This window comes from Miniopterus schreibersii (assembly GCF_964146895.1).
Source record: "Miniopterus schreibersii genome assembly, chromosome: 5".
NCBI classification, from domain to species: domain Eukaryota; kingdom Metazoa; phylum Chordata; class Mammalia; order Chiroptera; family Miniopteridae; genus Miniopterus; species Miniopterus schreibersii.
In genome coordinates this window covers 61,067,946-61,140,034 of record NC_138106.1, presented here as the reverse complement: position 1 = coordinate 61,140,034, position 72,089 = coordinate 61,067,946, and positions in this window count along the sequence as shown.

Below are 72,089 nucleotides of genomic sequence, written 5' to 3'. Positions count from 1 at the left end.
GCCACATTGCAAAAAAGCATACTTAGCGTGGTAAGGAGAATTATTGTAGAAATCTTAAGTAATCTACCACAGAATTGATTAAAAATGTGTCTGAAGATTTTAAAAATAATACACAAGCATAACACACACACATGCCAAGTGATCTTCCAAATTTATGGAGCCAACTATTCTTTCAAATCACCTTTTTTTTTTTTACTTTATGATTTAAGAGAAAGCACAGACTAATGTTATCCAGATGTTTTGAGTTTATCTTTAACCTATGATGTACATACTTAGTGACATAAGATGGATACACATAAGTTGAATCACCAATCATTTTCAAATATTAAATTTCAAGAATCAAACATTTTGACTAAATATATAAAAGGACACATCTTTGGATTTATGCATGGTCTTCTCTGACACTAAAGGGTTTTTACTTTTTACAAATCTATGTCTAATGCAGTTCAATAAATTAGTTCTCTTACCACCAACACAACCTTGCCCCCAGAATTCCCTGCCCTCACTCCTGAAAGTAAATCACTGAAGAGTGCTTTGTTCATAAAATATGCTTATAATTACTTGTGGAATGAAGTCTTGACTACTGTGCTAACCTACTTTACACTTCAGAGAAACTTACAGATTTACTCACCCAACTATTAATGAGTGAAGCCTTCAATCAAGACCAATCAGTGATTTTTAGTAAATTTACAACACAGACTTCTTCATAAAAGTACAGAAATTAGAAACTCTAAAATAACTCAGAAAGCATCCTGTCAAGGTATACAGTATAGTATTTTTACTAATTTTTTTGTTTCTAATGGCCTCTTAAGATTCTCAAGTTAAAATACATTTCCTTAAAGGAGCATGTTTACACAGACGAACACTTGAAATAGGTAATCCAAAAACATTTTACCATGAGAGCTTTTTCTTTATTTCTCTCTCTATTATTGTAGTAATTTCAATTTGAATGTTGCTTTTTAGTTTCACCATCTGGCACCTCTTTTTTCCTAAATCCAAGAATAATCATCTGTTTTAAAATGTGGTCTACTAAAATAAAAAGAATCCAAATTCTGTATTCATTTCCTGAATAGTGCTTCTCGACAGAGGAAATACAGAAATTGGATTTCACCTGGTCCCAAAACACTGGAGGAAGATTGAATTTGAAAATCCTAATTTTGATTAATGACCTTAAAAGAAGACACAAATAAAGTCAAGTAGGCCTTGACGCCTCCACCCACGCATAATGACACCAGTGCAGCGGTAATATTATCTATCAAATATTAGCATGTTCCTCATAATTTGAGTACAAAATTTCTCTCCTATTTTGCTACATTGTGATGTTTTCCTTTGTTATTATCTTAGATAAAATAAATATTTTTCAGGATATACAGGCTGAAAAAATAAGAATAATATAAAAATAAGAGGTTTTCGTTATTAAAAATTTTTTAATATAAAATCATAATGTTTAGTAAGTTTACAAATCAGACTTATAAAAAAATTTTATAGGGCTTTTCCACAACTAAAAACAATGACTTGGAAAAATTAAGTTTGAGATTTTATATCCTTAATAAAATATGCAGCCTGAGAAGATGGATTTATTTATTTTACTTTATTTTATTATTTTTTTAAATATATATTTATTGATTTCAGAGAGAGGAAGGGAGAGGGAGAGACAGAGATAGAAACATCAATGATGAGAGAGTCATTGATCGGCTGCAGCCCTCAACCCGGGCATGTGCCCTGACCAGGAATCGAACCCTGATCACCTGGATCCTAGGTCGATGCTCAACCGTTGAGCCACGCCAGGCTGGGCCTGAGAAGATGGATTTAAATCCAAAAGCTTTACTAAAATTTTAGGGTCAATGCATAAGAATAAGAAAATTAGTTATAGAACCATCATACATTCTAACTGGAAGAGTTCAATTTAGTCTGTGGAATTCTCCTGCTTTCTCTTTTTATCAGGACTCCAACTCTGCTTCCTTTTAGAAAAGGTACCTAGGCAGGTTTCCACATTTTATATTCTGCAGGTAAAGTTGTACCACCTCTGGACAGCCCTGCTACATAGTTCAAGAAGGATATTGAGCCAGCAGTTGCCTTAGAGAATGAGAACATTTTTAGAATTCATTGTGGTAAATTTTCTGATGAGAGAAGAAGGGAGGTCATATGACAGGAAGTATGAAGGCCATAAACTAAGACTCTGTCATTTCATGGCCTAAAATAAATTGCTGAAAAGGCCCATGGTGTTTTCTAATACAAAGTGGGAGGAAAAAGTAGTTCAAAAGAGGTAGAAGTTGAGTTGACAGTGTTACTTGAAATAGTACGTGCTATCTGTCAATGTCTCATTATATAGAAAATAGTCTCCCACATTTTGCACATAGTTTGATTTTAAGCCACTGGAACATCTATTTTTAAATTCAATTTGAATATTTTTTCCCTTAGACCCCTGTGAGGAGTAACCTATACACTGCCACTAATGTTTGTATTGGATCTGTACTATCTGGCAAGATAACCAAGACCCATATGTTCTATAATTTATAAAAAGCTCTGGCCAACACAAGGGTGACTAGAAAGGTCTAGATTGTCCATCAGTTTCTGTATCTCTCTTCAACAATGAGAAGCCCTTTTTTCCCTTATAGTATTATAAACATGACAAAATAATCAGTTCCCTATAATTAGACCTATTATAGCATTATTTGTATGCAATTGACCAAGCAGTGGTTAAGTCACTATGCACACAGAAACTGCGTGCTATTTCTGAGATCTTTTCCTTATAATAACCGAATGCCTACTACTCTTTACCTTTGATTTCTGAGTTTGAATGTGGCATGCCTAGGTGTAGGTTTTTATTTCTTCTTTTTTCCAATTTCTTCTTCTTGTTGTTCTCTAAGCTCCTTGGATCTGTGGTCTGGTATCATTAGCCCCATATCAAAAATAAGGTAACCCAAACTTACAATAATTAATTCTCTTGACTAAGATATCCCAGGTAGTATCTGATGGAGCTATTAATAAACCTGGGAATGTCTAACACCAAAGCTGCTGTACCATGTCTTTCCATCCACCCTCAGTTTCTCTTCCACTATTCTATCACATTATCTTTTGGTTTCTTTCTTAAAGTAGCCCATGACTCAAGCTTTGGAGTCAGAAAATCTTAATATACAGCTATATGTAGCTTTAGAACTCATTAAAGTTGCTTAAGCCCCAATTTATTATATATAAAATGAGGAAAATAATCATCATGGAGAGGCATTATAAAGATGAAATGGAGACATATAGAGATATAGATAGAAATATACCCATTAAATGGATTCATAGATATGTAACTATATCTATATCCATATGTGTGTATACTATATGTTAGCCAGTATGTGTGAAACACTGTCTATTTACCTCTAATCCATATTCTTTCAAACCAGACCACAAACTTCTATCTTTCATGCTCTCCTTCAATGCAAAGTGGTTCTGCCATTACTTACTGTAAGTTCATGTCTTACTGAATTACATGGCTTGAGGTGAAAAAAGTACCTTCCAGAATGAGTGCTGAGCAGAAGATCATTCTGTATTTAACAAAAATATGGTTATTAACTGTCCCTAAAAATCAAAACAGTAACTCACTGCCCAACCCACAGCCACAGAAAATCATATTATTAATAATAATAATAATACTGTGTTTAAATAACTGCTGCCATTTATAAAGCATGTACTATTGACTCACAGAATGTTCCATACTGAACAAATATTTTATTGCTTAATGTATCCAGGCTGCATAATAACTGATGGGGATTTGGCTATATAATCACTTCATTCCCACTTATGCTTTAGTTGTAACAGAAAATTAAAGAGAAAGGATAGGAAATAATAAACATTTTAACCCTCGTAAAAGAATCTTGGAGTTATAAAGGTGCTTGTGCTTCTACCCTTTGGTGACCCTTCTCCAAAGTGCCCTCCTTTTAAAAAAATGCCAGACCCCAGCAACATTAGAGTAAGCACAATGTGGATTCTGGCTCCGAAAACTATACTCTGACCACCAACCACAGATGAGCTGTTCACAACTGGCCTTCACGTACAATCCTGCAATTCCTGCAATTAGTACTGGCTTTATTTGTTTTTCTTTTTGGCTCACTGATATTTCAAAATGGGACTTAAGTTTTATTTTCTTTACCACTTGACCACCAGGTCTTTGATGACACTTCACACATCTGTAGTGACAAACTTGATTATGTGTCATCGTGACACGTCTCATGCCTTTGGACACTGTTTCAAAAATTGTTAGAGCTTGTATTTAATACATTTACCAAATCATAGCCTTTCTTTCCACAAAACTGTGTGATTGTTGGACTTATCATTTCTAATATTCTTTGTTAATTCAAACTGAACTTTCTTGTTCTTACTTGATTAGAAAATAATGATAATAATAACCTATAAAGACTTAAAGAGGAAGATTATTAAAGTCAATTTTTGAAGGAAGAGATAGCCCCTGGTTTAAAGAGAAACACATTTGCTGAAAGGGTAAGACATTAGCCAGCTAGTTTTTTTCTAACTAGTTCAAATTTGCTCACCAGATTAGACAGAGCCACTGATGGGGAAGAAGGGAAAGTGAGGAGAAAGTTACAGAGCGTGGCATGCTGCCAAGGGGAGATAAAAATGAGGAACTTAAAATGTTGTACTTTTGGGCACAGGGATTAGCAGCGTCAAAATAAAGGGAAGCACTAATACAACATCCACAAGAACAATTCCAAATATTTCAAAATTTTGCCTAAGGCTAACCCTGAAAGACCAAAACATATCTCAGAAAGGTTGACAACAGTGTAGTAATAATTATACCTTATTTTCCCTAATAGAAGCAAGGAAATTAAGTAGATCTTCATTTTGAGGGGTATTTTCTTCCTCTAGTTTTTGCTAGTGTATCAAATAAAGACTATTTTTTTCCCCAACTTGTTTCTAAATATGTTTCTACTTCCTGTTTAGGAGTCCTATAGATTTTAAGCTTTCATTCATAGTTGTGATGCCAGCACAACTCAAATGAGAGGCAGATGAGCTATTTTGCTTTTGTTTCTAGTACCTTTAGAGAACTAGAAAAAAACGGGAATAACAAACAAACAAAAATACTTTTAACCCACACCTTAAAAGTAAAGAGGTTGAAATAATTAAGTTCTACTTTCGACAATATTATAGATTTGTGGTTGTACAGATTTTCGTTTTCAAATCCAAATACCGGGAGAGTGCAGAAGAAAGGTATGTTTCAAGATCAGAGGATAGTTAGGGAAACCTTTGGCTCCTCTGTGTTTGAACTAACCTCAAATTAAAAGTAAGACCATTCTATCACATTAGTTTAAATCTTTGCTCAATTTTATATTGCTAAAAGTTTAGAATAGACAACTTGTTCTCAAAATAAATCAGTGATGAAGAACACAGAAAAACAATACACCTACAGATTCCCTACTGATTTGAAAACAAACTCCAAATTATAAAACTTGTTTTGAGCTGTGTTAGAAATCATAATCACTCTCACGCTTGGTAATATGAGGCAATTTTAATTACTTAAACCAAAAGCATTGCTGGAAATGATCTGACCTATAAATTTAAGAATATGTTAATCTATTAAAAATTATTTGTTGAGTGACTACAATGTGCCTGGCACTTTTTAAAGTCCTCAGGATGCAGCAGTGAGCAAGAAAGTCTACATGTAAGGAATTTTCCAGTGGAGCTAGGCGTGTGAGTATAGGAGTGCGAGAACATGGACTGTAAATAAATAGACTGTCAAATAGGAAAAATACCAAATAGTGAAAAGTTCTGAGGAGGGACTGATTGGATCACTGGTTAAGACTGGATGGACAGGGAAACTACTTGATATTTAAACTGAGATCTAAGAGACAAAAGGAGTAAATAAAGCTAAGATTAATAGGAACAGTGAATGGTACATGGGGTTCTGGGTGGAAATACGGAAGTAATATCCAGTGTAGCTTTATTGTAGTGGATGAGAAAAAGAGATCTCTGAGAAAGGTCACTGGTCAGCCAGCGGGTAAATCATATCGGGACTTTGTAGCCAAGATAAAGAATTTGAACTCAGTCTAATTGTGATAGGAAATCATACAGGGTTTTATGTAAGGGCAAACATGACCTAATTTATAATTTTAAAACATCCCGTTGGCTTCTGTAAGAATTGTTAGCAAAAACACAATAAAAATTTTAAGATATGGAAAAATACATGGTTGCTTCTTCAAGGTGGTCATTCTCTTTTGGTCATTCTCAAATATTTGAGTGCTAACTTGGGACAAACACTGTACTACTTGCTGGAGATTCAATGTGAATCAACTCAAACATGGATCCTTACTCTCATGGAGCTTACTGGCTGAGAAGAGACATAGACAATAATGAATCACACTAAAGTTATATAATGGCCATCTGCAAAAGTGCTCTGAAGAAAGAAAACAAGGTTATATATGATTATGTAACGAAGGATCCAAATCCGACTGAGTAGTCACTGAAAGCTTCACATGGGCTGTGATCGAAATAATGAGTAGGAGTAAACCGATGACATTTACCTTAGGGCAATGGAGGTTTTTTAAACAGGCTTTAAATGGAGGGATGACATGATTTAATGTGAGTTTTAAAGTGATCATTCACTCTGGCTACAGTTGAAAATAGATTTGAGGTAGTACAGAATTAATGCAGAGGGATGTTTGAGGATGTCCACTTAAGAGATAATGGTAGCAAAGAACAGAGTGAAGGTAACAATGAAGAGAAAAACAGATTGCAAGGATATTTAAATAACAAAGACAATTGGTCTTGGTGATGGATTAGATAGGAAGAGAGATACTGAAGGGAATGGCCTGAGCAAGTAGATAAATGATAACACCATTTACTGTGAGATGGACTAGTGAAAAAGACCAGGTTTGAAGAGAAACACCATGAATCTGGTCATGTACATGATGAATTTGTGATATCTTCAAAATTTCCAAGTGACATGTCAGCTTAGTTGTTGGGTATATTGATATACCATGAAATAAGTCTGGGCATCATCTTGGTAACCAGACTGTGAATGAGTTGAAATTTCCTGGCAAAGACTATAAGAAAAAAGTCTATTTCTGAGCCTTAAGAAACTCCAGATTTGATGACTCATTAAAAAAGAAACTGCTTGAAAAGGAAATCTGAGAGACATGGCCAAAGAGGTAACAGTTGAAGAGTGTCAAGTAATGTCAAGTGACTATCAAGAATTGGGAAGTGTCTGGAAGTTTTCACTATGTGCAAGCTAATAAGCTAGTCTGGTACTATTTTGTGAATGCTGGAAGAAGACATGAGACTCCTGGGTTATAGACAAAAGACTTTATTATTCACAGTAAAAATAGTAATCATAGGGCAACATAATGCTCTTGCTGTTCCATGTTCTCTAAGTCCCCCGGAGTGCCATGAAGCGTCCAAGGTAGATGCCCGCACATGCAATGGGTTGCATTACAGGAGAGGAATACTTAACTTGAAAGATTAATGACTTTTATAGTAAGATGAAATCAAGTATGCTTTTTATATAAAGAAAATGTGATTCCTCAGGATTATTTGCTGGAAACACAACCTTGAGAAACAGTCCAAGTAAAGAATAGTCAGGAACTTGCAATCTTGGCAGAGTCAGAAAGAACATACAGGAATGCTCAGGGCCTTTTGTAGATTGCATCTTCTAATAATGATCCCAAAATGACAAACAAATTGAGGACCAAAAACTTGCAAATGGACTTAACAAAATGGAGATATTGTTAACCTAATTAAGGGCTATTTCATCAGTACAGTGTAATGTGAAAACATAGTAGGGTGTATGTGGGGTTTAGAAATGAAGATCACAAACAAAAATAGCTGTTTTTTAAAAAAGACATTCAACTATAAGAGTATAAAAAAAGGAATAGTAACTTGAGGTTGTGCATTAAAATGACGGAAGATTTTTTGTTGTGGGTCTGGTCTTGAGTATGTTTAAATGCTGATGGAAATTATCCAATAATATGTTCTGCAAACATCAACATATAAATTACTGTTAAGTTTTATTAATCCTGTTTAGGACATTGTTATGTATTAAATTGTGTCCTTCCCACAACTAATATATTGAAGTCCTAACCCTCAGTATTTCTGAATGTGACCTTATTTGAAAATAAAGTCTTTATAGGTGATAAAGATTAGGTCACTGGGGTGCACCCCAATTGAATATGTCCTTATAAAAAGGGAAACTTTGGGCTCAGAGAGAAGCAGACACACATAGAGGGAAGATGATATGAAGACATAGGGAGAATGCCATCTACAAGCCAAGGAATCCCTGAGGCCACCAGAAGTAAGAAAGACATGGAGCAAATTCTCCCTTACAGCCCTCAGAAGGAATTAACTCTGCCTACATCTTGACTTCAGATTTCTAGCCTCCAGAACTGCAAGAATAAATTCTATTAAGCCACCCAGTTTGTGGTACTTTGTTACAGTAACCCTCAGAAACTAATACAGACATCATTTTTAGAAAAGCTGAATTCTGATTATAAGAAACAGAAGCAAGGATTAAAACCTTATGAATACTTTACTGCATTTCAACAGGACAATTGTCATAGATAGCATACATTGTTTTCGGGAGTGTATCACATTGAGAGCACTACTAAAATGTTCATTCTTGAAGAAATCTAAAAACAAAAATGTAAAAGAAGGGGAACAAAAGTTCTTGTGTAAGTGCTCCCTTAGCAAAATGAGAATTCAGTATAAATTAGCTTATTCAATGGGTATTAGGTTATCAAACACTTTCCATTTGTCAATACAATCTTTCAAAATAAAACGGGGAATACAATTCCTTATAAATCTACATTGAAAATAATTTGGGAAATGGGTTTCTGCAATGGTCTAAGCCAGTTTGTAGGAACAGAAAGCTTAAGCAATGACTCCTCCAGACTTTAAAAAATTACCTAACCACTATGGTTTTACAGTTCCTTGTCTGAACATAAAAAATAATATTAGATCACCTCCCATACTGATTATGGGATTTACTTCAAAAACATATGTTTTCAGTACAAGTGCCTTTTCTTGCACAAATTGAACACAACTACTGAGACTTTCTTGCTGCTGAAATAATTTCTGGTCACCTACTCATAACCTTTATTTTTACATGATTTGTATGCCTTTGACACAGATGTAAAGCTTTTTCTTAACTTATGTTTTTCTTATTCTAGTTTCCCTGAATATCCCTTTTTGAAGTTTGCCTCAGACTCCACCTGGGGCTCTCTTTAATTCTTTCATCCATTCACATGGGTCCAGCTCCAGCTAAAGGCAGCACACACCTGCACCTACAGCTGGACAAGGGCTCTCCAGCAGGCCAGCTATGGCCAATCTCCAGGATTAATATAAATCACTTACTGCAGTCTCTGGCTCCAAAACATTGTCTCTATCTTGTAATTATTGTGATTTCTTTGAGGAAGTGAAAATGTACTTCCTCTGGCTAAACAGTCTTTGGAACATTTCCACTTAGCTCTCCAAATGCCTACAGATATCACATGAGTTTCTACTTGTAGCAGAGCTGAGACATAAATTGAAGACTGACCACATCATCAGAGAAATATTTCAGCAAAGTCAAAGGTATAGAGAATGCTCATGGAAAACCCAGAAGAACACACGTCCATTTGCTCAGAGAAGGAAAATTGGTCCAAGTTGTTGAAGTCATTTCAGATTTTTTCTAATTCTTCAGAATGTATACTTCTTCAATGAAAACAAAACCAAACACAAAGAAAATTTCACAAGGAGCTATCTTATTTCCCTAGCTCTTTAAAAATACATTCCAGGGTGGGTATTGAAGGCTACACCCTCATTGTGCAGGTCAGTGCATATCAAATAAAAAAATAGTTTCATTATCTGCATAAAATCTTTATACACAAAGCAAAATAGCAGGCATACCAGCCTAGCCTTGCACACTGGCTATGTGCACAGCTAATTTCAAAACAGCCTCTGGTCATAATAGCGCTAGAAATAAGTTGTGGTGCTTTCAAGACAAATAAAACATAAAAATTCCATTTATTTATAAAAATAAAGCCTTCTTAACATTAATTTATACAAGTATGTTTTTGTACAAGTACTTGAACTTCAAAAAAACATAGCTTACATTTAAGAACTCTGCAATATCAAGGTCTTAAGTTACTAAGAGTTAGTTTTATCTTTATTATTATTATTATTATTATTTAAAAGCTATTTGGTGTATTAGCAACTAGGGATGTAATTACACACATATACACACTTCAGTATAATTTTATAGTCCATATAAAATTGTTTTAATTACATGCATTTGGGTATAAATAAAATCCTGGAAACTAATCTAAGTATTTTTCCCCATATACCAATAGCTAGACTTTGCAGGTAGAGGAAGGGGGGAGTGATATTCTACACAAAAAATAATTAAAATATTTTAGGAAAAACTTCTCTCAAATCAGCACCATACTGATTACATTCAGTGTTCTTAAATTTAATTCTCTTTATATTATATTCAGAAAATAAAGCACATGTCCATCCCATTATCAGTTATTTTCCAGTAGCTCAGCACATTCTCAAGAGAAATTCATACTATTAAAAGTATATAGGCCTAGCCTGGCCGGTGTGGCTCAGCAGTTGAACATCAACCTGGGATCCAGGCGATCGGGGTTCGATTCCCAGTCAGGGCACATGCCCAGGTTGCGGGCTCGATCCCCAGTGGGGGGCGTGCAGGAGCAGCCTATTAATGACTCTCTCATCATTGATGTTTCTATCTCTCTCCCTCACTCTCCTTTCCTCTCTCTGAAATCAATAAAGATATATATTTTTTAAAAAGTATGTAGGATATTTGTTATATTTATTAAAAGAAATGGTTACTTAACTTTTTTTAAATGCATGGATTTTATTAACTTTTTTTAAATGCATGGATTTTATTATTTAACTATGTTTATTTATATGATGAATACACTAAGTTTTATGTATATTGAAAAATATTTATAAAACAATTCTATCATAAATATACTGAAGTATGATGAGGAATATCTCAGGGATCATTTAGTATAATTGAGAATAACATATTATCTTGGTTATTACTTTTTTTTCTGGATTATGATCTGTCTTTCATTGACAACTACATTAAAAAATAAGAAATTAAAATTCAATTATATACTTTCTTAAGTTTCCCATTTGGAATCAGTGATGACAGCCCTCATGTGGCTCCATGAATCATTTCCTTTTAAATGACTCAACAATCAGGTGACAATAAAAAACTTTTAAGAGAATACAGAGGTTGTGACAGATTTAAATGTCATCTAAGTAACAGGGAATTGAAACTGGAAAAGGGAGAAAAACTGTGAGGGAAGGCACTGTAGAAGAAAAACCTGGGACCAATGCTTAACGCTCGGAAAATGTCAACTGAGTTAGGCAAATCTACATGTCACAAAAAGTGTGAAGTTTTGGATATATCAGATAAATTTCCAGGAACTGGTCTTTCATGGAAAGTCACAGTGTAATAAGTCTGTGAGGGAGGGTAAGCAAAATTGTTATTTTTCCCTTTTAAAAAAATACAGATTTATTATAGATTTTATTTTAGATTTTTACACATCAATGCTACATTGGTTTTTTAAAACAATGTCTATTAACCATACGAGAACCGAAATTATTAAGATTTTTGTGTTGTCCTTCTAACATGCCAGAATTACAGGTTCCAGCTGTTAGTTCCTTTTCACTAGAGTGATATTTGTATACGTCGCATACACTCTAGACATGCTGCTGGTGCTCAAAATACCCTAAAATCTCTCAAGCCTTTAACATAGCTTTTCAAATACTTTGAATAATGGCAAATTTCCTTTCGAAGGTATGCTTGATCTTTTAAAACAACTATATAAACATAGATTATAGTTGAAAACTGGTGTAAACAAAATAATTTCTAAATATTAATAATCCTCTTCATGTACTTATTTCTTTTGTCATCTTTGTCTTTCCCCCATTCAAATGCCTAACCAGGTGTCCCCAAACCTGGCTACGCTCAACCGCATTTGAAAAACACTCTTGTCTGCGATGCGCCTCTGCGGGCGGGGCCCACACGCTGGTAGGTGTTTCATTTTCCCGCAGCTTCCACAGATGGCTCTTTGGTGCAGACAATGTCAGGAAAAAACTGATTTTGACAATTTTATATTTATTGCCTAGAGGAAGTGATATGACAGTACAGAAATAAAAAATCATCTTGAGTCTTTAGCTTTGTGCTTTGGTAGTCTATACATTCTAAAAGGGAGTCTGAAGAGTTAAAGAGGCAGCTCTTGCCCGGCCGGGCGTGGCTCAGCTGTTGATCGTCGACCTGGGATCCAGAGAACCAGGGTTCAATTCCCAGTCAGGACACATGCCCGGGTTGCGGGCTCCATCCCCAATGACTCTCATCATTGATGTTTTTGTCTGTCTGTCTGTCTCTCTCTCCTTTCCTCTCTCTGAAATCAATAAAGATATATTTAAAAAAAAAGAAAGGAAAAAAAAAAAGAGGGAACTCCTGCCCTTGCACAGAGAAAAGATAGGAGAGATGGAGTGCCAGGAAGAGAGAGGGTTAAGACAAAAGAGAGCAAGTAGATGGGCCACAGCCAAAAAAACAATGCAAGAAGTATTGACCCTGCATGAGGGGACTGTGCAGTCACTCAGGTCAATCACCAGCGCTCGCAACAGTTTCTTGGGTCCCATCACATCCATTGGCAACTGGCCTTTTGCAGGTCCCCACACTTCTCCTGGATAAGGCCAGTCTAACCTTGAGAGGTTGGGTCTGTCCTTTCTCTTTCAAACTACACCTTGCAACTTCTACATGTAAACCACAGGGAACTGAATGTGATCATCTTTTCCTAAAGAATTACTTATGCCAAATTTTCAAAAGGAGGAGACAGGAAAAATAATTCAATTTGGGGAACATATCGTGGAGGTTTTTCTGTTTGTTTTTGTCATTAAAATGCACAGGTAATGAAATGCTTCATAATTATTTAGAGTTTATATTATAATAGATTATCTCATTTTATAGATGTCATATAGAGAGAGAAATATCAGGAATTATCCTTAATCACAAAACAAGCCCTGAACCTATTCTTTAGCCTATGAAATCGCTCCCATTTGGGAACTGAATTTTATGCCATCTGGCTCCAAGTTGAGAGCTTGCAATGTCAGGCAGAACTTGGAGGAAACAGCTGCATGCAGATCACTCCGAAATCCTCATAAAAATATACGATACTATCATTTTTTTCTTTTTAAAAATGTTTTATGGGATCCCCCATAGTATCTTTTGCTAGTCTTGCAGTAAAAATAATGTTTATGGTGATTGAATATACTTTTAGTAAATAGCTTCTGTGGCTATCAAATGACTGTTTTTCTTCTGCATTTAGTCACCTAGGAGCAAAGAAATGATGGCAAACAGACTTCACTGCCTTAAACAGTATTTGTTAAAAGAAGACTTTTGCCCTAGAGCATCTTACTCAGAAAGTAATTTCCTGGTCACTGCTTTGGAGCCACTGCCTTATTATTTCAGATTTTTGTTTTTCAGCATGAATCAGCCTTTTTTCCTGTCTTGCTTCTATCTGCACAGGCCTGAAATGACATCATAGTCCTTTAATATCCCAATGAGTGAATAATATTCCCAATTTGTTTGAGGCTAACCAGGCCCAGCTATTCCTGTGCTGGTGATGTTATATCTTATTTTGTATTCTTAAGAGAACAATGACCTTTCAGTAAACTGTGGATTCATGTGGATCTATGTGGCTGGACTTAATTATGTGGCTTTTGAAATACAACCTTTCCTTGGCAGCCTTAGAAACTTGTTACCCAGAATTAAAGTGTGATATATCTCTAAAATTAATTTGTCAAGTGAACTGACACAAACATTAAATAATCTATTTTTTCAGATTTGATATGTAAAGTTTCATGTAGTTTTCAAATAGATCTTATATGTTCTAGTAATAATATTAACCATGCCAATAATAAAAGTGCAACAAGTGTTTTGTGATTTTATACAAAGTAGTTTAAATACTTTCATTAAATGACAGTAATTAACTTTTAATAAAATATTTCCAATGAGAAACCAACCATTAGTCAAATAAAATATAAAATATAGTTTTCTGAGAACAATCCCAGTCATGTAAAGAATGATGCTAATGTGCAACAATATTTAAATGAAGAGAGAATATTACCAATAAATCTAATCTTTTCAATGCTAATATTTTGATTATTTAGGTATTATCACTATTTTTATGCACCCACTGCTCTGTAAATAAATTCTCAGGATGAGTTAAAAGCCTGCCTAAAAATAATATCATGAGAAAATTATTTTATTTTTATAGTAATATGTTTGTACCACCTGGGTCGATGAGAAACTTCATAATGATTTTATAAACTGAGTGATTCTGATCTTGGCTCTTCCTTTCTGCTACCCTGCTACAAAAATCAAGCCCTCATCTTTGACTGATATCTTCCTCACCAAATATATGGGTTCACTTTTGCTCTTTATATGTTTGCTCTGTATATGTTAGTAACAATCCTAACAACCAATTGCTTCAACTTGAGAGCATTTATTACTTTTCAGAATACAAGTAACAATATGGTGACGTGTAAGGCACAGTTAGATCAAGGGTGGTGGTGACCGTTGAAGAAGGCGAAGAGATTCCTCAGCATCTTACTCTTTTTACCATTGCTGCATCTTTGAAGTCTCAACATTTTGCCTTCAGGTTACAGCAAAGAGCTGGTTCTCTGTAATGCTGCTACTCATCCCTCTCGCCAGCTGTCTGGCTTTTGCAGAACAACCAGACTCTACTAAATAGAGTTCCCTGTCCCATATTCATTGATGTGGTACATTTGCTTCTTGAATATCTAGCAAGCAAGGAAAGGTGTTAAGATCATCTAAGCACTGCTCTTTGGAGAGCACGAAAAGCCAAGGATTAGCTGCTGCCATTTACAATATTGATTGGGTCACAGATGTACCTGGAAAGTAAAGAGTTAGAATTAACAGAGTTTAGGGGAAATAGATCCTTGTGGGGTTTTTGTGTGTGTGTTTTGTTCTTTTAATTTTCTGATAAAGATTCAAAAGAAGGTCTGAGAAACAGGTTCATTTCCCAAGTTTCAAAAGTATAATTTTAATGAAGCAAATGACAGAGTATTTGTGTCTTTGTAATTTTCTTTTTTTTTTTTTTTAAGGTTTTCCATTGATTTTTAGAGAGAGAAGAAGGGAGAGGGAGAGAGAGAAACATCAATGTGAGAGCGGAACATTGATTGGTTGCCTCCTGCACACCCCCACCGGAAACCGAACCAGCAGCCTTTCAGCACAGGGGATGCTGCCCAACCAACTGAGCCACACGGGCCAAAACCATAATTTTCTTTCTTTAAACCGTTAACACTGTAGCATTTTACAATGACAAATGCCAAGTGTGTGTTTGTATCTATAAGTGTTTAAAATAAATATGCTTAACAGATTATTATACTGATTGATATTAACACTTTTAAAACAATATTTATTAGTCAAATTACTGACAAATATTTTAACACAAAATAAAACCAAGATTTTAGGAGCCTGCTGTGTTTATAAAACAAAATCAACACTTATCTCATTTCGTTGCAAAATAATTCTTTCTGAGGGCAACACAATGCCAGTTATCAATCTGTTCCCAAGTCAATGTTTCAGTGTCCAAAGCATACAATGGGGAAGAGTGAGTATTTTCATAAGAATGTGGGGTTTTTTAAGCTGAACTTAAGAATGATGACTGTGTTATGGTTTTTTACACTTCAGTATTAAACAACATCTACTAAAAATAGAGGTGTGAGTAAGGGCTAACTGTTAAAAGAATACAGAGCTCCTGGTTGAAAGCAACATGGGGCTGATACACTGACATTTAATATCATCCACACGGATGGTGGCATGCATACTATGAAATACACTAGTGAGCTATATTTTCCACTTCTACACTAACGCCTAACTTCTTACATAATTCTATCTTCTAAGGCTATAAATATTGATGTATAATCAGTAAAGGCTTCTCACTAAAATTAATGCTCATAAAACTCAAATATTTTTCTGTAGTTTAAGAAAATGGAAGCTACCAAAACAAACTCCAATTTTGTAGTACCTCTGTATATATTAATATTCAGTGAAAGGCAATTGGCCCCCATAAGCTTGCATTTTTCTTTAATATAGTATGTTTGCCAAGATCACAGACAATGGTATCCAAATTGTATCATCAAACCGTATTGCTAGAGAGCTCACTGGCTTTGTGATATTTGAATGCTTTTCAGGTAAATACTCAATGGAGTTTAATAAAGTTCTTACAGGAAAAGGCATTACTTAATTAGGGATTAAGTAATGAATGATCTTATAGACCACTTTACTGTCTCAGAGATGTTATAAAAGTTATGTAAATTTGTAAAGCACTTTGTAATTCTTCAGTGTTACATTTTAGCCTCATAAAACTGTAAGGCAGACAAAGCAGAAGCTGTTATCCTTAATGCATAGGTGAGTAGATCGAGGCTTAAAGAGGTTTGACGATTTGTTTAAGATCTCCATGTCTTCAGTGTTGTAGTCAGAATTTGTACCCAGGTCATAATAATGTAATAGCTTAAACTTGCAAAAACAATACAAAACACAGGATAAGTCATTACTGTCCCAAGACCGAGATCTCATACATACATACACGTAGGTACAATCATACATAAACTAACCGAGATTTCCTGCCCCAAGAAAATATCTCAATATATAACTAAGATACTATCCTGAGCCAGGATTTCTACCAGGTGCTCTCAAAACTCTTATGGTCTGATAACAATTATAATATAGAGAAGGCACACAGGGAACATGAAAAGACAAAGAGAATTGTGAAAACAATTTTGGTGAGAGCTTTCATGACTTATCACCCCTCTTTCCAAACTGATATTTCTACCTTTGAAATCCCCTGGACACTTGACCACCTCACACACAGAAACTGCTATGGGCAAAGAACTGTCTGGAACAATTCGGGACAAGCTTGGTCAGCCCAAGGGAGGAAAAAAAGTGAGGGAAACAGGCTGTTCTACTTGGCAAAGCCAGAAGTGTCCAACTGCTGGTGGTCTCTCAGATGAGAGCAAAGAATGAGAAGGGTTATGAGCCCTTTGTGAGGGGGAAGGAAATTACAAAATCTGCTCTCTGCATATCCCCCAGTATCCGCTAGTGCTGACCTCAGAATCAAGGCAAAATAGTTATCATTTTATCTCGTACCTATTTAAATCATCTGCCCCTCCTTCATGCCTTTTTCTCTCAGCATTATCTCTGATTAGAATCGCCTCGTGGTCATCTTAAGGATGGAAAATACACAGCAGATTTGTCCCCCATCCTTCATCCCACGCTCATGGAAGAAACAGTGCAAGTCATTCTTCTCTCTGCATTCTTACCTAGGGTGATAAAATAGCATGAAAACTGCTGGAAATTTTTCATCATCACATATATATACATACATATTTCCCAAAAATGTATATACACTTTAAGAGCTGATAGCTCAATTTTGAAAATGCAATCTATTTTAATAAACACTGCCTCTATAATTATTCAAAGTGTGTGTATACATTTTTGGGGACAACATACCTATATGCTATCTTGAAAATAAAGGAGAAAAATTGGTAATTTTCTCCACCCCCTTTGTTTACTCCTTCCCACAGTAGAGGAATAACTTAGTGAGACAGCTACTGAGACAGGGCACCGCCTGTAAGTGGAATACATTCCTCTCCCATTCTCACCCTCTCTGCCAGGTTGAAAGCAGAACATGTTCTTTTTCTGCTCTTGCTCTCTGATTTCTCTATTCCTCCTCAGTGGGTTGTAAAGTGTCCTTAGTTCTCCAAGCAACTGGCTAGAAAAGGATCTGTTCTGTCCACTCAGTCTCTCCCTAGGCAAGTCGCAAGGCTTAATTTTTAAGGGAAACATCATAAGAAATCATATTTTGGCCTCAAATAAGGGATATGTTCTGCAATCCAATTTTCCTGTCAATAAAGGTAATATCTTGATGTAGTGATTGAGTTAGTCTCACAGTCTTTAACTTTGGTTTGGGAAGCCGTTACTTTTCAGTTGGAAGTCTCAAACAAATTGAAACCTACCTGTCAATCCTGCTGTAGGTCATGCTTTTCCTTTGAGGACCAACTTATTTCTACTTTTTAAATGAAACTGTCCGCAATTACTTTCATTTACCTTTGCCTCGCACTGCTAAATTCCAATGACCTTCATTGTCTCTACCACTTATTTAGCACTTAGCACATCCTAGCTCATTATGTGAGCTACATTTTCAAATATATCTTCTCATCCTCTAAATGAATCATAAGCCCACTTAGGGGAAGCTCTGCCTCTCGTGTTCTTTATACCGCTGGAGTCTGACATTCTATGCTCGTTTAATACTCCCTGCCATTAATGATAAAATTCTAAGGGAATTACCATGACAGACAACGGTAATAAGTGATTTGTGTACTGAATTACCCTTGATTCACTTTCTGCATATCAGCCTGAACTTCCAACCTGCTAGATAGATTAAGTAAAGCGATATGAGGAGCACTTCTTTAGGTAAGCCTCAATCGTAATAGTGGTTAGGAGTTGACTCCGTCTGAAATAGAAGAGGCAGATGTATCTTCCTAAATATCCCAGAGGACACCACTGGTGTCTTTGAAATTAATGAATTAGGATTGACTTTCATTCTGTTGTCTCTGGCAAATGCTATAAGGAATATATTTTTCTGAGTGTATGGAGATTAAAACTGAAAAAATTTCAACTAAAAAATAGCTAGATGATTCTGAAATCTCTAGGCAATATTTTTCCACATTTGGATAAAATTATAAAGGAATATCAAAATTAAATTTGGTACAAGCTACACGAAGAATATCTGAATAAACTATTTTCACTCACCAATCTTCTCAGAAAAAATGTCTTTTTAACTCAGAATGTCATTTAATTTGCCAGTCCAAATCACCAAGTCTCCTACTGATTCTTTATATAACCTTGAGCAAGTCACTCATTCCTGTTTAATAGCTGTAACATGAAAATATTAATGCTTCCTATTTGTCAAATTTCATGAAATGATATGCACCTCAAGTAACTTTCAGAAATACTTTGTGTTCTTTAAAAAAAAAAAAAAAGATGCTAAAATAACCACAAATCTTTGCTTTCACCTAAAGGATTTAGAGAATACTACCTATCAGACTAATATGTCAGCTAATTGGTCAAAGAATTTAAGGTGTTTTCGAAATTTAAAAATTTAGTAAATATAAGTTTTGTTATTATTTTAACTCCTTTCAGTGACTGTCTTTGTAAACACACCTAATGAATTTATTTGAAGCCCTTGACAGGTTACCTATGGAGGAGAGGGTTTATCCTGTCATTTGCGTAAGAATAGGATAAGAGAAAAGTGTGTTATAAAAGCATAATGGGGAGCATTTTTACATGTTGACAGAACATGCTTCTGCATCCAGAGTCTAGCTAATATTTAATATGCAAAGTTAGCAACAAACAGAAGTAAATATAGTTACCAACCACGTGCCACCCTCGGTGTATTTAACCTGTATAGTTGTCCTCCTTCTAGTGACATAAATTCTTGTGCAAACACTTAATAAATCTGTCCAAGGTTAACTCTAAAGCTCACAAGCCAGCAGAATAAACTCAAATAATCTTCCTCCTAAAATATGCCAAATTTTGATGGGATATCAGAAGAAATAAAAAACAAAAAATAAATGACTAAAATTCTAAAGCACTGCTGAAAAATGTCAGAAACTTTGCAGTAGGACACTATAACTTGAATGTTTTTGGAACATGAGCATATGGACCCATAGAAACATATTAGCAGAATGGAGAAAAGCTCTACGCTTTAAAAACCACATTAGAAAGTTGGAATAAAGTACCTAGAATCAAATCAAAGAAATTTTTTACAGAGATCTAAATAATTTTATTTCCGGATTTATGAATTGCTTATACCTGAGACTAGTATTCACGTTCCTCTGAGGTATTATCTTGTGCTCTCTTTTGCTTTTCAGTAGCTACTAAATTAGCCGCTCACCATTAATCTTCCTGGCCAGTCTTCATTCTTCTGAACACAGACAAAGGGGGTTAATTTCACTCTACTTCTCTACAACTAAAATTTATAGCTTGGGCAAGTTATTCCCTGTCCTCCCTCCTTTTTTTTCCTGTCTGTCAGGAAAAATTACCAGTTATAGTCATAATTTACTTCCATGGAGGACCTACTATGTGTCAAGCAGTCCAAGTACTTGACACATATTTGCATACTCAAATCATATATGCATGCACATCTATACATATACATACTTATGTGTGTGTGTATATTTGTGAAAATAATCACACACATATATTCAGTCATATATGCATATATATACATACATGTACACATAACCACATGCACAGATTCACACACACATATGCAAACATATACACAATTATATACAGTCCACAGTTACATACACACATGCAAGCACTTATTCATGATCACATACACAGTCACATACACAATTACACAGATACACAGTGACACAATCATACAATGGCATATTCATATATAACTACACACATACACAATCACACACAGTACACATTTGAGTTTGGATCATATTACTACCACCCTCATTTTTCAGATGAGCAAGTGAGCTACAGAGGGTTGTGCTATATTGCACAGCTTCGAAGCCATGAGGCCTGTATTTGAGACATAAGCAGTCTGACTCCAGAGTCCATGTTCTTAATCAAAATGCTGCAAGATTTTGCACCGACTTTGTACCAACTATCTTTAGTACTTAATTCTTATAACTGATTTCCCTGTCACTATTCTGTGTTTAGCCTATAAGTATTCATTACTTGCAATATCTTTTTAATCATGTTGTTATTCCCAAATTATGACCTCTTAGATGGCTGAACCCATTTTTACATAATTCCTTTTATACAACACATTTCCCTGCATTGGTAAATATTTAATACAGTGTATTTTGACAATTATTATAAATTTAGATAAGTAAATAATTGCTGAATGTTAAATATATTCAAGTTAATATTTTACTAAACTCTAAATATTAAATGATACCCTTATGTACCCGTGCTATTGTTTCTTCCATAATATTTCAGTTTTATCTTTTTTTCTTTTCTTATGAGTAGTATTTTCCCTACTTTTTAGCTTCTTCTTTTTCTATATCCTCTCCCATTTGTTTTATTCCAGCACAGTTACATACAAAACAAATAATATTGTCTCAAAAAGATCATGTCTACCCTGAGTCTTTGGATTCTATGTCTGGACTGATCAACATTATTAGTCAAAGCAGCCAAGCAGTTCCTGGATTGTGTGATCTAGATATTAGACTAAAGTTTTAATTTACTAAACTGAGTCTAATAATTTTGCTTCTTTCTTTACTTTTTGAACAACACTTGAAAATTTTTAATTGCTGCATATATTGACATAGGTTTTCATTTGAACAATAAATACCCACCCAAAAGAATAGTCCAGGACATTTTATCAACTCATTTTACAAAAAGGAGATACAAAACTTTAAAAAAGTTACAAAACTTTTTTAGAGCATTCTATCTCTCTCTAGTAACATTGTAAAAATGTCAGAAATAGATTGTGAACAAAAAAAGATCATGGCTACTAATTAATTTGCTTCTCTAAATTTCACTTATTTCTAAATTTATCAATTGTTAGAAAATCAAATGAGACATGTTTTAAAATTGGTTTTCTAGCAGTAACAATCTTAATTATATCTATTAAAAAAAACTCTCTGCTTATCCATTTGGGAAGGAAAATACGTATTTCATGAGAGCAAGAAGCTGTCAGATAACCAATTTGTAAACCTAGATAACTATGAAAAAGCACAAATTTATGCTCCGTTTAAACCGTCCCTCAAAAATTTACAATTCTGTAAAAATAGACAATAACCTCAACTAATATTATTCAGTTTACCCTCCAGCTCTCCTCCTTGTCAAACCCCATTTTACAAACCAAGAAATCAATGTATAGAGGAATGTATACCACTTGTTAATTTAAAGAAAGTCATTTATCTTAAGTTGCCATGTCATTATAGACTAAATTTCTTCTATGCTTCTTACAAAGTAAATCTTGCCTTAAAATAATTCTCAAAACTCACTGTCTCTTTTAAAAAGATTCCTCATATATTTACTACAAATATTTGTATATATACACACACACATATGCATCTAACCAGACAATCAATATTATATTCAAAATCTGTTAAGTGCATACACTCATGAAACATCAGTAATAAACTCACTACAAATTCTGATATAAATTACTAATTTATGACACTAATTGACCCACAAGAAAAGTACCTTGCTAAGGGCACACTGCAATTTTAACTGCTGCATTTATTGATATGTTTTCTTTTCAACAATAAATGCATAAAGCTCCAAGAATATAATATATTTTTTCAAAATTATTTTACAAAAAGTAAATGGAAACCAAAAATCAAAATGTTTCAGAGTAGCAATTCTCTGTAGTGCAAAATGTCAGCTATGGGTTGTTTAATGAAAATGAAGATCATGTTTAGTAAATTCTTGGGTCATGGAAAACGTTCAGGTCTCTAAGCTTGAGGGAAATTCCGATCTCTTAGTGTGCAAATGTATTCTCTGCCATCTACGTCTTCTTTAGTACTTTTTTATTTTCCCTCCACGTCACTTCACCTGACAACTGATTTGGAAATATTTTCTTGGCAAGCACCTTTAGGAAACTTCATTTCCTCTCTAGTTAAGGTCATGAACTTTAAAGTTCTTTCATAAAGGAAAAGCCGCTCTCACTGTCACATCGGTGTGAATCTGCAAAGACTGATGACAGTGAACATCAAAATGGAGGTTAATGCAGTGGCATAAGACCTAAACTTGTATTTTAATACTGTTTTTAAAAACCTAATATTGCTTGAAATGTATGCTTACCACCCAGGTGGGTTTAGCAGAAGATCAAAAGGTATACAGTAATCATTTGTTTCCAAGACTTATTTTAAATATTTAAGCATATATTTTTGTTAATAAAATTAATATTATTCTCATTGGTTAAAAAATTTGAAATTAATGAAAAGCAAAGTAGTAGAATAAAGTATCCATTTTCTCACACTAAAATGCTTGTATTATTCTTTAAGTGGGTTTTCTTCATAATATGCATGTGACACAATAGACCTAAAATAGAAACAGCAATGCCAAAGCTAGGAGATCGAGAGAGAAAAATCTATTTGACGACAGCAAGTTTCCATGTATATGTTATTGGGATACTTGGAACATGACATCAGCAAAATACTATTTTAGTCACTAACTTCACCTGACTTCTTTATTAAACTTTTGAAGGACTTTCTAAAGAAAAGAAAAAGTAGGAAATAGAGAAACTTTAGAAGTCAAGCAAAGGAAAGTTAAAGAAAATGACATTAGTGAAGCCAGGATACTCTACAAACTAAGTAATCAACCTTGTTAAAAAAACAGCATAATTCATCCTGTAGTAATTATTATGATTTAAGTTTAACAAACTCCTTGCCATTTACATCTTATACCCAGTTTTATCTTCATGCCAATAATTTCTAATATGTTCATCGCATAATGGCTGATGGTACCGTCGGAACGAAGTTGGGTCCCACTGAAATTTCCAGGCGCTAAGTATTCAGGCTGCATGAATAGATTCAAACGTAGTTCACTGTTGACTTTTCAACAGGAGTCTTCTCTTTCATATTCATTTCTAAATCCCTTCAACTATTTTTAACCCTAGAGATACTCAGTTATTGGCGGCACTCCAGCCGCATGGCCCTGCATTAAGCAGTGGGACAGGAAAGTAATTAGTGCATAAAATATATATCAAAGGTGTGGTCCATAGTGACTGGCACATAGAATGTGTTCAGTAAATACAATTCTCTTTCTTTCCTTCTTTCCTTCTTTCCTTCTTTCCTTCTTTCCTTCTTTCCTTCTTTCCTTCTTTCTTTCCTTCTTTCCTTCTTTCCTTCTTTCTTTCTTTCTTTCTTTCTTTCTTTCTTTCTTTCTTTCTTTCTTTCTTTCTTTCTTTCTTTCTTTCTTCTTTCTTTCTTTCTTTCTTTCTTTTATAAAATAGGTTTGCTTTCTGTTCACATAGTCTATTTTTCTTATCTGCTATTTTATTCTCTTTATTTAGCCCAACACCAGACACAAAGAGATTTAATATGAGTAAATGAGTCAATGAAATAAGAGGGTCATCTTGGGATTTAGCTTTAGTAAGCTTCATTTTTAAAATCTTTTTCTTGTATCTTTAAAATTATGAGAGTTTATATTTTACCACATAATAAATTGGTAGAGACTTTGAACAGAAAAGTATTTTTAATTTATTGCCACAAAATTGACCTTCTAGGAAGATGTGCAATGTTTGCACTAAGTGTTAAGATATCCCCAAAATGCCATCACACATATATGTACATATGTGCCCCTGAATTGGAGAATATGTGACAGAATTTTAAAGAAATAATTATTTAAAGGACTTACATATTGACCAATCTAAAATGACCATAGGGCCTTGAATGATAAAATAGAACCTTTATTTTATTTTTCCCCCCATTTCATTTACTTTATGTTATTTATTTTTGACTTTGTTGACTTTTATTGACTTTGTTAGGGTGACATCAGTTAAAATTATACAACTTTCAGGTGCACAATTCTACACCACTTCATAGGTATACTGTATTACGTGTTCACCACCCCAAGTCAAATTTTCTGCCATCACCATTTATACCCCCATACCCTTCTCCACCTCCCCATACCCACCCTCCCCCTGGCAATCACAACACTGTTGTCTGTGTCCATGAGTTTTTCTCTTTTTTTCTCTCTTTTTTTCTTATTATATTTTGAAGGCCAGTCTTCATTCTGACAATTATCTACATGGGAACATTGTCAGGGTGTCAGGAATTCACAGTGGGAACCTAACGTCCACTTTTATAAATTTGAAGACTTACAGCAACTTATTCCCAGGCAATCTTTGATGTCACTACATTCACCTGATAATTTCAAAACAGAGAAAACACACACCTATTAACACCATATTTCAATGAGTTTTGATTGAAAAACTATCCTTTGGGCCAGAAAGCATCAGTAAATTTTATAGAGGTAGCAAATAACTTTTGACACTAAGCCAAATCGGTGTTATCCAGAAATAGAAATAATGAATACTTTGGGAAAACCCATCTGCCATATCAGAGCGATCTTCTAAATCTTAGCACCAATCATGTCACATCCTTCTTCAAAAACTTCAGTGACTCCCTTAATCTAACAAATACAGCGCTACCTTGGTTTTCAAACGTTTCCGTTGATGAACATTTCGATTGACGAACACCATAAACCCAGAAGGAAATGCTTCGGTTTTTGAACACACCTTGGAAGTCAAACCTGCCACAAGGCTTCCTCTGAGGGCAAGACCCTGAGGCCCAGCTGTCGGCTATGGGTCCCTCGGTTTTCAAATGTTTCAGAGCTTGAACAGTCTTCCGAAACGGAGTACATTCAAAACCCGAGGGACCACTGTAAGTCCAAGCCTCTGGTTATGTTAAGATTGAGTTCAGGAGCACATGTACAAAGACCTGACTACCAAGGATTAACCAAATAGACATATTTTATTTTTCTCATATTCCATAAAGTTCAGAAGTAAGTGAAGGACAGTTGGAATGACTCCAAGATGTCAGAACAGATTATAGGTTGTTTCCATTTACTCACATAAACTTCTATCCTCACAATTCTTGTACCATGATTGCAAGATTGCTGCTGTATCTTCATCACTGCATCCACAGTCCATGCAGGATAAGAAAAGGCAAGGGAGACTTCACACTGCCCAGCATCTTTCCTGGCCCAGCCATGTTCCCAATACCCATCAAGGTCATTCTCCTCTACTTAAGCTTCCATACCTCCACAGCACATCTTCACTTTCAGCTCATGACCTTACTTCAAATTACCCTGAGAAACCTGAAGCAAGCAATAGAAAATGTCGATAAGCATCCATCACAACATCTTTCCACCTATGAGCTTCAAGACTGAATATTTCATCAAAACTTTTTCTATGAATATTATGCCCTTCTATTTCAGCCATCAAAGAATGTTGCTCCCTTCTCTTATTATTTCCAGTCATTTCTCTGCCTTGTTTTTTGTTTGTTTGTTTGTTTGTTTTTTAAATCAATTAACTTTCACAGCCTAATTCTTTGAAGGAATGACTTATGTGTCATAATTGTTTTCAATATTTCTCTTCCCATCTTCTCTTGACCTCAATTAAACCAAATTTTAATTTCCACCATTAAACTAAAACTCTCTTGCCAAGCTCACCAATGATCTTCATATCTCCAAATCCAATGGCCATTTTCAGTTCTTTTAATTTGTACTATAGCATGCATTTCAAATAGTTAATCTATCATCTTTGAAACTTCCTTCACTTGATGTCTTGCACACCCTACTCTCTTGGTTTCTCTTTCGACCTCACTGGCTGCTCCTTCTTAGTCTCCTTTGCTAATCCCCCTTCCCAACTTGAACTCTTGACATGTGAAAGCCCCAGAACTTAGCTTTGTATCTCTCTCTACTCCTCTTCGTCTACCCCCAGTCCTTTAACAACCCTTGGCAGTCTCGATGCTTTGAGACTGTCTTTATGTTGAGAGTATCCAAACAAATATCTCCACTCAAGATTTCTTCCCACCTAAATTCAAATGTCACTTTGACAACTCTATGTGAATATCAGAAGGCTTTTCAAATATTATAAGTTCCAACCCAAATTCCTAATTTCTGCACCTTAGAAAAATAAGTAACAAAAACAATATAACAAAAACCCTGTTTCTCCCTCTTTCCCTTCTGGGTTTTGTGACTAATAGTCGTAACATCCTATCATTAGGTTAGGACAAACTCTTATAGTTTTCTTCAATTCCTATGTTATTCTTACACCCCACTCGCCATCTCTCACTCAACAAATCCTCTGTCTTTAAAATATAACATACCCAGACTCTGACCACTTTTCTCTCCACCTTCCTTGCTACCACCCTGGTATGAGCCTCTAACATGTTTCACCTGGATGACTCTAATAACCTCATAACTTGCCACTTTCAATCTTGATTCCTTACAGGCTGCTATCAACACAACAGACAGAGAGAGCCTGTTAAAAGCCATGTCACTGCTTGTCATTTCCCTGCTCAAAACAGCTTCTAATCTCATACAGAATAAAATGCCTACAGGACTCCAGAGTACCTACACTCTAATTTCTCTCTGACTGTCTTTCCTACTATTCTTGATTTTCCAAAAACACACTGGGCACGTTTCTGACTCAGAATATCAGTACTTCTTGTTACTTCTGCCTAAATTATCTCTCACCAGAAATCAACAGTGTGCTTTCTCACCTCTAAATTTTTGCTCCAATAATGAGACTCTCTATGACCATCCTATTTGAAATAAAACACTTTTCTTACTTCCCCCCCTAGTATTTATATAACATATTATGTATTTTACAAATTTGTTGTTGTTGTATTGAATGTCCTCCCTTTCCTCCATTACAACTAAGCTCATCCAGATTTGAGATTTTTTTGTTGTTGTTTTCTTTCTGTTTTTTCTTTTGTTTCATTTCTATTACAGTGCCTAGAATAGTGCCTGGCTTAGAACAGTTGCTAACAAACAGTTCTTCAAATAAATAACACACATAAAAATTGTGTAATATGGCCACATCAGAAGTCTTGGAAATTAGGCACATCATTGATGTAAAAAAAAAATTGGTGTTTCATTTGTAAACAAAACAGGTTGCGATATATATTGTGTATGTAGCCAACAGAGTCTTCCACACATAATGTTCTAAGAAATGGCCCAAGCTGATTATTTTTTAGTTCCCCACTCACACAATGAAACTATTTAGATGTATCAGGCAACTGGCCCTTCTTTAAGTACAACATGTGGATTATTTTTTATGTTTTTGAATTTTTACTAATGTTCTTTTCTTTCTAGAAATTCACTCTCCATGGCTCTACCTAGAGAAATCTTTGACATTGCATGATGAAACATATTCCACTCCCCTTTCAAAAGAACTCATATTGAAACTTGAAGACCCAGTTCAAGTATCACCTTTTCTGGACAGTCTGCCCTTTCCCTCTGTGGGCTTTAATGTAACTTCCATTTACATGCTTACACTACCAATAGTGCTATATCTGTTATAGCTGACTTCTTAACTCCTAGATGGTAAGCTTCATAAATACAAGAACTTTTTTTAAATTAATTTTTAAATTTTCATTATACTAGAATCTGTTCTAAATGTACCCTCATTTTCCCCAAAGTAAGTAAATGAAAATAAATTTTGAAATAGTGAATTTACAAAAAATATGTCACTTAAAGTTATTTTATATCTAACACAGAGTTTAAATATAAACTCTTCTTTTCAGGACTATTGAAGTCTTTAAAGTCTGAAGCAACGTATTTTTTAAAAAATTTGCCTTTGCCCCATATCAAAATTTTCACTTTTCCCTTCTTAGATCCTCTCATGTTTCCTTTGCTCTTTCCCCTTGGTTTTCATTGTCAGATTTGTCTCCACTACTGCACCACTTAAATCTTAGGCTCACAGGTAACTACTTAAAAATAATATGATTCGCTAGGCTAAGCTAGATTGAGACAGTTTAGATTAAGCTAGACTAAACTAGATATAGTTTAAAACAAAACCTGAGTTAATTGAGGATGGAGCTAGTTGTTTCCAAAGTATTCAACTAGTACAGTGCCTGGTACATAGTAATATCAGGAAGTATTTGTTAAATCAGTGACTGATTGAAAGATTAAATAAAAATAATATAAAACAAGTAACAGACCCAAGTATTTAGGTATATTCAGAATATGATAACTAGCATTTCAAGTCAATAGTCCTTGAATGGTGGTTTGGACAACTGAGGAAGAATTTTAAAAAGAAATATTGAAGTCAATCTCAAAATTTATAATTTCATTTACTCCACAAGAGTAAAACATAAAATCTTGAAAGTAGGAGAAAATAGTAGGTGAATTTATGTGGTCTTGATACATTCTAGAAGAGAAGAAATAGTAAACAAAACAAATTATATTTATTAGAAGGTTGTAAGTACTACAAAGAAAAATGAAATAGGAAAGATTAGAATTATTTAATTATCCCTAGAAGAATAAAATAATGTTTACCTATGGCTCTCCTTCTATATGTTATAGTTGCTTTCTCTTTTATGCCTTTATACATCATCCAATTTTTTTATAATGTGTTATTTATACAAGAGACTGTTTCATTTCCTTTTACCATAAGGAGAAGTATAGATATAAAATAACAAAGCAAATAAACTTTTAAAATTTTGTCACAGTTTTCTACAGAATTGAGGTTACCCTAAAACAGGTTTATTTTCTGAAATGGAAGTTTAGTTTTACTGACCTGAAGAAAATTGAGGGGGGAAAAAAACAAGGCAATAAATTAACGCGGAAGAGTGGTGGAATAAGCAAATTTTCCCAAACCATCAATTTTGCCATGTTATTTTCTAACTAAAATTACTAGCTTCTGTATTTTTAGTTTCTATTCATTGCAGTAGTTCCACACTATTATAATGCTAAATAGTAGCTTTTAACTTACAAATATTTTTTCATCCTGCTATCTCTTGAGCTGAGACACAAGTACCACCTTTGAAGCCTAACATGCAGTGATTTGCTTACAAGTGTTTAACAATATTTGGTTCTATGTGTGTGTGTTTATTGGGGAGAGCCCTAATTGTACTATTTTTCAATTTCTATAGTGTAGATACTCTCATCATGGCTGAGTTCCCAAAGGTGGGAAGAGATGTGCATAGTAAGCTCTCATGAACCAATTCAAACCAGCTCCACCATAACACTGAGCCACGTCTCCCATCAATGTGCCTGATTCACATGTTTAACCTCACCTTCTACTGTTTCACACAGGAACTCTCTGCTCGAGCTAGATCAGAACATCGTTACCTGTTGACCTTGTTACTTATGTCCATGCTGTTTCCCTCACTGGGATTAACAGGCAACCACCTCTCTATTTATATACTACCCATAGTTCCATATATTACCAACAGTTTTAAGCTCTACTTAAGTTCACTTTCTGCCACATGTGTGATGTTTCCTTTGCTCCCCCATTTCTCCATGATGTTTCCTACTTCAGAACTCTTCCAGTGTAAACTTCTTGAGCACTTATGTCTTAGACACTAATATCAGAGTCCCCATGTAACCAACAAAACCACCACAGACTATGTCCTTATAAAACATATTTTTGAGACAACAGTCAAGTAATCACAGCAATTTGTTCTGAGAAATTGACAAATGTTAGGAAGAATGCTAAGAGAACACCACAGAAGGGATGACTGATTTCTTCTGGGGGCTCTTGTGTTCTGCCACTGTGCGGTATATATCTTATTTTTGAAAGTGTATGGTGTTCCTCAAGTTCAGAGTACACAGCTGTTATGTCTACACTGACTATGCCTTGTCTCAGCATTATCTCTGCCTTTAATACACTTTCATAAACAAAGCTGGGGTTTTAAAAGAATGTCTTGATCTTACTTGACCTGACAGAGCAACTGATGATACTGATAGGAGGGCAATAGGGATTGGGAGTCTAAGAGAATGTCCAGAGAAGAGAAGGAGACCAGGAAAGACTGAGGCTGACCAAAGGACCCTGGCCAGAGCACGGATTTGGACTGGCACATAGAGAAGATTGTACAGAACGGCCTTGAAGCTAACAGCCATGGAGAGGTAAGTCAGGCCTGAAGGGCACCGACACTAGCCGACTGAAGATCACATTAAGAAGGCTGTCTACCTCTCAGATAACCAGCTTTTCAAATTCAGAGACCTAAAGTGGTCACAACACCAGCATCCTTGAACACTGGATATTAACCAGCTTACATCATTCCATTAATGATAATGAATAAGAAGGATTAAGGGCAATGGTCAAGTTTTAAATAATCAATAGGCGACTTCATATTTAGAGGTGTCTTTCTTACAAAGATCTATTAATTGGCCAAGGCAGGCCTCCCAACCTCTCCAACGCACACAGTATCATTTTTAATATCTTTTATGGTTTGATTTAGAAAAATGTTAATGTAGAAGAATTTGAAGAACAATAAAACCCATTATCAATAGAAAAATCCTGATAGCATACAAAAGAGATTTTTTAAAAATCTGTGTGAAACTGTTGGGCTTCTCTTCTTCCTCCATTTTCACAGAAACTTAAGATATTAAAGTTTAGCTGATATTTAATACTCTCTATCTACCTTGGATAGATACAGGAATATTACCAACGAAATAACAATGCAAATAACTATAAGTTATTCTTAAAGACCAATTCAGCTTAGATTTAACATAATCTAAGGCAGTTGTTCTTTATGAATGCAATGCAAAATGGATTTGGGGAAACGCAAGATGCTGAGAAACATGAACAGCTTAATATAAGACATCCAGGTAATTCTGACAAACTCATCATTTGGCTTCTGACTTCTCTAAGAAAAAGCAACCACTTTGAGAATCACTTGAATACTGACAACAGTATCCAAACTAAGCCTTGGACGTGTTTGTCAATGTCATCGTTCCATGCCGGTATCAGCAATACTACTGTTCAAACTACCACAACTAAAAAAATAATTTTGCCCAGCACTAAATTAGCTTTATTTTATAATTCTCTTCCCTAAGAAAAGTTATTTCCACTACAAAAAATTTGCTTCCAACCTAGCCAGCATGGCTCAGGGGTTGAACATCAATCTAGGACCCAGGAGATCCCAGTTCGATTCCTGGTCAGGGCACATGCCCAGGTCGCGGGCTCGATCCCCAGTAGAGGGCATGTTTTTTTAAAAAATAAAGTGGTCCGGCCGGGCGTGGCTCAGCGGTTGAGCGTCGACCTAGGATCCAGGTGATCGGGGTTCCATTTCCAGTCAGGGCACATGCCCGGGTTGTGGGCTTGATCAACGACTCTCTCATCATTGATGTTTCTCTCTCTCTCTCCCTTCTCTCTCTGAAATCAATAAAGACATATTAAAAAAAAAAATTGCTTCCAGTATAAAATATATAAAACTTCAACATCTTTGAAATGAAGCAAATCCTTCTAGCTTCTTTGATTTCCTTAATCACAAAGAACTAAATTAAACATCACAACTATCATTATTTTAATACTAAATCAAACTTTTATTTATAAAACCGAATGCTGAACATGAGAAGCATTCTAAGGTGATCATAATCTTTTAACATGTTCTAAATCTTTTAGACTGCTCTGTACCCTTCCTTAGCTTTTATTTGAGCACAGAACAAATTATTAAATTTCTGATACTGGACTAACATCTTGGCAGCAACCATATTTTCTTTAATGACCTTCTTCTGCTTAATTCAGTACCTTAATATTTGGCTATCAAAACTGCATTTGATGAAATGATTTTTAAAGAAAAGTTCACAGCAATAACCAACTTCAATCTGAGAATCAATTTTCATCTATTTTTCAGTCTTCTTTCTACAGTCCTGCTGGGAGGATATTAAAAATTATTCAACCCAGTCATAAACACAGACACATCAAGGAACTTAATATTTCAATATGAGAGGAATCAATTTGTGTACAACATAGTGGTTAAAGGCTAACAGCCAAGGTACAATTATTATCACTTTTTTTGCAATAAAGAAATAAAAGTGCTAATGATTTAAGGGATTTACTCAAAGTCATTTAAGAATTTTTAAATAATGATTTTAAAGAGAATTTTTGCTAACACAGAAAATGAAAATATTTATAAATGTCGGTCATGCATATTATTATAAATAAATAATAAATGAAATTATTGTAATAACGTACTCACTTGTATGAGGACTACAAATACAATAAGGGCCTAAAATAAACAAAATAATGAGAACAAATTCATCTTCATGGAGTATTAGCCAAGTAACTGCCCAAGGCTGTAAAGCCTCGCTTGCTCCTTGCTCTCAATCATGGGCCCAAGGAACTGTAATAAAAGTCAGGCTGCCTCTGTTGACATAACTACCCTCATCTGTAAAAGGAAGAACACTGAACTAGACGACCTGTAACTTCATTCAAGCTCCAAAGTTTATAGTTCACATAGCAGTCTAACTAGCAAAAATTTATTTCTTTAGCTTTTTATCTCTCTCTTTTAACAGAAGATTGTAGTTAGTCTCAGATAAAAAGCAAATTTTAAAAAAAATGCATTACTCTGACCACATACCTTAAAAAGAGATTCACTTCTGCAGTGAAATGATTGGTCCCTAAGTGAATCTTATAACAAAAAGCAAACAAAAATGTGTACATTCTGTTAAAGTTATTGCACAGGTCAAGAATGATAGAGAATAAATGTACAATAATACTTTTAAACTCTGCATAAGTTATTATTGTTGTTTGCAAACATTTGTGGGAAACTTTTTTTCTAAGTCAACTATCAAACTCTATTTTAAAATATCACCTTATTTTTCCTTTCTCCCTGTCTTTGTCTTTCTCTCAAATACATGTGCTATTTGTTTTCTTCCATTATATCTACTTCAAAATGATTATGCGAAATATTTAAACCAAAATTATAGTCAAGGTCTGATTACAACCCCAGGGGGAAAAAACAAAAAACTCCACTTGTTAAATTTAGATATCTAGGTAAATTTCAATAAAAGATGCTTGGCTGGAGTCACATAGTTCAAATATTTATTGAGAATGTAAAATTACCATTATGTAAATATAGAGGACTGTTTCCAAACAATATATTTCATAATGATTTATTAAAACTATTTCATTGTTCTATCATTTGAACACACAAATGAATATTGTGTTTAATTTTTACTTTAAAAATAGCTTATCTATTTGTGAACTATTAAGCCAGAAATTATCACTAATGTTTCTCATATAAAAAGGCTTTCAAAACTAAATATTAGCCACGGACCTTTTATTATGTAATATTAAAATATGCAAAATAGATGACTTTGAAATACTCACCAGTCTCCATGGATTTGTAGCATGTAATGCCTGTTAGCCAACATTATAATGGTATTGGAACCAATAAGCTTGGTTAGAGAATGCAGCCTACCATTATAATTAGTGGGGGAAAATAAAACCCTCCATCTTAGAAAAATCCCTCTCCATTTAGCATTAGATTTGGTACTATGAACATTTTTACTCTGAGAAAGAGTTTAGGTTTTATGGAAAGTTAAACACTTTTGAAGGAAGGTACACTTCATTGTTATCATGAACGCCCATTTACAATAAGGCAAACACACTGGTAACCTGAAGGTCACTGTTGGCTATCACTCATTGTAAAAATTGGGAGGGGTGGGGTTAATTGAAAAAAGCATTTAAATGAAGATTACATCATTCTGAGTGCATTAAGATCAAAATATAGTATTGATTTACTTTTATAGGTAAATGATGGATATTCCATGAATTATTTATATAATCACCTTGGATTTTCATTGTTCGTATGGATTCCATACTTAGCAATTAGCATTCAAGGAAGACAAGTTTCAGCCATTTTTTCTATTCTTCACTGAATAAAACAATTTTGTGAGGCAGGGTTGTCTCTCTCCTTTGTGATCCCTCCAGGCCAATCACATGAGAGGACCGTGTTCTCCTTGGTAAAGAATGTAATAGGCAAGGACTCTGTCTGCTGTCTTGTCCAGAAAATGTGCAATGTGGTCAGATATTCCCCTGATTCATTATGGGACAGCCCACCTCCTTCATAAACTGTGCAATTACTTGGAAATCCATTTACAACAGCAACAAAAAGCTGCTATTCTATATGATAAAATGTCATGAAACTACTAAAAATCACATCTTAGATGATTACTTACTGATGGGAAAATTCCCCAAGTATAAAATACAAACTGGATGCTACTAATTTTTATACAGTATAATCATAATTATTTCTCCAAAGTGCACAGAAAAAAAAATAAAAGAAAATACATAAAGATGGTACATATGATTTTCTGTTTATAGATTACTGTAAATTTTTATTTTTTAACACTTTACTCATACTACTTTTTAAATTATTTTTAAAAACAGTAAGCATTTTTAAAGTACTATATAAAAGGAATGATCTCTGGAAGGACCAATGCAAGCAAAGGACCAAATCCTTACTCTCCTATATTCATGTAGAACTTGTACCTCAATGACCTTTTAAAGGTCAACAGAAGATCTGAACAGGCAGGGAGTAAGTATGTGTCAGGAGAAACGAGTTTAAGAACTGAGAAATCATTAGGAAATAGGCACAGAAACATAAGGCAGAGCAGGAAGGGATAGCAGAAAAGGAGATACTTCCAAAAATATTCATGATGTCCTAGATATTAAATGCATGTCACCAATTTAAGTATCAATGTAAATTTAAAAATGATGATACCAGACACAAAGTAAGTGGTTAAAATTATAATTAATCAAGATGCTATTACCTGAAACAGGAGAATGTTAAACCACTCTTTGACAAAAGCACTGTGTCTTTCATTCTTTCTTTGCTCTCAGAGCCCAGAAAAGCATTCACTTTTCTCAACTTTTCAGTTTATTTTAAAATTATGAAGTGGAATTAAAGAGCCACTTAGTTACTGATTTCCTTTAGCTTGCCTACTGCTAATAAATGTTACATGAGAGAAAAACTTTTTCTCAAATAATTCTGTCTAAAATATATTAATTATCAGAAATTTTAAGTTTTTTAAAGGTAGGATTTATTCCAAGTTTTGTGAAATGTTCTGATATACGGGTCCCCACAACAATTAGAGGTAAGATGCTTATGTGAAATGTGGAATAGCACAACTATTTGTGAAGATAGCAAAATTATAATACCCCGAGCTCCAGGCCCAGAATTTTAAAATATACTGTATATGTTTGCTTAAAATTCAACAGAAATGTGTTCTAAAATATAATAATGAATTAAAATGCATTCTAATCTCTCTTCCAAAGGGAACAGTGGTGAATTAACATTAATTAACAAAATTAATTGTCTAGATGATCACAAACTACATTATCAAAGAAATATATCCATGAAGATATGCTAAAAAATAGACATTTATTAAATTTCTAACTGTTATCAGGTCTCATAGTCAATTCAGCCAAGGTTTATTGTTAAAATATTATAAGATAAATATTTAAAGTATTTCACATTTAGAGTAGAAAGTGGAGAAGAAGGTTTCTGCTAAATTAAAATCTAAAAGAGTTTAAGATTCTTGCATAAAGTTCTATAACTGAAAAAGTAAAACTATAAATGTGTGCTTTCAAAATTCAGCATCTTTTTTCTTTTTATTGAATTTATTGGGGTGACATTGGTTAAAAAAGTATATACATATATGTTTCAGGTGCACAGGTCTATGATACATCATCTGTATATTGTACTGTGTGTTCACCACCCCAAGTCCAGTCTCCTTCCATCACCATTGACCCCCCCCATACCCTCTTTTACCTCCCCCGCCCCCTCTGGTACTTACCATGTTGTGTTTGTGTCTAAGAGTGCTTTTTTGGTTTTGTTTTTTTGTTTTATTTTGTTTTTGCTTTTATTCACCCAACCCAGCAACACCTTGCCCTCTGACAGCCGTCACTCTGTTGTTCTCTATCTATAAGACTGTTTCTGTTTTGTTTATTAGTTTATTTTGTTCATTAGATTTCACATATAAGTGAAATCATATGGTACTTGTCTTTTTCCAACTGACTTATTTCACTTAGCATTGAGCTGTTAAAGATAACTATACAAAGCTTATTCTGGAAGGTAGCAGATTCTAGTAGCTATAATCAGAGTTAAATTAAGTTTAAGCACATCCACATGACCTCCTTCCCTAGGAAGCTTTAGATAGAAGTACAAAAACTGCACAAAGAGATCCAGCTTCAGGTTTCAACCCACAATTCAGCTGGGAAGTAATAACCAAAATAATAATGGCTTAGATTTAACCAGTTTCTGATTTTAAATTCCCTCCTTGCCCAGAAATCTTTTGAGGGGAAGGCCTATGTCTATCTAAATCATCACTCCATCTACAGCACAGTGCTAAGTAAAGATTTCCTGAGTACATTCATTCATTTCAATTCAATGTACATTTACTAAATATCAACCCTAGGATGGGCAATGGTGATACGAAACTGGACAAAAGTAAAGCACAGCGTTCCTGAAGTTGTTTTGTCCCCAGGTTCCATATCTGAATAAAGGAATACTGGACTGAATAACTTCTAATGTTCTTTCTTATCTTAGAATTATATGGTTCTACTACCTTAAATATTAATTATTTTTCTTTAAGAAATAGTCAAAGCCACATTATTTACATTATTTGCAGCTTTAAACTATCCTTATTAATGGTAACAAGCAGTGGAAGTACCGGGTAGTGGTCTAAAAACATGGAAACTGAGGACAGATAGTCATGATTTTATCAGGAAAGGAAGCCACAGAGTAATTCAAAAAGTGAAAATTTAATATAATGAATAATTATAATAACTTATTGGAATAAGAACTATTGGCTATTAAATAGGAAAGGGAACTTTGACAAATATAGGAATCACAGGTATAATGAGCAGTCGCTACCTTAACACTGGAGGAAACGCCACAGAGAATGTCCTCCACATCCCAGGGCTGAGGGGCAGGCCCTGAGGGACAGTGCACAGCAGTGACCTGTTGAATGGCAGAGAATTTGCTGTGGTGCCTCGCTGGCGGAACTTGCTGGAAATCTGTGCTCTAACGTGCCTGTGAAAGCTCTTCACAGAGAAGTGAAACCACCCAAGTGGAAGCTGCTGGCTGCCGGCCCCACAGAAGCTGGGCCTGTGAAGCTGCAGAGCGCAGGACTGACTGCCCGGGCCAGGCCATGGAGCTGTCCCCTCTCCGGAGCCTGCGGCCCCAGCGCTCCACCAGCACGCAGCACAGCCCTGTCCCGCAGCATCTCCCCTTCCTCGGCTCTGGCAAAGCCCAATGCTGTGCCAGTTGGCAAAGGGTGGGCCCAGGTCCACTGTCACAGACCAGGCCAGTGGGTGAATATGGAGCTGACAGACAATAAACACGTAAGGGGCACAGTCCCCTCCTTAGATTCTCAGCTCCCACATGCTCCCTGCTACACACATTTTAACTCCCATGCAACGACAACTTTATATCAGTGCATAACAATGTAGAGTGAGTTATTCTACAAAAAAAAAAAGGAGAGTGTATTATTTACCTTAAATGGCAGTCGAAGAAGTCACTGTATCCATTATTGGCTACATGACATGCTTCACTAATTCAGGAAACAGTCCCACTGAGTATTTTGTTACCTAAGGACTAACTTGTAAATTTAACTACCAACGGCATATATATAACGTAAAGAGAGGAAGGCAAGTGATAACGAAAATAGTAGCATTCAAGGAAACACACATACATTATAGCAGTCAAGTAAAATTAAGCAAAGCTACAGTCCCCATTTGTATAACCGGCCACAGGACTTTAATGAACGTCTCTGGCATCCTTCTTCCATCACGTTTGATTAGAGCCTCTATCATCAGCCAGAATCTCAATCAGCCAGGGTTTGAGTGAGCCCAGTCTTCAGGGCCAAAGAGCCTGAGTCCTCAATCGTCCCAGCTTTACCCCTTTGGTAAGGTGTCTGACCTCTCCAAACCCGTATCTCATTCACAAAATGGCAACGAAGGAAGCCAGGACCTACCTCAAGTCTTTGAGAAGAGGGTAAATTAGTTAAGGCATGAAGAGTTCTTAGTATAAGAGACATTTTTGAAATCCTTCTTGCCCAGCCTGTGTGGCTCAGCGGTTGAACACAGGCCTAGGATCCAGGAGACTGTGGTTCAATTCCGATCATGGCACATGCTTGTTGTTGGTTTTTTTTCCCATGTCTTTCTTTATGTAATCTATATTAATTCTTCTCTTAATAAAAGTAGCAGGAGGCATATTAGAAAAGTTATATGTAAAGTAATATTTTCCCATTGATTTTCAAAAATAATTTTAAGAATAAGTTTTACAGGCGTTTGCATCATGCACCCATTTTTGAGTCCTATTTGAAAACTAGAAGATATATGCTTATCTGTGAAAGGTAGAATCTGTCCAGGATTGGGTGGAGTGAGATTTTGTTTTTTCTTTATACATTTCTGTAGTATTTGAATTTGTTTCTACAAGCATGTATGATTTTTATCTTAGTTCTGTGTCTGAAAATTCCTAGATTTATTACCTAGAGCAAATCATTTAATCTCTGCAGAGTTCCTTTCTTATCTACAAAATAAGGGAATTAGAATAGATGTGTTCTAAATTTTTTCCAACTCTAAAATATATGATTCTATTTCTACAACTTCAGAGCACTGTCCAGGTATACTTCACATAGAGGAAATTGGTGCATATACAGTATATGTAAGGCACACAGTTTTTGGACTAGAAAAATATTAGTTTAAATGACACCATTTAGTAGATATACAACTTTGAGTAAGTTGCTTAACTTTGGGGCTTCAGTTTCTTCATCTGTAAAAGAGAAAAAAAGACCTCTTGCACATTAATATGCAGTAAAAATCTAACTAATTGTAATTATGCTATTTTATTAAATAAAAGTCTGCATTGATTCTAAAATGTTATGACCCAACAAGCAAAAAATAGAAGGAAGGAAAAAGGAAAGAAGAAAAAAGAGTTTCCAGTTAAATCGTGGCACACTATCATTGTGGATGCTGTCCAATATCAGGGATGTTAAAATGTGTCTAAGGGGGGAGGCTAAGTATTTTTAAAATCAGTAAAATGAGGCATTACTGTTAATGTTATTCATTGAACATATACTGCTTTGGTTGAAAAGGCAACTCAGCAACATTTTTCATCTTTAATTCCAGCAATTAAAATATTAATTCAATATTACAGAATATGGAAAATAAAGAGTGAATATTATGTGTCCATGATGGAAGGGTGAGATCAATGAACTTTATGATGAATTAATTATCGCGTGTCTCCTGTGTGAAAGACAGAGTGTTAGACAGATGCTTGTGATATAATAGTGAGCTAAAAGAGAATCTTTGCTCATGTTGGAGCGGACACCCTGGAAGGGAAGAAAAGCAGGGATATATTTAGTGAGAATAAAGTATTTGACAAATGAAAATGGAGAATGATACTGCATTTTATTTTTTTTTCTTAAAATATACTATTAAACCATAAAAAGTATGAACATTTTCAAGAATCTATTCTGGAAAATTTTATGTGTATAGAATGAAAACATAATATGTTAAGTGGAATCAATATGAAGCAGTGATTCAGTGACCAGGGGCTTAGTGCCACTAGGGTTAGAGTAAGAAACCCAGGGCATTATATGGAAAGAAAGTTAAAATGTACATTTCTGAAACCTAATTGATTTATGAACCTATTGTCTTCAAGAAGCTATAGTTTTGTCCTGGACAGTGTGGTCCAGCTGGTGGAGTGTCATCCTGTGCACCAGAAGTTCAGAGGTTTGATTCCCAGTCAAGAGCACATAATGGTCAGGGCATTCAGGAGGCAACCAATGATCAGTGTATCGCTCACATCAATGTTTCTCTCTCTCTCTTTCTCCCTCCCTCTCAAAAAAAAAAAAAAAATCTACAGTTTTGATTCTTGACCTAGACAAACAAAAATGTCTACAGAGAATAGATTTGCTAATCTAAACACAAAAGGGGGTAGAAGGTGAAGCCACAGAACAGGTTTCCAATATGAAAACAAAACCTACATGCCTTAAGGTTTTACTGTGAAGAACAAGCAGATGTTTTCTAATGAGATAATCATGTCCATGGTTACACTGAACTAGCAACAGAGTCAGAAGGCATTTAGTAATCTTTTATTTACTTGAAAGCATACCTGTATATCTGCCTAAGGGGAAAATCATATATTTACATTTTCTTCTACCTTGTATAACTCATTTTGTTTTAGTTTTAAAGTTATTGTGGGATAGGCATTTTACTTAGTGTTTTTCACAACCAAACAAATTAAAAAAATTAAATAACTACATTAAAGGGACTTTTATAGGGAATTTTGTCAACTCTTTTCTCTCCAGAGAGCCTCATAGACAGGCAGATGTTAGCATGAAATTGTACAGACATCTACAGAAAGGAATTCTCCATGTCAGGTAATCCATTTTGTATTTCTACATGTAGGCAAATGTTTTGCTTGTGTTCCATGAATATTTGAAACAGAATGTTCAATATACTCTGGCTCCTGTTCCCACTTAGATGAACTTTTTAAGGAAGTACTCTGTTAGGTATGAAGTTCTGTATTTCACTGGTTACCTTGTAACAACATATATTATTGAACAATATTTTCCAACTGCTCATTTTGAAAGAAGAAAAAAAGAGATTCAGGTTTTATATGCTATATGATGTAGTTAAGTGAAAATAAATATTCAGTTCTTTGACATTAGATGATAATTGGACCCACAATGACTAATCAGTTATTTTTCTTCTGTTCTTTCTGTGCATTCTATGCTTGATAAATCTTCATTCCCTAATTTTCTACACTTTTGTTTTCCCTCTATCTATAATGTTTAACATTTACTTATAATTTGTTGTTGGCTACACAGGAAAACAGGGAAATAGAATGCCTTATGTGTATAACTAATAATCCATAATAACAGTTACATAAATATTACTTAGCACATGCTTATTAATTAAAATAAAATTATATTAGAAAGAAAATAAAGTTTCAGAAGGTGAAGAAAAAGAGGTATTTCTAAACATACATAATGTGAAAAAGTAACCTCATGAGCAAATATTCAATTAATACACTCGTTTAACTTAAATTTAGAGAATACAAAACTAGAATTTGGAATGTGAGTGACAGAGTTATAATTTTTTATAATACGGCTTTTATCCCTGGAAAGAGAGTTAGAGAAGAGGCATATAAGATAAAATAGCAGCAATACATTTGTAACACTGAGTACAGTAATAGAAGAAAAGCGTAAAGATATACAATTCTAGAATAAACCAATCCTAATAAATGCCAGTCTATGAACAGTAAGTATATGAAAAAGCCCAGGGAGAGATTCTAGAATTTAGAATTTACCCACTATAGTCATGATAATTAAACTTCTGAATAGAGTCAAATGTTAAAAGCTGGATTTGTTTCATGGGAAGGGGAGATAAGACATACATATGCATGAGAGGAACATTGGAATGTGAGAGGAGTTTAAGAGAACTAATCTTCAGTTTCCACAATAGGAAGTCAATACACAATATATGAAATTTAGGAAGATATTCAAAATAAGCTATTTTGGAAAATAGTTAAACAAGCCACAGAGCACAGCATTGTCACCAAAGAGATGGGGCATCTTACATCTCTTGAGCTGTAAGAGGGTGGGTGTGTGGTGTCTCCATCTTGTGAGTCAACATTCTCCACAATAAAGACCCAAAAGTTCCCGTGAGGAGCTCAAGTGCCAGGACCTCTACTAAGGGCTCTTGGTCAAGCTGTCCAGCTTTCTGGCCAGACAACCAACTCCACCTTCAACCAAGTTGTGCTGAAGAGGTTGTTCATGAGTCACTCCAATCACCTACCTCTGCCCCTTCCCCTGATGTTGAGAAGATGAAGCTTCCTGGCCAGGAAGACAAAACAGCTGTGGTTGTAGGGACTATAAGGAATGATGCCTCTCTGTGAGCACTCACTTCTAAGAATCTTATCCCAAATATGCAATGGCAAAAATATGGGTGAAAGTATGCACAAAGCTATTCATTAAAGCACGATGCCTGAGAACAAACACAAGCTCATCAATAGGGACCTGGTGGAATAATTGTAAATCCACACAAAGGAATACAATACATCTATTAAAAAGAAGCAGAAATAGCTCCATAGACAACTATAGAGTAATCTCCAGAATTTAATTTAAGTTGAAAAATAAATCCAGGCTAATATCTGTTTAACAAGTCTTATAAATATTTACTTGTTTAGCTTCAAAAGAGAATAAGAAGATAAAGTATGAATTAGTCTCTATGTGAAGGAGAGAGGAACATGGTAAGGGAACTAATGGTAGAGGTTAGACTTCTCTGAATATAACTGCTTTGTAGATGTGTTCTGAGCTACATAAATATAATTATAAGATAAAATTATATCAAAATGAAATAACTATCATCCTCAAAATTCAGGAGCAAAACCAAATGTATTATATATTTAGTTGCTTAACTATAAAGAAAAAAAATCTAGTCTCAATTGATTAAAAACACAGTGATTTGCTTGCCCTTCTTGAATGGAATTTACCATAAAGACAAAAACAAAAAAGAAATTATATAATTAGTTAAAGTAACTGTTTATCAATGTTAAATATATATTTTTAAAATGCATAAGTGAAATAAGCCTGTCAGAGGAAGACAAGTACCATATGATTTCACTCATGTGTGGAATTTAATGAACAAACCAAACTGCCAAGCAAAATAGAGACAGACTCATAGTTAGAGAACAGGCAGACAGCTCAGTGGGGAGGGTGTGGGATATTGAGCAAAAAAGAAATAGAGAGAGAATTAATGGACATGGACACCAGCGTGGTGATTGGGGGGGGGGGAGGGAAGGAGGTGGAAGAGGGCATAGAGGGAATAAATGGGGATGAAAAAAATTAAATTAAATTTTAAAAAACCAATGGAGTGCATTGGAACCCCATGATTATAAATTAGAACTGTAAATGTCATTATAAATTCATGGTTTACTTTCTCTTAAAAATGATATTCATGAGCTTGTCCACTGGGAAAAAAAAAAAAATGAAAAGGATCTAGAGACAATAAATAACCATTGGTCAAAACCAACTAAAATACAAAAAAAACCCTAGCTTTCATTTTCTTATCTCAACCTACCATTTCCCAACAGAAGGATCCAGAAATTATGGAGGCAATGGCTAATTCCAGGTTTGAAAGAGGAAATGTTGAAGATTATCTTGGACATCAAGCCATACCTGATAGCAAGGAATCCATCAAAGACTATGAGGGTCATATCCAAAGGATGGAGGAGAGCCAACATGAAAAGCCAAAGATGGACAATTTGTGTATCAATAAAAATTAAAACCACAGTGGATTGATGACAAACCAATATACTAAAATCAACCAGATCAAAATCATACTTTAAAAGATATTAATCACTTTGGATAATAGTAGATAATTAATTCATTATTTAGAAAGTGGTAAAAGAAAAAAAAGTGATAAATAGAAGGAAACAGCAGAGCATTTAATCTGTCTCACAAATACTCAACTTCACAAAATACATGCGATAATACAATCTCAAAAGAGAAAGACAACCTCCTGATGTTCTTCCTGATGGAAGATACACCACCACATATGAAGTGTTTTTTGTAAAAATAAGCCTGAATCAGATCAAGACATAAAAATAACTTGGTTTCAACAAATGAATTGCAAGGGCAAAAATTAATAGGGTGGGGGGAGTAACCTATAGATTAAAAGATACTAAGGAGACATACCAAAATAAATATAATGTTTTGACCTTATATGGATACTGATTAAAACAAATCAATTGTAAACAAAGATATAAAATTGGAAAAATTTGAACATGGGCTTTATATTTGATATTAATGGATTATTTTTAATTTGTTTAGATATGATAATATTATGTATAATATTGTGTTTAAAAAGGAATTCTTACCTTTTAGTAATGCATGCTGATATACTTACCTATAAAATTATGTAGTATCTTTTGTTTGTTTGTTTTCCCAATTAATCTTATTTTGAATTAGTGGAATGGGAGGGAGTGCAGATGAAGCAAGATCACAAACAAGATCAAGATAAAACACATTTTTCTGCTCCCACAAAAGGAAAAATACCAGTAATGATTGGCAAATTTTCCTCTTGGAATTATTTTCTATATAGAAATGATTGAAATAAAACATAGAATTTGTCTTTCATTTACAATTAAAAAATCAGTTATGTAAACCAGAGAAAATTTCAGATAGTTGATCAAATATCATCCAAATAACAATTTAATCTAAGTGAAATTGCATTTCTCTCATTCCATATTTCCTGTCTTCCCTTTCCATTTTTCCTTTCTCTTTTTTGTAATGCTTATTCCCTGTTGTTCATATTTTATCTGCTACTCTTTTTAATGTTATTTCTTTTTCACTCCTCATTCATTTCTTTATCAAATAAATATGCTTATAAGGTAACTTTACTGTAGTGCATTATGAATGCCCAAGGTGAGTATCAAACTTCAGAAAGTTAGGCCTGTAAGTAGAAAACTTCATGTGTATCAGTAAATCTGCAGTATACTTTTTTCATAGTTATCTACTGGTCTACGTATAAAGACCTAATCACAACAGTAATATTAATGGCAAATGGCACCAGTTGTTACCGGCAAAGTTAGACCTTGGTCCTTGAGTTTGACTAAGAAAGAATTCAGAGCCAAGACTCAGATACAATTGAAAGTTTATTTAGAAAGTTATAGAGGTAGAAGAAGTGAGCCAGCTGGGCTGCATGAACTTGGAAAACAAGTTACAAAGGCCACAGAGGCCCCTTGGAGCTTAGGAGAAAGAAAGCAAAGGTACAGGCCTTGAGGGAAGACAAGGCCTGGGTGTGTTTATGTGTGTGTGTGAGAGAGAGGGGGGGGGGGGCTGGGTCCTTTGTCTTGAGGGGTTTTATCTACTTCTCTAAAACCAAGAATTTTAAGGGAGGTCTCAGGGGAGGATCTCAATAGAATATTCATCAGCTTTCCAGGTGTGTCTTTTCTGAGTCATAGTCTCTACTGATTGGTCGGTGCCAGGGCAGGAGGGTCATTAGTCATTGCATCTGGTTCTGATGTCTGTCATGGAATCACCTTTGTCTGGCTTTGCTGCTTTTCTGGGCCTAGAGCTGAAACACAACTAAAGCATAGATGTTATCTCTAGTTTGACTAAAACCATCTCTGTCATCAACAGACACAAAGGTCTTTTCTTAGGATTATTAAATGTTGTCAGAACCTTATTATCATGAGGGCTTTGTGTTTAAGGGAGTGGCTGTGCAAGGCTTGTATGGGAGTCATATGAGGCTATTCTCTAGCCCCCTTGTTCCTCCTTTAAGGGGATCTACCACCTGCCAGGACATGCCAGGGCAGGAAAGGTCAGGGGAGGGCCCAGACTGCATAACCAGAGACATTAAAGATCAGGGGGTCTAAACCCCATGAACAGCCTTATGCTAGGGGAGGAAAGGTCACCCTGGGAGCGTGGTCCCACCCTGCAATACTTATTTTCCAAGTTTTGCCCTTTGCTGGGCACCTGGAGCTTTCCACCCTGATGACCTTCTGTACCTGGCCTATCGATCCCACTCTGCTCATGCCTGTCTAACTGCCTACTCTAATCGTAACACCAGAGTTCTCACATGGTCCAACTGTTAAATAACTCAGCATAATAAATTTAGCTGTTTTCACATGAACCACTGATGCGCAAAAATAATTTCCTGCTAATCAGTAATAATGACTATATACCCAGTGAGTCACCGCTACACTTTAAGAAGACTGTGCTAACGCGTGAATAATTATTGACCTGATTAAGTGTTCAATCTTGCTCTTGGAAAAAAAGTGCACATTATTTAACAATTCAGCTGTATATTGTCTTTGCGATAAAAGCAAGAAGTAATTTGGATAACTAATGCACCCGCCAACTTCCGTTAGGCAGTTCCCAAAAGTAGATGATTTTCATCTCCCTTAAACATTACAGGAACCTACATTTTTCTCTGCCTTGTGCCCTTAATGTGCTGCCAACTATTTTCATTTTTTTTCCCTAGAGGCAAGGGGGAAAATGATATAGAGAAAATGAAGTAGATGATAGGGTTTTACCTGTCTGTCAGTTAAGAGGGCTTGGGATTCAGAGAAAAAGCTATTACTAGTTAGCGCCACAGAACATTCCTCCACCAGGCCCCTTCTCAAAGCTATTAGAAAGGTAAGCCTTTCTGGGAAATGAGAAATGCGCAGAATTCCAGACATTTAGCCATGACGAAGTTGGAGTGAGATGAAGAGCTAAGAGCTATTATCGGTCAGGTTACTGTTGTCTCTGATCAAATTGTGTCTTCTGTTTGTTTCCTTAAGATTGTCTCCCATTAAGTACTAAAAGCAGTTTTGTTCTCCAGAGATGCCTTGACTTTGTAAATCAGATTAGTGGCTTGAAGAGAAGAGGCAGGCCTCTGGGAGGGGAAAATTCTCCTTCCTTCATGAATGAGCGTGGTGAGATCGATCGCTAACGCTACCTTATCAACAGCTTGATACACATACTGGGTCAGGAAAATTTTCTGAACAATTAAAACTTACCCTAAAGAAATAGTTTGAGTCCTGCAGCAAATCTTCCAAGACAGCATCATAACAAGTCGTACTGTGTACCACTATTTAAACTTTTCAGTTCTGTTAGGAGAAAAGGAATGAGTCCATGAGCAATGTCCTTTCCTACAAAGGAGGCCTTTGCTGCCCACTGTGATGCTATCTGTTTTTCACCCAAACTACCCTAGAACTAAATAACATTAGAGACTATTTCCCGGAGTAACATTTAACCAAAACAACTTTAGTGATTCTGATGGTGATACAAGGGTCTTCCGGGAATAAGCGAAATACGACTGCCACTCTGGGAAAGGCAGGATATTTTCAGGGAGTGCTGCATTTGGACATAATTAAAGATAGAAAAAAATGGGAAAGCTAGAGCCATCTTCCTTCGGGGGATGTTGTTCGTGTATCAGTTATGCCCATTTCAAACCTTTCAGTTTAATTTTAAGGGGAAATGTGAAGCTAACCTCAAAGGCACTTTGAAACAACAGAGTAATATAGAGTGTTGGTCTCAGGAGGCAAGTGTATCTATGAGTTGTTTGCACCTTAATATTAACTTCAGGCTTTAATTATTTAACCTTTCAACTTCTTAGGTATTGACTGGATTTCTCTCACATTATATCATGACAATACTAAGTTCCCCATGTACTACACTAATGAGAAGATTCTGCTCACTTCAGACTGTAAAAGATACTTCTCTGTTATAGGCACTAAATAATAATTATTCTTTATCCTGGGACTCTTGTCATTAATAAAATGAGTATATAATGATCATTATGCTCTGTTTAGAAAGGTAAATCAGTATATAATACACTTTAGAATGACTTTCATCCCAAATGATTAAAATATAAAGCTGCAATGAATGAGGCTAATTTAGGTTATCAAGAAAATGTACTGGCCTGAAACCATTTATATTCCATCACAATGTATAAATCACTGCTACATCAGCATAATAAAGCTGATCGGATTTTCATTCCAATGCAGATTTTCTAACTCTAAAGAGACTCATTTTGGTATTTCTCTCTCTGAAATAGACCCATCCATATTTTTCTGGATCTAGATAAGGCAGAAGGGATTCTGAATGGTGCAAACAAAATGTTAGATGAAGATAGTGTAACGTTTCTGCTAACAGAGATAAAGTTTACGTTTCTCTTCAGTTAACCCAATACAGCACAATGGGAGTTGCTCTGGGGTTCTGAGGATTCCATCAGATATTCCCTATCTTAATTCTAACCCTTCTCATAGGGGATTGCAAGTCTAGAGACCTGAAATAGGTACCCTGCTCTCCTGCCTAGTAAGCCTCTTGATTCAGACGGTTTATACAAACACATATCCTTCAGCTCATCTTTGAAACAAAACTCTATCTCCCTTACTGGCATTGCCTTAACAAATTCTTGTTTCTCCCCATTAGTCGAAATCACTAACTGGTGAGATTTGCCTTCATGGTGCTGCAGGAAAATAAGAGGTTACTTCTTAACTCTCCTTCTCAAGGCCGGAATAACTATGAGACTCCACTGCAAGTACATGGTCTCAGGGGGCGGCTACACTCAGTGCATGGCCCAGAGCACAGAAGGGGGCAAAGTTCGCTGGTGGGGAAAAAGCATTCCATTGCACTTTTGATTATCTAGAACAGGGTATTGGCTTTTAATGTAGGTCAAGATCTTAGAAAAGAACACTATTTGCCCCCACCTACATCCAAAACGGGTTTACAAAGTTGAAAATTATAGAAATAATGAAATTTTAAATGTTTTTTAAAACTCAACAGGAAAAAACAACAACATTGAATTGGGTAAATGAAAAGTAGAGAAATAACATTATGCCAGAAAACTTAAGCTCAGGAAAAGTCCTATGGTGGTATGGAAACTTCCTGTCTACCAAGAGAAAGAAAGAAAATACACAGTTCTTAAACTCAAAATTTAGAAAGCTCATCTGATTTTTATGAGAGACTAAGTTTTCTTATATAGGAGAGCTGAAAGGAACCAGTAGTTAAGTTACTCATTCTCTGAATTAACACAGGTTTCTTTGAGAATCCAGAACATGGACAGAGAGAGTCACAGAAAGGTGGGTTTCTCAAATATAGACTACTGACTAACACAGAGACATCTCTGGGTCTTTGCTTTAATCCATATGACCATATTTCTTTTGCCAAATATCTCTTTAACTTCTGCTGTGTTTCCTGGACTGTGTGTGTATATTTCTCCATGGAAAATAAAGTCAGCACCATCAGAGATTCAAATAATGAGAATAATTTTACTGATCTGATATTTAAAATTTTATCTTCTTCTATTACATTTTTTTGTCCTTTGGTCATTCTTAATGACACTTTGATTTTATAAGAAAAGTTCATTTTATAACTTCATTGAAGCTTTCTTCAAAGATGCAGCAGGTAAGAAGATTAGAAACACAGGCTTAATTGAGCTTTACTGTACACTGTAGATTTCTATTTTCTTTCTCTTTATGGCCTCTTACAATCCCATTTAAGTCAGCAAATATTTATTGAGCACCACACATGATGGGCTCAGGGAGTGCTAGGAGCTATTGGGGTTGAAAAGAAATATATGGAATAGTTTCTTCCCTAGAGAACCTTTAAATTCTTATTAGACAGAGAAGACATAAAGATTTCTTTTAAAAAGTAGAAAATTTTTCGACATCGAATCATTAAAGACACAAGTGAAAAATACAATATATAAGACTAGAAAGAGAGCAATATATAGAAGATGGAGGAATTGGACCAGGCCCTGAAATAAAATTGGTCATTCAGGCCAGGGAAGAAGTGTCAGCCAAGACATGGAAAAAAATAAGTCTGAGGCCAGTGTTGGAGACTGAGAACAGTGCACTGGGAGGACTGAAGAGCTGACAGAAGGGGATAAACATGGGGAGTGACAATTAAAAGTATACAGAAGAAAAATGATATACAGTGGGCAAAAGAGGAACTACATGTCTTCCTAGATTAGTGAGAGCACATAATTTATATATTATGTGTCATGTAAATGCTTTTACTATACACTGAGACATTGTTTTGTTTCCACATCTGTAAGAGTCTGCAGAAATTAAAGAGGTAAATTTTATTTCCTCTCCACACTAACTGGCAGAAACCCTGGCAAACTCTGAGGGTAAGACATGTTTTATTTTTGCTTGAAAACATTAGCAGCTATTAAAATAATTCTCTTTATTTCACCGGTTATACAATAGACAGCAAACCCATCTTATATTCCCACTTCACTATACCCTTTTTAAGAATATTTGTCACCCTAGCTGGTGTGGCTCAGTTAGTTGGAGCATTGTCCCATACACTGAAAGGTCCTGGGTTTGATCCCGGTCAGGACACATACCTCGGGTGCGGATTCAGCCCAGTCCCCGTCAGGGCACGTATGGGATGCAACCAATCGATGTTTCTCTCTCACCTGGATGTTTCTCTCTCTTTCTCTCTCCCTTCCTCTCTCTAAAATCAATAAACACATCCTCAGGTAAGGATAAAGAAGAATATTTGTTATAAACTTCAATAAATAGTACATATGTTTTGCAGTTTAAACTTACTAGCATAAGCTTATTACTCATCCAGTCATTCTGAGAGTGACCACGGTATGTCAGTTGCCCCCATAAGTACTAGGAATATGACTATAAATGTGAAGACTAAGGTCCCAGCCATTGTGGAGCGTACACTCCAGTGAAGGCAGATAGCAGCAAGCAGGCGGGCAAAGAGTAGGCCTGAGGAGTTTAGGAGTGCGCAGTGCTATAAAGGAAACAAACAGGGTCTTATGACAGGGTGATGGGAAAAGGGCCTTACCTTCCCTTGAACGGGGGGTCACAGAAGTGAACCCTTAGGAGGTACCCTTGAGTGTAGCTGAAAGGACATAGGGAAGCAGGAGATACCAGAGTCTGAGGAAGAGCATTTAGGCAAACAGAGCTGCAAGTGCAATAGTCCTGAAGTAGCTGCAAAGAGCGTGGGGTGTTCAAGGGACAAAAGGAGGGGCTTCTGTGGGTGGCTACAGAAGAGGCAGAATAGGTGACATAAGCTTGCAAGTTGGGAAGGGACCCCATTGTGTAGATTCTTGTAGGGTTTTGTTAGAGGAGGGAATGGGGGAGAAAAGAGTGGCTCAGGCAAGACGTTGAGGACTGTAGAGGAAAAAGGGAAAACGGTCCTCCCATAAGGTTAAAGCAAACCTTTAAAAGCTTCTTACCTTGACAAAAACTATCCACTTTAGTTGGCCAATGTCTTAAAGTAGGGAATTTTATTTTTAATTGGCTATTTTAAGCTGTAAAAAGTCAAAGCGAACTGAAATTTTATTTTCCCTGTGTCTTGGACTTCTTCCAAGAACGTATATGCAAAGGAATCTAAACAGAAAACTTCTAAACTACTAATCAACTAAATTAGACAAGTGTTTATTAATCACTTCCTGCCTGCTTTACTATTCCAGGCACTGTGGAATTACAAAAGAAGTCAGAAGGGCCCAGCCAGTGTGGCTCAGTGGTAGAGTGTCGCCCTGTCAACCCATGAACCTGGAGATCATGGTTCAATTCCCAGTCAGGGAATAGCCCGGTTTGCAGGCTTGATCCCCCATGAAGATGGTTCTATCTCTCTCTCCCTCTCCCTTCCCCTTTCTGAAATCAATAAAAACATATTTTTTAAAAAGGTAGAAGGCATGGTTCCCACCCTCGGGGAACTCATAACCTATTTGAGAAGATCTGCATAAGTGCAGAACCTAGGGAGCAATGCTGTCACAAATATCTACTTCAGAAGAAGGGATTAGAGCACAAGTTTTGTGCTTAATTGAAAACAAGTTGTGGAATGATATAAAAATCACTGTGGGGTGAATTCCTCTGAGAAGATTGTATGAAGTAGTTGAGGCAAAGTCCAGTTATGAAAGATAGGTTTGAAGCCCAGCCAGCGTGGCTCAGCAGTTGAGCATTGACCTAGGATCCAGGAGATCGAGGTTTGATTCCTGGTCAGGGCACATACCTGGGTTGTGGGCTTGATCCCCAGTCGGGGACGTGCAGGAGGCAGCTGATCAGTGATGACTCTCTCTCATCATTGATGTTTCTATCTCTCTCTCTCTCCGTTCCCCTCTCTCTAAAACTCAATAAAAACATTAAAAAAGAAGAAGGAGAAGAAGTTTTGAATTTCTAAACAAGGGATAGCATTCACACAGTTGGGACTGGGCATTGGGTTTGTAGGGGAAAGTAAAGACTGTAGCTGAGAGTCTACCTGTAGGTGAGGGGGAAGATTAAGAATAATTAGGCAAAGAAAGATGATATAATAGAAGGTCTGTGCGACGAGGCTAAGGAATATGTATCCAATCACTGACAGAAAACTACTAGACTTTTGATCAGTAAGCATAAAAGTAGAATGTTTTTTCAGATAATGCACACAAAAATAGCAAACACATGTAGTGCTTCTCATATGGGAGATACTATAAATAAGCCTCCTTAAAATTTATAGTAAGAATCAGAGTTAGATCATTAACCTAAGGTAACAGACAAAAAGAAAAACACAACCAATCTGAGACTCACAACTTGCCCATTGTTACCATATAATCTCTCATAAAACCAGGATATCTCTTGATATCCAGGCTTTTGACTTCATCGAATATAAGACATTGCACCTGTTCTAAGAATAAATGTACTAAAGCAAAGGGGATCAGACACAAAGACCAGGTAGAAGGCTTTGGTACTTGTGAGCTGGAAGCCCCACAGCTCAGCACTAACACTGAGAATGAAGGGGAAGGTAAAAATCTAAGAGTTCTTGAAAAAGATGATATTCCAAGTTTTTGGAAAATATGCATATAACAAGTGAAAGAAGGAAGAATACCAAAAGAGTTCATTTAGTTAATGGAGAGGATAATAGTGTAATTGGCACAAATGTAGAAATTGGAGAGGAGGGTTAATTATTGGTGAAAAATGATGGTTGACTGGACATAGAATTTAAAGAGAGGTAAGAACTTTGCTGCGAAGGTACTCATAGGTGTCTAAAAGCAGATAGAGAATCAATTTAGAGCTTCATGCCAAGTAGACTTTAAGTGAAAATAAATTTTCTATCATGGCCTTTCTTAGCTTTAAATTCGACTGCAAAAATTGAGATCCAGAAAAAACCCTGGTCTAACTTGAGATGAATAATCGTAGTAGCTGCATCTAAGACTAGTCATTCTGGGAGGTGATGAGGTCAAGCTCCACTGTTGGCTTGACATTTTGTTCAAGCTGAGAGGCCCATCTGCTCTAATAGTGCCACTGTTCACAGGAAGGGGATATCTCGGTCACCTATGACTAGATTTAGGAAGCAGACATGCAAGACATGATAGATGGCTTTACTTCAGCCAAGTGTGGAGGAGGCGTGAGTAAGGGCAAAGGTGAGAGAGTAAAAAAAGTTTAGCAGAGATGAAAAAAAGGCCAGCTTTCCCTTAATTAACTTTGGTTGTTTACTGTTTCAATCTCTTGTCTTGGGGGTTAACCCCACTAAGACTTTCCATTTCACTCTGATTTTCATACTGATGTAGCATGGTAGCAATACGTAAAGTAACCCCATGCTATTTTTTTCTATTCTCTCTCAGATAACCCATGACGTAGCTGGAAGTGATGGAGACACTTTGGGGCCAACATCTAATTTGTTACCAGATTTTATTCAAGATATGTATGAGAGAAAAAGCAGAATCTTGCCCCACATTTGATACATGTAACGATTTACTTGCTGGCCTAATAATAATAGACCACTTTTGTATAATGCAAATGAAATCTATAAAAATATAGACTCGCAGGTTGTTTTTTAACCCTGTAGCAAAAAAGAAAACAGCTAATTACTATCCACAGTTCTCAAATCACGTTGATTTATTTATTTTATTTTATTTATTCATTCTCAGTCATCCAGTAGAAGAACATTTAAAAACCTTTCAATTTTACAAAACCTTATTTAATTTTCTATTAGCTCCATAGATAAGCCAGCCATCAAAGTAAAACATCAGGTTATTATTTTATATCTGAAGAGACTACTAACTATACAGTTCTGTGAAACATATTCAAGAGACAAGTGCTTTCTTTTGTACTAACTCTCAATAAATTTGACATTTCCTTTCTGAAACAGCTTTCAGTTTTCTCAAAATGGTTGTAATTTGAAGTCACAAATGGTTTATTTATATCTTGATAAAATTTTTCAAAGACCTAGCTAGTCATCAGACACTGTGATATTCACAAACGCATAACCTATTATTTCGAAAATATAATATTCCTTAATCTCTGATGGCAGTCTTGTCTGACAAATTCATGCACTTAGTACCTGGTTTAAGCTAAATAATATGATAATAACAACACCAGAGTCGTCTCCACCTTAAGGAGGCTGAAAGCAACTTGGCCTTCAGCATGCCTGACAGCTCTACAGCCGTCCAGTCAGCATTAAGGATGCTGAGCCACTTTACTATTGTGTCCTTTTATCTCCTAAGTCCATGTGAAGTAATTCATATCCAGGTCATCTAATTCTCCTACAGAAAAGTTGCTTTCCTACATTAGAGTGTGTGTATGTGGGTATGTGGAGAGGGTATTAATGCTAGTACATGCTGAGCAATTTACAGTCACTTTCTGTTGTTTTGCTATTAAATGATGCTAACAGACCCACTCAGATAAATTAACTTTCTTAACTGGATTGCCTCACTGGTGAGAAAAGCATAAGAAAAGCTTATTACAATAAACTTTTCATCAGATATATAAAAGATGCTCATTTTGTTTATTAAAAAACATTTAAAGGGTCAGGTTTATTTTGGTTTTCTCTCTTTTCACTGAAATACCCATTACCCTGCATTCTAGCATACACTGGTGCATAACAGGGTAAAAACGTCTTGTGGTTTTATCTCAGGTCATAGACTGACATAAAAACCTGCTGGTGATGTGTGGTGATGTTTTAAGGATAATATCTGAGAAGACTTGAATAAAGTTAGCTAAGTTGGTGAAATGCTTTGTTTCTTTTTTTCTCTTAATTCTTCTTTTAAAAATCAGGGGAAAGTAGCCTTGTCCCCAATTCCAGGGATAAATTTTGGTTGGACTAAGCCAATCATGAAATCCCCACTCCTCTTTCAACTGTTTAAGTAAGGGTATTTGACACAATGTTGGCCGATAAAACATGAGGAAAAGTCTGCTGGGGACGTCTGAGGAAGTTTCCTTATTGATATAAAGGAAAAGATATGCTGACAATGTCATGTCTGCATCCAAGTCCTGGAACCACAGCAGCCATCATGAAGTTATAAAGGGGACAAGCTTAAGACAAACCAATACACTCTCCAGACATTCCCCACGGGATCCTCCTGCTCTTTTTTCAGATAATATAACTGGATAAAGAAAAATACCCAATTTCTTATGGAACCTTCCTATGAAAGACTGTTGTATACTCAAAGATCCAAAGCCCCACCATGACTCACCTATTAGAGTAAGGATATATAGGGGTTTGTAATAAATAGAGTTTCAACCAAATCTATTTTAAACAGACTTGTAATTGCTTTCCAATTTCTGAATGTGAAATCAAAATAGGCATGCTTTTAGTTAATGAAACTCTCACTTTGGAGTTTATGATAAATGTCATTCTCCCAATGGCACAAAGTCACAAATGAGGATGAGCCCAATAGAAATCCATCCTAAAACAGAAGTAGTACATCTAGGATTGCACTTGAGCAGGTCTAGAAGGCACAAGTCAGTTGCACAAAAAATGGTCCAGAATCCCATGTAATCTACTATTTTATATCTTTGTCTCTCCTTTACCTAAGGCCTATTACGTCACAGAGGGTTTCCTATGATCACCTATCAGAGGAGAAAAAAATAATGTTTAGTTTATGGAATGACTCTGCTTAACAGAAGTTCAAACTAAAAAGCAACTGCTACTGTATTGTAAGACAAATCAAGGAAATTCCTCCGATGCACAGAGCTTCTGACTGTGCGTATTATCAGCTACTTTTGGTATAAAGAAGATTGTCCCATGATAAGAATTTACAGAGATTTATGAGCAGGGCCTCATTACTTGACTTGTTGGTCAGGGATCTGAAGGAACAAGATAGAAATATTGGGAATAAAGGATTGGGAAAATTGGCATCTGGGAGGACTATATACCAAATACCATTCATAAGTGGCTGGCTAGGAAATAGACTCCTAGTGCTGTAGCTAAAGCACTAGCTTGGAGACAACACCGTGATGTAAAAGGGAAACAGCCTTCAGGATACATCACCCAATGGCCACTGTATGGTACAGCTCCCCACCGGATGGCATGCACGAGTCCATGAACCAAGATGGGGAATTAGGAGTTACCCTACTCATCAAACTCATCTTCAGCCTCAACAATCCAGTGGGAACTGGTGCTTCCTGTCCTCTCAAATTTAGGGCTCTTTAAAGGTAAAAGCTCTAGCCCGGCCGGGTGTGGCTCAGCGGTTAAGCATTGACCTAGGATCCAGGCTGATCAGGGTTCGATCCCTGGTCAGGGCACATGCCCAGGTTGCGGGCTGCAGCCTATTAATGACTCTCTTACCATTGATGTTTCTACCTCTCTCTCTCCCTCTCCTTTCCTCTCTCTGAGATCAATAAAGGTATATTAAAAAATAAATAAAAAATAAAGGTAAAAGCTCTAGTTTCCAGAGGAATGATGCTTCTACCAGAGGTATCTTTTAAAAAAAGAACAAAAATATGGCTGCTACCAGTTTGAAGCCCTTATTCTGGCAGGTTGGTAATCCAAGAAAGAGTTTCATACTAGCAAAAGCCGTTGACCCTGGTCATAATTAGGAGATAGGCTTGCTGTTACATAGAGGTCCGGAAGGCATATGTCGGCACTCCGGTCATACGCTGGGGTATCTACATTAAGTAGAACAGCTTTGTGAGCTGGGAATAGAAAATAACTGTGCCTGAGCGTGGCCCAGTGAGAGCATGATTGCTTTCCTAGAATGAACCACAGTAATATAGGCCACGCCAATCACAGTGGCAAGCAAGATAAAGAGAAAACCAGAATTTTACCAAATATTATGGACCAGATAATTCTCTCAGAATTCTCGAATGATCCTGGAAAAAGAATGGCAGCCAACAAACATGACTGAGATTTTATTTCCTGATAGCACTGAAAAACTGTGGGATCCTCGCATTCATCCTTGTTTGCTTCTTGTATGTGTCCCGATTCTAACCAACTGAGCTACCCAGCCAGGGCACCAGATTTAAAAAAATAAATTAAAAAAATTAAGACACAAGATATTCTTTCTGCATATTGTCATGTTGAGAAACATATTCCTACCAGTTATCTAAATACTATATAAAGTCTTATTTCCTCTAGTATTAATGGTATTAGACTGACAGATCTACTAAACAAGAGTCTCATTTCAAATTGTTAAAATGCATGTAAAATATGAAAATACTTTTTCTTCTTTAGAATTTTTAATTGTGTATTCTATTTATATTTACATAGAGTATATACATACAAAGTGATATATTATTTCATAATCAGGTATTCAAGATTCAGTTATTTAGAATTCTCTTAGTATTTTCCTTTGGTGATTTCTAGCATGTTGGAAGTAATTCTGTTTTTTGTTCATGTTTTCACATATTTCTGACTATAGCAGATGGTTGGAAAGAGATGGACCTGTGTTGGAAAGCTAACTTGCTTATGATTTTTCTAGTTATGCATCCTTGGGCAAGTTAATTAACCTCTTTAGCCCTCAGGCTTCTTTATCAACATTATTCTTTACCAATAATAATTCTTATTTATAGGGGGTCTTATAATTATTAGGTGAAATAACATGCAAAACACCTAGCATGCTGGTCATACTAGGTAGATATTATTGTGTTTAACAAGAAAAGAATTACACAACACACACTATGATTTGAATTTTAAAAATATTCTGTCACATATAAGGCATACAGAATTTAAAGCGTTTCATTGTTCCTTGCCGAGCACAAACACTGTTGCGAGCTGCCCCGGTTCCATCCGCATAGGTGTGCCATGCCTCGGTCCCTGCTGGTGTGGCAGTGCCGGTTTCTCCTGCTCCCTTTTGCCTTCTAGTTGTAGAGAATCCTCTGTGGTCTGTGTGAGAAGTTCCCACTGTCCCTGCTTGTTTCTCAATCTCTCTCCGCCCCCACATACAAATGTATTAAGTAGGAATAGGCTAAGCTATGGCTAAGTAAAATATAAGTATAACCTCTCTCATGCAAAAAGTCAAAAGTTGGCTGTCCCAGAGTGATAAGGCTGTGTGGGCTACACCAGATCTTCTATCATGCCATTCTGCCATGCATGACCGCCATGCCCAAGGTCAAGTCGTGGTCGGGAGGCTGCACTGGCCTCAGTCATCTTGGCTGCATTCTGAGTGTCAAGAAGACAGACAAGACAGTGTAAATAGAGGCAAAGGGTGCACACGCACCTACTTTGAAGGAAAGTGCCCAAACCTGGTATATGACACTCTACTTAGATTAACAAAATTTATTCCCATGTCCACATCCCATTTGCAAAAACAGCTAGGAAATAAAGTTATTTCTCTGGGCAAAAATATCTAGAGTTAAAAATGGAACTATTGCTGTGGAAGAAGGGGAAATATATATTGGGCAGAACTAACCGTATCTGACATGGCCCACCACAAACCACCTGACTCGACAGGTAGGAAAGTACCTAAATCTTCCTCAAGGCTTTGGCTTATGGAACATAAAAAAGAGAAAGGTGTGCAGACTATTTCCACCTTCTGCCCTTCTGCATATCTCCCCTGAGACACTAAACAGGGGCAGGCCTCCTCCATTAACAGATAAAGAAGAAAATTCAGGGGGAAATTAAGCTTAAATCAGCATTTGAAGTATTATGGAATTACATATGTAAAGTAGCTGACTTAACAAGTACTCAATAAGAGGTAGTTATTATAAATTATTATGCTGACTAGTCCAGGTATTATAAAAAGCACCAGGATATTTTTAAAAATCTATGTAATAATGTTATATTACTTTCCTCAGATTCTTCTCAGAATACTGTTGCTATTATTTTATATTTAAATTTAAAGGGGAAAAATAAATGAATGACTATATAATTCTACTTACAATTCACAAGATTCCTTTCAATAGGCACTTCTACAGATCATCTATGAAACATTAGAACATAACATTATTTTTTGTTTATTTTATTTAGATATCAATAACAATTCACACATCCTAATGTTAAGGACAACATGATGTAGTGAAAATGAGCATGGATTAGGAATCAAATTAATGGCTGCAAGAAAATAATCATATTGCTTTCAGTTATTAGTTCTCTGACCTTGGGAGAAGATTTTTTTTTTAATTTTCTTTATCTTAAAGTAAAAGTAATATATGATTTTAAAATTTTTCACAAAAGTATATATTTTTAAAAGTTAACAGTCTTGCCCTGGAAGGTCTGGCTCAATGATTAGAGTATTGGCCTGTGTACTGAAGGGTCCTGGGTTCGATTTCAGCCAAGGGCACATACCTCAGTTGCAGGCTAGATCATCCACCCCTGGTCTGGGCACATGTGGGAGGCAACTAATTGATGTGTCTCTCACACATCGATGTTTCTATTTCTCTCCCTTTCACTCTCTTGGAAGAGCAATGGAAAAAATATCCTCCGGTGATGATTAAAAAAAATTAATAATCTTCCCTCACCTATTCTATTTTCATTGTTCAGAGGCAAATAATATTAAAATCTTCATGTATATTTTTTTATGCTTTCTTCATAGTTATACAAATATATGCAAATATGTAATCAACATTGGTAGAAATTGTTATTTCTACTGGAAATAAAAAAAGGATTGATTGTATTTGCTGTTCTCTCAAATACAATTTTTTCAACCTTATGTATACATAGATACATATGTATATACATGTGTACATATATAAGTGTATATATATATACAGAGTGGGGCAAAAGTAGGTTTTCAGTTGTGAGTACTCGAAATAAAGTTTATTATTGTATTATTATTTATTAATTACTGTATTATTTTCCATACAAACAGCTGTAAAGCTCCTTTTGGCCCACCAGGCATATCACAGTGGATTCTCATTGCTCACGGTAGTTGTGCTCTATAAACTCGCTCTGAACACTGCACATGTGAATGCTGAACCATTGTCCTAGGCCAAATACCACGTTAAGTTTCAGAAAGCCTCTAGCCAGAAAAGTTCCATCAACCAATCAATATAACCTTGTTTTACGTGTGTTTCTGTTTAAAGACACTTTATTTAATATACATTAGAAATTCATTAGCATTGAACTCACAGACACAGCACCATAACTCATGCCTAAAAGAAGCTTGCCTAACACACATACTTTCTTCATAAGTTATAGCTCAACCTTCCTGCACCGGGGACACTGCACAGAACTTCTGCACTACACTCATGGGTCATTTTAAATAACAAAATTGCCAACATAGCTCAAAGAAGCTAAAAATATGGCACTAAATAGGCAACAAAGCAGACACTTGTTTACAATATGAGAGTGTAAACAAGGAAGCAGAACTATCCTCTTACTCAGTCTTAGCTAAGAAAATAAGCATTGGGCAAATCAATTTTCACCACCCCGCACATTCATATGTTCACAAACGGCTGGGAAAGTGACATGACTATTGATTTCGGTATGGCATAGACACATTTAGCGAGGAGGAGGATCTGGGAATACAGAGTCCATGAATAAGTGGGAGCCTGCGCACTGCTCACAGCTTCTGCACCACCTCACAGTCCATGTGCAAGGTTCCCGATTTCCCCTCCTCCTCACCAACGCTTAACATCCCCCCCCAATAATAGCCATCTTAGCAGGCGATGTGATATTCCATTGTAGTGCTGATTTACATTTCCCTCATAATCGATGATGTCAGGCAAATTTTCATGTACCCGATGATCATTTGTATATCTTCTTTGGAAAAACATCTCTTTGGGTCCTTTGCTCACTTTTTAATTGGGTTATTTGGTTTTTCGCTGTTGAGTTGTGTGAGTTCCTTATTATTTTAGAAATTAATCTCTTATTAAATAGATAGTTTGAAAACACTTTTTCCCATTCCACATGTTGCCTTTTCTTTTTGTTGATTGTTTCTTTTTCTGTTCAGAGAGCTTATAATTTGATATAGTCCAACTTGGCTACTTTTGCTTTTGTTGCTTGTACTTTTGTTGTTATAGTGAAAATATCACTGCCAAAACCAATGTCAAGAAGCTTTTTCCTTATGTTTAATTCTAGCAGTTTTACAATGACAGGTCTATGTTTAAGTCTTGAATTCATTTGGAGTTTATTTTTGTGTGTGGTGTAAGGGAGAGGCCCATTCCATTTTCTGAATGTGAAGGTACAGTTCTCCCAATACCATTTGTTGAAGAAACTATCTTTTTCCCTCTGTGTCTTCTTGGCATCCTTGTGAAAGAACAGTTGACTGTATATGCATGGGTTTGTTTCTGGGTTCTCTATTCTGGTCAGTTGGTTTATATGTGTGTCTTTATCCCAGCATCATACTGTTTTACTTACTATAACTTTATAACATATTTAAAATCAGAAAGTGTGATGCCTCCAGCCTTGTTGTTTTTTTCTCATGATCTTTTGGCTTATTCTGGGTCTTTTGTGGTTCCACATGATTTTTAGAATTGTTTTTTCTATTCCTGTAAAAATTGCCATTAGGAATTTCAAAGGGACAGCATTGAATCTATAGATTGCTTTGGGTAGCATAAACATTTTAGCAATATTAAGTTTTCCAATCCATAAACACAGGATATATTTCCATCTTTATGTTTTCCTTATTTTGGAAATGGTTTGCAGTTCTCAGCGAAATCTTTCACCTTTTTTTTAAATTTATTCTACAATATTTTATATTTTGATACTATTATAAATGAGACTATTTCTTAATTCTTTTTTAGTTGGCTCAGTGTTAGTACATAGAAATGTAACTGATTTTTTAAGGTTCATTTTGCATCTTGCAACTTTACTCAATTTATTTGTTCTTACAATTTTGTGTGTGTGTATGGAGTCTTTAGGGTATTCTTCATATAAGATCATGTCATCTGTAAACAGAGATAACATTACTTCTCCCTTTCCAATCTGAATGACTTTTATTTCTTTTTCTTGTTTAACTGATCTTCTAGGACTTCCAGTACTATGTTGAATAAAGTAATGAGAATGGGCATCCTTGTTTTGTTTATGATTTTAGAGAAAAAAATTCTTTTAATTGTTGACTGTTGAGCATGTTAGCTGTGGCCTTGTTATATATAATCTTTGTTATTTTCAGGAATATTTCTTCTATACCTAGTTTGTTGGGAGTTTTTATTTGAATAGGGTTGAATTTTGTGAAATGCTTTTCTGCCTCTATTGAGATGATCACGTGATTTTTTTTTTTTACTTCATTCTATTAATGTGATCTATTACTTTTATTGATTTACATATCCTGAACCACCCTTGCATCCCAAACGCAAATCCCATTTATCATGATGTATTGATGTATGACCTTTTTCCTTTGCTGTTGAGTTCAGTTTACTGGTATTTCTTTGAGAATTTTTGCATCTATATTCATTAGGGATGTCAGCCTGTAGTTTTATTTTCTTATCGTTTTCTTTGCCTTTGCTATCAGAGAAAGGCTGGCCTCATAAATGACTCTGGAAGTCTTCCCTCCTCTTCAATTTCTGAGACAAGTTTGAAAAACATTGCTGTGAATTCTTCTTTAAATGTTTGGAAGAATTCTTAATGAAGCCATTTGGTCCTACAGTTGTTGTTTTTCTTACTCCTTGTTGGCTTCTTCAAATTTTAATTAGTTTATGGATCAGTCCTGATAACATTATATGTACTGTATATAGGAGGTTGTATGTACTGTACATAGGAATTTTCCCATTTCTTCTAATTTATCTAATTTGTCAGTGTATAATTGTTTATAGTAGACTCTTATGATCCTTTTTATTTCTGTGGCACCCATTGTTATGTCTCCTCTTTTATATCTGATTTTATTAGTTTGAGTGTTCTCTGTTCCTTAGTGTAAAGTTAAAAAAAAGTTTTGTCAATTTTATTTGTCCTTTCAAAAAAGAAACTTTATAATTTGTTAACGTTTTCTATTTTTTTCTAAATATTTTGTTTGTTTATGCTCTAACTTTTATTATTTCCTGCCTCTGATGTTGGCCTTAGTCAAATCTTCTTTTTTCGTTTCTTGAGGTATAAAGTTAGGTTGTTTGAGATACCTTTCTTTTTTAATGCAAGCAGTTCTCACTGGAGATCGAGCCCGCAACCCCGGCATGTGCCCTGACCGGGAATCGAACTCCTATGGCCTGGATCCTAGGTCGACGCTCAACAGCTGAGCCACGCCTGGCCGGGCGATGTATATATTTTTAAATGCATGTTTCACTCACCCTTTCTCTCAATGAAGACATCTCGGGTCAACTGGCTCTCTCTTGGCACTGAACTGTGCTGATTTGGGGGGAGCGGCTGGCACAGGTAAAGAGAAACTACTCTTCTTACCTGTTTCAATGTGTTTTTTCTCTTGTCTTTGGTGCTGCAACTTCTTAACTGGTCCCTGGAATTCTCAGGAAAGTATTTTGGCTCAAATATCACCATTTTGTGTGTGTGTGTTTATGTGAAGGGGCTTCTTATTCTACCATCGTATTGATGTTACTCTTCAATATCTTTTAACATATTCAAAATTAATGAGCACTGAAAGCTTATTGTTGAAAGAACACTTAGAAACACAAATTTACAAATTAAACAAATTAGAACCACAGTTTAACAGAGGAAAGATAAAAGAAAATGTAAAATAATATATAATAATGACCCCCAAAACACCAATTTCTCATCCAACCTTAAGGTATTAGAGAAAACAAGCCTACAAGAGCCTAGTAGTGATTTCCTCAGAGAAGTTGAAGACTTAGTAAAGAAAATGTTTGTGGATGCAGGTAAACTTGTTTGTAAGGCAGGGAGAATTTCTCAGGGCACTGTGAAAAAGTCTGGGAGGTTGCAAAGAGCTAGAAAGTTGAGTTAAGAGACGGGCACCACAGAGCATTTGAGAAGTACACGTAGCAATCAGTGTTGACGGCTGCAGGAATTCACGTGTTGGGTGATGACCAAGGATAAAAAGACATCAGGAATGATGAATTTGGTCTTAACCGTCTCCTGAAGATAGGAGGCCATCCAAATTTACAGATTCAGCCCCAGGCTGGAGTAAAGGATCAGTGGCTCTAATGTGGGGTCAGATAGTTCTTTCCTCTTAGTCTGCGGGGAGGAGCGCAGCAGGGACCAGCTAGCGAGCATGAGCTTTGTGGTCTAACAGTCTGGGAGGTGGTCCTAGCATGTCCTTCAGAGGGCAGAATACTGTCCCAACAGGATGGGTCCCTGCGGTGGCACGCCTCCTCCAGCTGCAGCCAAAGGAGACAGCAGGATCAGCACACCGATTCAAAATTCAACATGCCTCCTGGGGAAGGACTTTATCCCTGCTGTGTGCATCATTCTGCCCAAAGAAGCAAACACATCCATTAATGCAGTAAGTATTTACTGAATGAATTAGATAATAGTGAACCCAACAAAAAGGATTAGTCAAATGCATTATGGTATATCTTTGCAACGGAATTTGATGAAATAAATGAAAATTATAATCTGGAAGTATACTATTAATATGGAAAATACTTATGGTATATAATTAAATACTAAGATTAACAAAGAATATGGGTTGTCTGATCTTATTTTGGTAAATAAGTTAAGTAGGCACAGAAAAAAAGAGGAGACAACATTCATTAAAATCCTAACCTTAGTTCTTTCTGGATGTGATAAGCACTGTTCTCTTTTTTGCTAATATAAATTGCTGAATATTTCGACAGTTAACAGGGATAATGGTGAAATTTTAAAGGTACAAAAATGTAAATGGATTTTGAGATTTGATACCTGTACTTTGAATGAATTAGTTTTAAAAAAATCATCTATACTAAGGATGTATATTTAGCTTTAATTATACCAGTTAAGTAGGTATAAAATGGTTTAATAGTCTTCTAATTTGCATTTCTTTGCCATATGTTTATGTGGTTAGCAGCTGCAAGCTCCTTGAGGGCAGTGATAATGTTTTTATAAGTATCCTGAGAACCTAGGTGTTCAATAAATATCTGTTGAACTAAGTAACTATTTTATAACATAATTGTTTGCTATAATTCTCTTAAAATGCTAAATGAACACTTTATATTTCATTTTATCTTAAATTGCTTCTGCATTTGTTTTAATTTAGTTGCAATCTTTTCTTTGTGCAAAAGCTAAAAATTGTAGTATGATCTGAGGCTCTTTTTCACTTTGAAATTTTCTATAACTTCTCTGCTTACAATGGGAACAGTCCAAAGTTCCAGTATGTAGTCATTTTTTCTCTGTTTTTAAACATACATTTTTACATTTAAATTTTTAATATATCTGAAGTTTATTTTATTTCCACAAAAAGAAAACCTTGCTTTTATTTTTTTACCACTCACTCTTAATACATGGGAGTTAAGATTCTCAACTCTCAAAAAAAAATTTAATATTTTGACCTATTAATGTTCTCAGATGCATCCTTAGAGTTTTATTTTATTCCTCAAAAGGGAAATCTTGTTTTTATTTTTTATCATTTACTCCTAAAACATGGGAGTTAAGATTCTCATCTCTCAAAATTTGTTTTAGTATTTTGACTTATTTATGCTCTCAGATGCATTCTTTGAATTTTTTGTCATTCTTAACATTTTTTATTTATTTCAGAATAAACACAGTCGTGTTGATTCTGCCACTGAGATTATAGAGGAAGTGGGGGCGTTTGACATATTTGGAATAGTATCACCTTCATATTCGGAAATAGTTTGCTTCTCCGTTACTGTCAGCATTCTCCCCGTAGGCCTTGGTAATTTCATGCATCATTTTCAGCTCTTAGGTTCGTTCCTGAGCACTTACTGTTTGCTTTATTATGAATTAGACCCCTTTCTATTATCGTTCCCACATAGTTCTACTTTTTTACCATTTCTTTTTTCCCATTCTCTTGACATGTTACTTTATTATTTTCCTAAATACTCTAGGTAGAGGCTTAGTTCATTGTTTGTTCCTTTTATTCCATTAAACAGAGGTATTTTGATTGATAAAATTTTTCCTAAGTGCTATCTTGGCAGAATTCCATATTTTTTAAATATATTGTATTTATATTTTCATTGCATTTTCTTGTTATTACATACTGGATTCCTTCCCTAACTTAGGCGCTTTTAAAGAATGCTGTTTTATTTTAAGGTTGTTTTTTTTTGCCTTTGGCTCATTTTAATTCCATTCTCAGTATTTGTTTCTATTTTTAAAGTCTTGTAGCCTAAAAAGTAATCAGTAAAATATCAGCTTTTAAAAATTGCTTAGGTACATTTTCATTCCAGCATATGAGCCTTTTGAAAAGATCCCAGTACACTTGAAAAAGAAATGCGTTTTCATATCCTGCTCCTGTGTTCTCTCCAAATAATGGTTAATTCTATTCTACAATCATGTTATTTAGGTAAAAAATTTTAAGTTAATTATTTGTCTCCTTGTTGTCAATCTAATGAGGAAAATCTTAATATGTCTTAATATGACAGTTTGCTTATCTCTCTGTCTCTTGGGTCTATTATTGACTAACAACTAGGCAGTCCTCTCTGGCTACCCAGCCTATAAACATGATAACTTCATGATTTATTATCCAAACTAGGAAAATTTTGATAGTGAAAAAGGATGCTGCTAATAATTATGCTAGATCAACAGATTTGAACCAAAAATACTTGAGCAACTCCAGGAGAAATGTACCCTTCCTGAAGGTAATCTAGCAGGAGAACTCGAGCCACTGTGGGCTTCCTAGGCTACTCATTCAAGAAAACATCATCAACTGAATTAGCCTGAGTGGCTATCTGTGACTTGAAACTGGAAAGAATCGAACAACATTTTGTTATCTGTAAGACTTACCATATGTGAAGGTCCAGTGGATGTCAGCTACATATGTTCATATGTGTTTAATATACACCAAAGGTAGGTGGAGGGACTATGGGTGATTTCTGTTTCCTTCTCTTGCTAAGTTATTACAATTATTTCTGAAGAGAGAAAAAATTTAAGTTTAAAAAATAAGTGATTTAGTAAGTATGGATATTTGAGGCAATTTCAATTCTCAATTTTAATAAAGCGACAGTGAGAAATTTTAGGAAAAGGGTGGCGTTATACTTAGAAAATAAAGTTGTCAAGAGGCAGTCCACCAGAGACAGGCTGCCACGTCGTTTATTAGATGTGCAACAGTTAGATCTATACTCACTTTCTCCTTTGATAACGTGAAGTACCTTTTCCCAGAGTTGGTCATGAATATTACATGAGATGATGCTAGACCAGTGCTAGACCAGGCATGGCATAGTGCGCAGGACACTAGATATTTGCTAAGGACGAGCAAGAGAGTATCGAAGAAAACCATAGCATCGAGAAAAAAATAAAGTGGCATAAATACAGAAAAGCAGTCCTCAGACTGGGCCTACCTTCCTTCACTACGTTAAACCTTGGAACTCGGCAGGATTCTGACTATTCTGCAGACCCCTGGGACATGTTTAGGTTCAGAGAGAGGCCTTCCTTTCTTAAGTGCCTCACTTTCCTCTCCCCCATCTCCTGGGCTACAGCCATCCTGTAGTCTGTTCTGCCCCAAGCTGCCAGCCAGATGTTTGCCCCTTGAGATGTATTATTTGCCACAAAAGGGAAGCAAAATCCTGCTGATTGCAGAGTTGTAACATTTTTTCCAAACAATATAGAAAGTGTTGCTGCATGTGGCGTGTATTACTTTCTTTTTTTGCTACAAACCAAGTGGGACAATGCTGGCACACAGAAAACATGCTGGAAAATATTAATGCAAAAAAAAAAAGAGAAGTATCTGGTAAATGTACAGAGTTTGAGAACAAGGAATACAATAATGAAGAGGAAATTGGCATGAATATTAACATCAATTTGTGGTATTCTACTTACATTTTCTTCCCAAGTATTATGCTGTCAATGCTAGCTAGCACTTTAGCTATTGGCCATCAAAGCACATTACTAAGATAACCTTTGTTTTCCTTAAATTTCCTAGACCGGACAGCTCATATCTTTTCCATATCAAAATTTTCAACAAGTGGCAGAATGCCTGGCACATAGTAAGTGCTTGATACATGTCTGTTAAATAAAAATAGGAGAGAATAAACACACAGGACGGAACTAATTTGTAAAATGTGATGTTATCTATAAAACAATCAAAAGTCTTTAATATGCTTTTGGGGGAAAAGAAGCAGTGACATGCCTGAGTCGGTAATGAAAACTGGCTGAAAAGGTAAGCATTTAGCAAACTGAATTTATTGTCTTCAGTGCCTCTAAACTACTTGCTCTTAATTTAATATTTGACTCTAAATCTCCTAACTTGGGCTTTTCATTTTCTTACCTGTTTAATTAGAATTTCACGCTAGAGGTTGAAGGCAATTCATTAACAACAGCAAAACAAACCATCAGAAACTTCTACCATGGGAAATTTTGTTTAAGATACTGCTGTAGGCTCAAATTCCTTCTGCTAGCTCTTAAACCTTACATACATCAACTTCCCTTATTACCTAACTGGGGTCAGCATCTATCGTTTAACTGAAGTTACAACGAATGCACCTTTGGCCAAAACCGTGCTAGGTATTTGTGTGAAAGAACAATCAAGCTATAGTCTTACACTTCTGATTTGTCTTTGCATGGTTGGAGCTTAACTGTTTGGCTTAGAACTACTACTCCAGATAAGTGGCTCTTGTAGCAGCTGCAGTAATGCTAGCTTCTGTAATCGATGAGCTCTATGTCCTTGGTGGCTTAATTCAGTAGAAGTTTATTTCCTCACATCATGGTTAAAATGACTGTTCTTGATCAGTGGGTGGCTCCCTCCAGTCATGTATTCAGATACCAATGTTCCTTTCATCTTGAGCTCTGCCATATTCAACACGAGCCTTACAGAGTCACCCTTGAGTTTGTCTCCATCCTATGCAGCCTGAGGTGAAAAGAACATGGAGGGTTGTGCATGGGAGATTTTTGTGTCCACCTGAATGTGCTTCATATAACTTCTATTTGCATTACTTTGTCTAGAACTCATCACATGTCCATATCTACCTGCCAAAAAAAAAAAAGCTCACAAATTTGGTCTAGCTGTGTGCCTAGGCAGAGAAAATGAGTTGGCTAAATAATCAGCCCATATGACGTTTGTCAATTCTGTATATTACAACTGCAGACAAGAGACAATATTCCCCTTATCCCACCTAGACATCTGAGATATCCATCAGCCAACTCTGCCCCTAACCTCATCGGTCGCTGGGCCAAAATAAGACAACTTTCCTTCAGTGTTTCTCAGTATTTTCTTATAAAAACTGTGCTTGTGTGATAGATCCTAAGATGACTCTCTGAGGTCCCTACCTCCTATGCGTGTCCTGTGTAATTCATTTCCCTTGTGTGTGTGCTGGATCTAGTGAAAAAATATGCCAAAGTTATGGTATGTGACTTCCAGGAATAAGTTATAAAAAGGCTGATTTATTTGGGTACTCATTTGCTCTCCTGCTCTTAAGGGAAGTCAATTGCCGTGTTGCGAGTTTCCAGATGGAAAGACTCATGTGTCAAGGAACTAATGGAGACCCCTGGCCAACTGCCAGTGAGGAATTTAGAGTCTCATCCAACAACTGGTGAGGCACTGAGTTTTGTCAACCATGTGAGTGAGCTTGGAAGTTGATACTCCGGGAGTTAGGCCTTTAGATGAGACCACAGCCCTAGTTGACACCTTCATAGAATTCAGTAATCTCCTGAAAAGCCTTGAGCCAGAGGAACACAGATTTCTTATCCACAGAAACTGAGATATTTACTGACTTAAGTCATTTAGTTTTGGGGTAATTTATTACACAATAATAAAAAATAAACCTGGGACTTATTGCCTGCTTGGGCTTCCGTCTTCTCCACTCCCCTTCCTTACCAAATATGCATATTTACATGCCAGCAGGATTACGTTCTTACACAGTACCTCATACATGGCCTGAAAATGCCATCCATGCACATTTTATACACATGTATATTTTTATTAAATTTATGCATGTATACAATTCCAGAAAATCCAAATTTATGCAACTTAAATTTATTTAAATAAAGCTAATTTGTTCACCCTATAAATTGGATTTGTCTTTTGTAAAACAAAAATTCATAGTTATGTTTTGTCTAATATTTGGTTGTGAAAAATATGATCATGTTATGATATATTAACCTTTAGGCATAAAATTCCTATATGAGGGATATATTGCCTAATTTAGGTTTAAATATAAAGGAAGCATAGACAATACATAGACAAATCCCTGAGGGCAATAATCTTAATATATTCATCACTGTGTTGCTGAAAATCTTTAACACAGATCATGGCATATTGGACCATAATAAAAGTTAGTGCTTTAAGGTAGGTTTTTCTTCCAGATTCTAACAAATAATGTGAAAAGAAGAAAAATCTTAGACACTCACATTTTTATCTCCAAAATACAGAAGTCAGTGTTGATTCTTCTACCTCCTTAAGGGTGCTGTGAGAAATAATGTAATAAAATGTTGAGAACAAAACTTTGGAACAATGTCTTCAGGACTTTTTGTTTTTAATGTAAATTTCTGGAGAGTCTGCAAGTAGAAATTGCCTAAAAGGTGGCCTTATACTACTGGAAGAACTTGGACTTTGAAATCATAATATGTTGTATCCCAGCTCTGGTATTTATTTATGATCTCCAGTACTTCTTGGAACTGGTTTCCCCATCTGTAAAATGAGGATCACAATATATTAAAATAGCTCAAAGTGATGTTATGAAGCTCCAATGAATTCATGTATATGCCATCACTTTATAAAATATAAAACACTATGCAAGTATTAGTTATAACCATTATCATTAGACACAAGTCTACCTATATTGGCTAATATGTAAGCTTATATTTTTATATCATTTCACTTTTCCAATTAATAATAATTATGATTTTACTGTCCTAAGAACTTTACATGTATTAATTTTAGAGTTAAGGAAAGTGATGATTAGAGATATTAAATAACTACTGAAAGCTATACAGCTTATAGTTATTAGCAGAGCCTGGATTTGAACCCTTAAATCAAGCTTTAAAGTTTATCTGCTTTTAATGGTTGTACAATATCACTTTTCTAATAAATCTCATGACAATTGCAAGAATGTGTTCATACACATATACAAACACCACAGTTTTTAAAAACTAAAGTCCACACTTTATTCAGATTATCTGAGAGCTCCCCTACTGTCAGTTTCCTCTTCCAAGATACCACATTACATTTAGTAATCATGTCTCCTTGGGCTTCTCTCGGCTATGACAGTTTCTTAGACTTTCCATGTTTTTAAAGATCTTGAGAGTTTTAAAGATTACTAGTGAGGAATTTTGTAGAATATCTCTCATTGAGATTAGTCTTATGTTTTTCTTACGATTTGACATGGATAACATGGTTTTGGTAGGAAGATCATAGAGGCAAATTGACATTCTCCTCGCATCATATTAAGGATACATACTACCATAGGACTTATCTCTGTTGAGGTTCACCCTGATTATCTTACCTGAGATAGTATTATCAGGTTTCTCCTCTGCAAAGTCACTTTTCCCAGCCTTTTCATACTTACTGCATCTTGGGAGAAAGTCATTATGCACAATCCATTCTTAAGGAGAGGTGAGATATTTTCTCTCTCCTCAAGAGTAAAGTATCTACACAAATTATTTGAAATTCTTCTACATAGGAGATTTGTCTATTCTCCCCAATTTACTTATTTATTCAATCATTTGTTCAGCCAATGTAAGACTTGTGGGTATTTATTTTATACTTTGGGTTATAATCCAATACTACTTTACTTTGCTGCTTACATGGTCCTCGTTTTGGCCATTGGGAGCTCCCAGTTGCTTTGTGTCCCTTCACTATACCCGATCAGTGTGTGGTTTGTTTGTTTTTGTTTGTTTCATTTGAACAGTTTCTCACGTTCTGGCACAATATGTTTGTAATTCCATTAAAACAGTAATATGTCATGGAAGTCCCTGTTTCAATGCTGGCATTTCCCAGAGAGGA